This window comes from Fundulus heteroclitus, unplaced genomic scaffold, assembly GCF_011125445.2.
Source record: "Fundulus heteroclitus isolate FHET01 unplaced genomic scaffold, MU-UCD_Fhet_4.1 scaffold_584, whole genome shotgun sequence".
NCBI classification, from domain to species: Eukaryota; Metazoa; Chordata; class Actinopteri; order Cyprinodontiformes; family Fundulidae; genus Fundulus; species Fundulus heteroclitus.
In genome coordinates this window covers 2,184-74,272 of record NW_023397016.1, presented here as the reverse complement: position 1 = coordinate 74,272, position 72,089 = coordinate 2,184, and the positions used below count along the sequence as shown (strand labels likewise).

The window sequence follows — 72,089 nt, the reverse complement described above, 5'->3', positions numbered from 1 at the left end:
GCCTCTGCACTTCTGCTGGGGTGAGAAAGGGCCGCGGGAGGAGCTGGCTGGAATGAAGGGAGGAGGTCCAAAAAATGGAGAAAGAACGGTAAAGAAGACGAGAGAGGAAGACGACTGTTAGTGTGACAAAAAGAGGTTGAGAGAAGGGAAAATGAGGCAGAATGTACAAGGGGAAAGGAGGACGATGAGACACAGAGCGAGATAGGTTGAAGGGATTAGCTGGAGTTTCACTCCTGGTCTGTTGAATCGCCTGCTCATCACTTTTCCTGCCATTTTACCATCTCTGTCATCATAGAGGCCTAAAATGGCCAATAACACCCCCCAACACACATTGAATCGCTGATCCAATACCCCGAGGAGCCAAATCTGGGATTGATTACCTTCTGTGAATGAAGCAGCAGTTTGGGTATCAAGCCCACAGATTCACACTGGACCTCTGAAATGTTTGTGTGCCCATGTGTGTATGTATTTTCCCGTGACTTAAGAAAAACTCCACTGTAGGAGTAGAAAGCCTAAACTGGTATGTAAGGGATGGGTTGGTTTGACAATCATTAGTCGTCATCTGACAGTGTATCAGTGGGTGGAGCTAAAGGGCAAGCAGGGAAATGTGATTTGTTTGTTTTTTTAGTTAACGGAAGTACAAGAACTTTAGTAAGATAAGAACCGGGGACTTCAGTGAATCATAAACTATGGGTTTTTGACTTATGGGCTTGACACACAGGGAGCGACCAACGACAGCGACTAATGGTTTCACCACCACCGCAGTGAAGACCCAACACACGGGACAAGACGGCAGCTTTTCAAATCCCGCCGTTGGATCACTTGTTTCCCAGAAATTTGTATGATAATTGGTTATGAATTGGAGGGCTTTCCGACGAGGATGAAGAGTCAGAAGATATTTCTGGAATTGACTGAAACCTTGCGCTTATGTCTACTCTACAAAAGCAAAAAACAACGGGATTCATCCTATATTACAGACAAGGAAACAGCACAAGGGATTATCATTGATTGGTGACAAACCTGTACTGCCAAGACGCTGCAAAAAAAGTTGAACATTGTTCAATTGTCTTGTGTCTCAAGCCAGCGTGTGCACGTTCATGTGTACAAGCTTAAAATTTCACCACGCATGAATTTTGCCGGTCTCTTGGCTGCAGGAGGGTAAGCAACCTCATTGCACAAGTCCCATAGGAAATGGAGAGGGAGCGACGTTGCGCCACGTGTGTCCAGCCCATAGGATGCAAAGTTCGCTTCAAAGTATTAAAACTTTTTTTCCCCATTGGTGGATAAATCTAAGTTGACATTTATGTCCAATTTACCAATCCTTTGGGATCTTGAGTTACTGACAGAGAACCCACAGATAAATATTCATTAATACATCAATCCAATGAAGTTAATACACTGTTAGTTTTTGGATTGTGGATTCTCTTGAACCAGGGTTTTGAACTGGACCTGCAGTTTTTAACTGGGTCAGGCTTAGTTAGATACCTATTTTAGTTGACTTTTTACAAACAAAATTAGTGTAGATGACAAATCAGGATTTAAGGGATGTGTATTTGTTGCACATGAATTGATAGCAGACCTTTTATCAATACATATTGGAACACAACTAATTTGCTCTTTTCCTTTGTTTATGGTTTGTCGAGAGGCCAAAATAGTAGTGACATTACTACTTTAGCATCTTGCTGATTGTCTATTGAAGTAACCTACGGATAAACACCAACTGAGTAAATACTTTACCTTCAAATGCCAATTAGATTATATACATTCATGGGAAAAATGTCAGAACTCTGAATGATAGAAACTAAACTACGTTTTTAACGATGAATATCTAAAGCAAATTCTTTAACAGTATTGTGATGGCCATCAGATGATGGTGCTCAATCTTGTTCTAGATTAATTCTAAGATAACGTAGGAGCTAAGAAGCTCAAGAGTTTTAATGATTAATCTGACTGGAACATCTATATTTAAGAGATATCAGGTGGTGATATTAAGGAGGAGACATGGTGTTTCCAAGCAATATGCAATCAATTCAAACTTTGAGGATCTGTTTGTTTTAGCGGTTTTTGGCAGGCTGCTGAGATCTGACAGGGCTATGATAGGGCTCTAATCCAGGGCAAAGCTGATTTGCTTAAGGGGGATGGAGAGAGAGGGGAGGGGGGTTAAGATGGCCTCTGACAAGAAACAATTGCCCCAAGTGAGAGTCTGCCTCTCTCCCACCCTGCTCCATGACAAAGGTGTACTCTCCATGCTAAGTGACAAATCTGGGGAGACAAAGAGCATTAGCAGGGTGATGCTCTGCTCCACTGCCTCTGATTGTGACCAACTCAAAGAGAATCTAATATGGATTCTGAAAAAAAGGAGAAGGAGAGATTAGAATGAAAGAGAAACAATGAACACCTTCTACCAAGAGGGAATTAGTGGAGGGATTGGATAAGAAGCTGGTGTGCCTCGGTGTGTGTGTATGTATGTGTGGTGCATGGTTGAGCGCTTGTTCTTTGAAATTCTTTTTTTTCTCTCCATGAAAGAACAATACAGTTTGCAAATTGTATTTATGTGCATTTACATGCGACCTAAAATGGCTCTTATGATATCCTTAGCATGCGTCGGCCATCTCTGCCATGCATGGAAGCAATATTTGGTTGAATTGGAGGAAAGGGGAAGGGGGGCGGGGGTGCAGTTGAAAAACTGTATCAGCTTTAGCACAACTTGGCTGTAAGAGGTTTGACAGAAAACATTTTGGTGCAACTCCTGCATTTAACAGTGCAGGAGTTGCACCATTTCATTGTTCTTTCCTCCTTGCAAATTCAGATTAAATGTAAAACTGAAATTCCTCACCTGCAACTCTTTGGGTGTGATCCAAAGATCAAAAGCAGGATCACGGTTATGGATCAGTATAACTGTCAGTAGCTGGCTTAGCACTGGCATCAGAGGACATCACAAGACCCCTATTCTTTGTCACTTAGCAGAACAACTGCCTCTGCTCGCCAGGAAGTCTCTGTGTGTGTGTGTGTGTGTGTGTGTGTGTGTGTGTCTTGAGTTTGTGTGCAGGTTCAATGCCTCGCATCTTCATATCCAAACAGGCATTCGCACGTACTCACTGGGAGCGGATTGTCAAGAGATAATCTGGAATGACTCAACCTACACAAGTTTAAGCTAAGTTCATCACAGACACCTGCATGCATGTACAGATACCCTTTCACCATCGCCGGGGAACGCCCGTCGTATGTGCCACCCACTCATACCCAGTGGGTCAAGCTTGTGGATAAACAGGGGGATTTGCAGAGGCTGCTGTTTGGCTGGCCACACGGGCATGTTTACATCACAAGCCGCCATCTTAAGTCTTAAGAGAACAAAATAAATAACCAAGACAGAGGAGATAACTGTGCAACTGACTTCACAGTTGTGCCTCGCTTCCCACCAGGAGTGTCTGGCCACCCGCCGTAGCCGTGGACCACATGGCAACAAAAACAAGGTTGAGATGAGGATGAAGACAAGGAGGGAAAGTCTGATTAGAGTCAACTGAAGAGAAGTGCAGGTGACGGCATGTAAAGTCACGAGGTGATAGAGGACGAACTCGGATGACAGTGGAGGGTCTGGTAGGTGATAGAAACATCCAGGTCATAATGGAAAATTCTGGACAACTCCACAAATAACAAAAAAGGGAATGTGGGGAAACCAGTAATGTATATTTTGGCAGAACAAGCCTCAGAAGACGCTATACATCAGAAAGCTGGTGCACTCTGTACCGTCCTAAATCTCACCTACCATTAACGTTCTGATAGAAATAAGGTCACTTGTTTTCACGTTAAAACTGAAGTAGTTGTTGTGTTGCTCTGTTGCATTGTCTGAGGTCAAATAAAAGACTGCTCACTTGATTAGATAGCAGTCCTCGAGTTAAATTTAAAGAAACCCCTAACTTTTTAAACATTTGGATTTGGAATACTCAGCAGACTGATCAATCTAGGCTGGCTTTTTCTACACCGATTACAGCTTGTATGACTTTTGAAACCCTTTATCTAGTTGTAAAACAAAATGAAAAATAACTTTCTCTAAAGTAAAACCATGCGCTGTCTAATTCTCATGTACCCAAAACTGTATTTTGTCTGGTCTTGTAAGGTGAATGCATCATTGCACCCGTAGCGTTTTCACAGTTGAAGCTTTTAAAGATCCTGTCTATCATAGATCTTTGGTACCAGCATGGTAACATAATCTAACCACCATGTTGTCTTACATTTCCTGTTAGCTTTACATAAACCCCATCATCAATGAAAGGAGTCATGCATGCAGGTATGATGTTTCCCATGTGTAAGTAGAAGCTTTGGACAAAGAAAAAACACATTTTGCTTGACAGGACATGCATATATTAAATGCATAATTCATCTAGTCACATAGTGACAAGTATATATATGACTGGATAATTAAGAAGGTGAACATATGTACAAACGAACTGTCGGTGTTTGCTGTAGTGTCTGGTGGCATCTGCCGTGTTGTTGGCTGGAAATGAATCTCTACGGGAGGCTGAAGCCCCAGACTAAGGAGATGAAAGCCGAGGTCACAACCTGGACCAGTGGGACAAGTCACTTTCACAAATACAGTCTCACACACGCAAGCCTGAACATACACAGGCTGCATGCGCATGGCATACACAGGACTTAGTGCAAACATATGGGTCTTTCACGAACACACACAGAACACAGCATGACAGGAGCAGCGCAAGGACGAAAGATGACAGAATAAATAGGATGAAGAGACAAGAACAACTGTGTCAAAAATATGACCGACGAAACGTGTGGAAACATGAAAGAGTCAGGGAAAACAGAGTATGAAATGAATTAGGTAAGCACAGAAGCAATGCTCTACCTCAACTGGGCAACGGTTTAATCAGTTTAATTAACAAACATAGGCATGTAAGCAAAAACAGGCACGCGTGCAAAGATAAAGATGTGCGTGCCAAGAGCTATACAAAGCAGAGAGCGATAGCGTGGAGGAGCATGTGGCTCTGTGGTTTACCCGCAAGTGAATGGCTGTGTTAAAATGCATGAATTTTTTTTTTATAGAATTTAACGCAAGATGTGTGTCAATTCTATTATCATTTAAGCACAAAGTGTAATTAATATTCAAACAGAACACAGTGAGCTTTTGCACTTGGATATAAACCCGGTTAAAGATTTAGCCCTGAGGCACAACGTTCAAGCCTCATCTTTTTGAATTTTTAAATAACATTAATGATAAAAGTTTATTTACAGCTCAAGTGCATCTTTATGCAGATGACATCATACTTTATTAGGTTGGCACTACTCTGTGGCAGAGTTTCCCACTGCTGAAGACATGACTATATGATATAAAGTTGGTTCTTAATTTAAATAAAATCCTGTTTATGCTGCCTTTATGCATTTTATCAACTGTTGCTGTCTTCATAGTTTCAATAGGTTTATTAAGTTGGCATGGTTGTTAAGTAACAGCCACTTGAGAGCAATTCTGAGTTAGCTTCCTAATTCAGAGGAAAGTTTCAGATAACCGCAAACATGCCAACAATGGAGGAAATTTTGATCATGTGCATTGATAGAACCCGTATAAAAAGAGGCACCACGGTAGATGGAATTGGTCTAAGCGGTTAATAAATATATTTGCACACGCATTTCTGTTTTCTTGTTTGTTGTCTTCTTTGTTCCACTGGTTGATCGGACATCAGCTATACTGTGCCACACTGCCGTTAGCAATACCACCGGTAATGTTATCTTGTTACGATTAGACCTCCCTGATGACGAACTACAACTTGTACGAAATGAACAAAGAAGACAGATTTTTGTGCCTGCCTATTTAACTTTAAGCATAAATGGGCCTCAAAACTAAACTAAATGTTGTTTTCCCTGAAATCTCACCCAGGTCTCTGAGAATATTGACATATCTGCACCAAAGAGAGTACATAAAAAGAGTATCATCCTACCAGTAACCGAGTGGGGTATTTGGATGGATGACAGCCTCTCTTTCACGATGCATACTGAGCATTTAGGTAAAAGGTGAAGGTAAAACTTACCATTTATTAAAATGAAATATGGGAGGGACTAACTACAGTTTGCAGCCTTAACACAAAATGCACTTCACATTCAATGTTCTGTTTTTATGTGTAGAGGGAATAGTGTACATTTTAATAAGCTTTATAAGGCTCATATTATCAAGCTGTGAAGAGAACGCTCTCAGTTTACTCGCTAACTTGACACTATAAAATAGATGCTTGTGAAACTCCTTTGGGCTCATATTATTATTTTGTCTGCTGTGCCTAGTATGTGCAGACCTTTGGCTAGCTGAAGAAAGTCCAAGCAGGCAACACGTTAAACAGACACACCAGATCACCTTTAGCACTGCACACATCTGGGTAACAGTTCATTTATGTAGCATTAGCTGCCAGGTGGCTAGCTGCTGCTGGAGGCTGAGATGCTACATGTAATGAGGACAAAACTATCTTGAAGAAGCCAACTTCGTGCAGTTGTGATGACCAAAATATAGCCATACATAAGGTGTTCTTTAATGGTTAAACCCTCCCACTTTACATTAACCATCTTCAGCTTGCATCTGCTACAAGAAGATGGGCCATTTAAAACTAGGCCTGCATAAAAATCAGTAAAATATGCTATTGATATGCTATTGCTGAAAAATATGATTATGTAATTTGATTACGATCAGCACACACCTCTGACACTTTGCAGTAGTGTGCACATTGATATTGCCATTACTGCAACTCAACCTATACTGGAGCTCTAATTAAAAACAGTAACATCTTCAATTTGTCTGCATAAAAGCTATTTTATGAAGCTGAAGAAAAAGGAAGAAGATGAAACCGATCTGGCTAAACGAGCCTAGAACTGCAAAGCACAGACTCTACAGACGATCCCACCACTGCTGTTTTGATCCTATAAAGTCTAGTATGGTTAAGTTATATTGCATGCCACTGCTTTGTAACAAGCGCCTTCTAGGATGGGCCTTCCTTGAAACAGAAGTTTTTCTCAAAGGACTTCCTGAACACATTTAAAAAGTAATGAATCAACAAAAGAAACAACACGATTTTTATCTTAAAAGCAGATAAAAATGCCAAAAGAAGCAGATTTCCTCAGAGAATGGATAACCAGCACAATGTTTTCCTTTTCAGAGTCATGCGAAGCAAAGAATGCAAATGTCTCTGAAAAAGCCCAGACGGTCACACACATTCACGACACCTGCTCTGAAACGCAACCACACAGAAAGCTCATGGCAATGGCAGCAGTTAGTCAGCAGACCGACCATGTGACAGGGTGGTGTGGTGTGGATTAGGGGCCAATAAGCCTATTAGGGTGACAGCAGGGACCACCCGGCCTCCACAGTCACCTACAACCTACAACCACACATTTGCCCTAACATACCACGAACCGGACACAGAGCCAAATATAGACTCCGGCTGACAAAGATGGAATAAAAAAATATTGTATGTCGGCTTGGTAGAGAGAGAGTTATTTTCTTATTTAAATGATTAAAAACGCCTTCAATGCATTAAACACAACCCAGCAGCAGAACATGCGAGCATTTACGGCTGCAGTAGTTATGTGTGTGTGCCTCCTGTGTGGCGTGTGTGCCTGCACAGGGGGGGGTGGAATCTGAGCGTGGGGGGTAATCACAAGCATCTGTCCTCTCTCCTCACGGCAATTAATTAGATTAAATTAATTTGGAAATCGTGGGTGGATGTGTGATCAAATGCTACAAACCTCTCTGCCTTCTTCCACCCACACACACACACACAGGAAATAATGTACACTCTCCAAGCTTTGAACTATAAAGCACATTTCAGTTTAAATTAGCATTGCAGGCACATACAAACAATTTGAGTGAACCTGCTGCTTCCTGTGACAACATAAATGAAGCCTATTGAGTTCTAACAAGTATAAAAAAAATAAAAAAGGAAATGAGCAGAGGTGAAAACTTTTGGTGACGCACGTGCGTGTGCACACAGGCACAAATTAATCCCAATTTGTCGACCACGACAGGGGAAACTTTTGGGATTTCATACTTCATACCAGCTTTTGTCACCTTTGCGTGAATAGCATCGCCCGGAGCTGAAATAATTGTGTTTTTCTTCCCCGAGGCCCAGTCAGTGCTCACAAGCCACTGGCCTACGTAATATGTTCCAGACAGGGGAAGGGGGAGGTGGGGGGGCAAAGTGGCTTTGGGTACAATAGGAAAAGAAAGGGTGTGTGTTTGGGAAGGTGTGCCTAATGTTGAAGAATGTAGGCTGCCTACTCTTCTCTGATTTTGTGCTACATAAATGAGATTTGGAAAAACCCAACATTAAATTTAGGATTTTAATTTATAGCATGGCAAAACAGCATGTTGAGCACCGAATGATTGTGTGTCACAATTACAGGCATCCCTGCTGGTAATACCTTGGGTAACCCCTTTAGCCAACAGGAGAGTTTTTTTTCCTACCACACTATACCAGGTTGGGAGCATACTCAGAGAAAGGGATATTTGCTCACAGTCTCTACGGTAGAGATGCACACCTTTTCTTTATGTGTAATGCATCACAGCACCTCCTTAAAACAATGTAAGATGAAGCTGAAATATTTACATATGGCTTTAAGTGACTTAAATAAGGAAAAGGTGTAGGAATTGAGCTCTTGATATGAATTTGCAGAGTGAAGTTAATGGAATAGTACTTGTTTTCCCTACTTTCTGTGTATTTACTGAAAGTAATACATTTGAAAGGCCTTGTTTCTGTGGTTATTTGAGGATAATTTGAAGTCACTTTACAATAATGAAATTTTGTTTCTGCAAATTAAACTGGATTTTTTTTTTAATACAATACAAGACTAACCTCTAAGTACTGCACAATAAGAATTAAAAAGCTAACCCTACTGTTGGTGTTTGTTAAAAAAACAAACAAAAAAACAACACATTTGTGAATGTTGATGCATGTGTCAGACTGGCTGTCACACGGCGGAGCATCCATACACGGTCAGAAATGCGTTCTGTCCTCGGTGACATTGATGTAATGTGCACACACATAAAAAAAAAAAAAAAACAGTTGAAGTAGGACTTAAAGGGTAAAAGATGGGGGAGGAGCAAGGAGAGTGGGCTTTGGAGTCTCTATCGCTGTATATTCAATGTATTCTAACATGATAGCTTCTTGCTTTAACTGCAGCGGCCCTCTGCGTGTGTCGGTGCGCGGTATTTAAATCCTCTCACAAAGCTTTGAAGATGAGCGAAGTTGGTCTCCAATCTCCAGCTCTGGCTGATATGCAAACGCAGAGAAAATACACACAGACATACATACACGCATTAACCCCCCCTCCGCCACTATACACACACAAAAGGGCCTGTCAGCACAATGCCTTCAAATATAGCCGTCCAATCTTTTGACTCTCAATTTGCCCACCTTTTTGATAATATGTGGCTGTTTGAAAAAGGGTGAATGGCAAGGGTAGCATGCAATTTAGAGATACTACTGCACCTCTCTCTCTCTCTCTCTCTCTCTCTGTCTCTCTCTCTCTTTCTCTCAACAAATAGAGGAGGGAAAAAGGTAGTGTTTGACACTACCTTTTTCAATGACAAAATACAATCTAGACAAGGCCAGTAATTCGACAGAGAGGGATTAGCCTAACGCAAGGTTGGGCCCCGAGATTAAGACGAAGCCAGAGCGTGGGGATCTTGAATTTCATCATCTTCAGTGCTTGGGCACAATGGCGTATTCTTCCGCTTTTCTCCTCTGCCGTCTGATGAGGGGTCAGGAGAACTCACCTCTCCTCTTCTTCTGTTCCTTCTACTAAGAGCAGCACTCATCGCTGCTTTGAGGCACGTTTCCAGACTTCAGTGGTTGGGGTGCCTCAGAAGATCAGAGCCGTCTACTAATTTATCAGCAAACCAGCACAGTTGGGAAACAAATGGCAAATTTCAGGCGTCCTAATAATGTCGACCAGCGGTCAGAAATGTCCAAACACCAGAGACAGTGGAGGTGAACGAGGCTGAATTTACAAACATTCAGCTTACATCAAATCATGATCCACCTGATTTGATTACCGCTGCATGAATAAAGCTTTATGCAGACCATTGTGCTAGGCTGCCCTCTTGTGGTGAATATTTACAACCTCTGCCAATCTGCTCCAGTGACACCAGAAACACGTTGCGCTGATCAAATATAGTGGGAAGTTTGGACCCGCTAATCTCAGGCATTAATCTCACCATGATCTAAACTTCTAGTGGAACTGCTCTATTTTCAAGGTGGAATGATTTCTCACCTCAAATAATTTTAAAACACCAGACACACAAGATTGAATTTACTGAGACTTATCTCTAAAATTGTCAAAACTGTACCCAACTGCTCAACTACATTAATGTTTCCAGGCTAATATCTCTTAAAAGTCCCTCAGCTAGTTGTGGTTTGATCACGCGCTTCTTGTTGCCATGAAAAGCTTCTGGCATGACTGAATGTTGAATGTTGGTGTTTATTTAAACTGGTTGACATCTCAGTATGGGCATGGCTCTTCATCACAGTTCACAAACTTTAGTCCAAAGGCTGGAAACTGTTGGATCACCAGGATCAAAATCTACAGTGAAGCAGGTTTCATGTCGCTATGGGCTGACAGTGTTTGAAATACGACGTCCTCAAGACCAGCTGATATTTACAGCTGCTCCAGTGAACACGCAAACTTATGGCATCAGGAGGACATGAAATAAGCAATAAGTATGTTTCTACTTTGGACGTACTGCAAACAAACCGCAGAGAGAAGGCAGTCTAACCAGACACTAGAAACCAAGGGAAGTTATTATTTCCACATGCTTTTGTGTCTAGTGTTTTGACATTAAATTAACTTGACTTTAAATTATTAATTTTGCAACCAGGACTCCTTAATGCCTGCATCAATTTAGATTACTGACATAGAGCCTGAGCCATGCTATTTGTATAATTAGCTTAGATTTATAGCAGTTCTATGATGGTTGTATGCATGGTAATATTGTGATAATGATACATTTGAAATATATTGTGCAGGCCTAATAGTCAGATAAGAAACAATTTTTGGCCTAAATGACAAGAAGTGTGTTGAAAGGAGTTAAGGTGAGGCTTTCAGGCTTAAGAATCTGTAGCTACTATAAAACTTGGGCCCCTCTATTATCTTATGTCGAGAGACTGGATGCCCTCCCCCGAGACTGAAAGTCGAACGGGAGCTGGTTCTGTTGGGTGTGTGCCTGTGCCCCCGGCCTGGCGGCCTCGTGGTCCCTTGTGGTTTTGGCTGTGGACAATGATTGTCAACCTGTACAATTTTTAAGTATCCATATCCTGTCTTGGTTTGTGTGCTCATGCCTGTGCAGACGCTTGTTTATATGCTGTCCACGTTTTTGAGTTCTACTTTATGCTTGTGGTTTTTCAGCTGTATAATGAAAAAAAAAAAAGAAAAAAAAAAAAAAGAATCTGTAGCTACTGATAAGCATGGCTGTGGCAGCAGCATGCTGAGGGCCTGTTTTGCTGAAAGTGATATAAAAAAAAGTAAAAAAAAACAAAACAACTGGACTTTTGTTTTTCAACTTTTTTTTTTTTTTTTTCCTTCTTCTATGGAATGCTCTGCAATTGAATTGTCTGGTCCACTCCGATATTTATTGCCATAGTCTATCGTCCCCCCAAACCACACAGGGACTTTTAAAACGAATTCTCCATACTACTCACCCACCTGACCACTCTCTCTCCTAATGTCATTCTCCTAACTTTTTTTTAAATGATCATGACCCGGATGCTTGAGAATCTTCACCAGCATGCTGAAAGTGGTACTGGTATATTCCTTAAACCGAATGACATTATGGAGGATCCACGTCCTAATTCTAGACAAGTGATGGTTGAAAGATGAACGCAACTAAAAGTGATTCAACATCCCGACGGGCTTTAGAGAAAAATAAGATAACATTTAGCTGTGGAGATCACTGACCTCAAACATTCTGGAAATTTGTAAAGTATTCCCAAAAGCTGGATCTGAAGCAGGAACCCAGCCCTTTTAAATTAACTCTACTGGTTCTGCTAAGATGAGTGTGGCTGAGTTGCAATTTGCTAAGGAACGCTTAAGCAATATTAGTTTAATTAGAAAACTCTACAAGAAGTCGTGCATCCAAGTTATTTTTAAAATTCATCAAAGATCTGTACTATTGCATCATCATTGCAACCTATAAAAGATACTATATATGTATATATATATATATATAACCTATAGAGTATAACCTCAGACCCACACTTGAGTCATGAATCAAATGTCCCAGTCCACTGTATGTGGATTTGTGTAGGGTCAAAGGAGTGACACATGGTCATTCAAACCTGAAATTATTTTAAGTTTCTAAAATCTAAGTTACTAAATACCAAACCTTTTAGAGCAGTTCAGTAAAGGTTTTATATATGAAAAAAAAAAGCCTTGAAGAGGGGAGTCAGCCTAACTTAACATGGCGCTTTATTTCTTTCTATCTGTTCCATACCAGCTCACAAGGAAGTGACCGTGCCCAGCAGTAGGGAGCGACTCTAGCTGAACCAATCAGTGAGGAAAGACATCAAGATATTATGATTTCTACATACTATCCATCAATAGCTGAGCATGTTTTGGTGCTTGCAAATGTTGGCCATAAGCCCTCCACGCCACAGTGTGTGAAGGTGTAAGGTTACTTTCTCCCTCCCATCATCCCTCCCTCGTCTCCGTTCTTCATTCCAGCCGTCAGGAGCCTGGTATGGCTTTGATCTTTCTGTCATTAGTCAGGCATGCAGAGACAGAGGCAAAACCTCAAACTTGCCCTTTTTCTCTCCCCATTATGCCCTCTCCCACGCTCCATGCAGAAGACATCGGCTGACCAGTTTGTCTCTTCAAGTCTCTTTCAAAACAGAAAGGTGGAGCAATGCGCTGTCATTCTTAACTTTGACGTATACAGAAAGCGACAGCATCAGTGCACTCGGTTAGCACGCCTAATGTGTTCCCCCCACCCTCCCCATTGACATTCTTTGAGGAGTCTCGGGGGTCAGAGGTCATTTGCTGAGCTCAAGTGATGTAACCTCAGTCTAAAGTCACATCAGGCAGCATTCATTAGAGATTTATCAACCCCTTTAATTCCCTCCAACAGCAACGCTTTCAGAAGATTGCAGATGTCCATATTAAAACTGTTGATCCAAGTGATTCAGAGAGAGAGCAAATACCGAGCCTTAGCCCAATGCTTCTCATTCCTACATCACACAGGCCTAATATAAATCTGATGATGCTATTTAAAAAAGCCTTTGCAGAAAACTGTTCCGTTTCTGAACAAACAACAACAACAACAACAACAACAGGACTAAATAAATCTCTCTCTTCTCAGTTATCCAGTGTCTCAAAACCATCCTCCATCACTGGCCAAATGTAAGTAAATAACTGAAGTAGCGGGTAAATTCGATCACCCCAGAAGCTGATGGTGGTAGGTTTGCAATCTAAACAGGTGAGCAGTGTTTTGTTTGTGGAACTGACCTGTTGGGGGCAGCGACACTCTGAGCTGAAGCTCTGGCTGTCACATGTGACCCGCTCATGTCAGCTTCAGCCCACCAGCTGGGGGAGAGGGTAGCTGCAGGCTGCCATTACTCTAGACATGAAGAATGACTACATTTTTAGGCAAAGCCGTTCGTGAAGCAGCAGAAAGCTCTCGTCCTACCACAGACAGACTCTCCTCTCTCTTTTTCATCCTCATTCTTTTTACAACATAAAGATAAGATTAGACATCATGTCAAGTAGAGCTGCTCAATGTCAGGGAATGATTATGTGAATGTCACAGTGGTGATACGACTTTTGAGGAATATAAACAAATAAACAGCGTTAATGTGTTTATGTATTCCGTTTAGTCAAAAACTAAAACCCAGGTAGGGTGAAATCCATCTGGCTGGGTATGGAGAAAGTTTTTTCTCCAATCTAAAAAATTGTATTTTGAAAACATTGCACCAAGCTACATCTGTTTAGTCAGTGAAACTTAAAAATAGATCTTTACTGCAGTCCAAGCAGTTCTTTGCCATACTGCATGCAGTAGCAGTGGAATAAAGAAAGTAAACAGTATACCGCAAGATAAGCTTGCGATATACTGTTCAGTCCGCTGTGAAAACAAAGAACTCAATATTTAATGGTGTTTCCTAACTTTTTTTAACTGTAGGGCTGCATGAAAACATGTAGTCGCAACATTGAATATTGTAATAACTCTCAATTACAATGAACCCACAGTTCTGTCATTTTCCTTTTTATGTCCTTTATCACAATATTCCAGCAACTCGCAGTTAGCTTTAACAACTTTGCCACAAAAATATACAATGAATGATGACATTAAGGGTAGAAAAAGGCCTTTCAACTACATGCAGATCATAAAGGCATGGCACCTAAAACTATAATACCTTACCAAATATTGCATGCCGGCAATCCTTTGCAATTAAAATACAGCAAAAACAAAAACGATTGTGGTTCTAAATACTGTGAGCTCTACATGAAGGGGAACGGTACGGTGCGAGAGGACTGGTGCGACAGTAGATAAGATGCAGACAGCTATTTGTGGAAATGGGCGATCTTCAAACACTTTGTTATTGAAATACATTTCCTGTGGGCTCCCTCAGGGGTCAGTGTTGGGTCCTAAACTATTCTGTATTTAAATTACATATTGTTGTGCCATCAAGCCATGTGGAAAAATCTGAATGGATTGTAAGCAAAGGAATTTCAGACATTTTCAGGGACCAAGAACTGCCCCCCTCTGCAGGGTGCTGTTGCTATAAAGCCAAACTTCCCACAGATAAACGTCTTTATTTCCCGCTGTTTCGTTGGAACAGCATTGGGGGGAAACTCTCGTCGGAGTGGAGGACCGGACTTTTGTTGGAGAACTGCCGGCTGGATCGAAGCCAAGTCTGCAGTCTAACTTCTGCGTAAAAAGACGGCAGAGTAAAGAATCCGTCTATGCCGAAACCAGCCTTGTTTAGTTTTTCCTAAGCTGTTGCAAGAAACTGACTCCAGGCGGCCCGGAGCGGCCACCCACCTCTAGCCGGCACAGGACCCATTTTCCTAAGCTGAGAGTAAAAGCTGAGCTGAAATCACCCACTGAACCCGGGTCAAAGACTCGCATGAAGGACCCGGTGCGGCCTGCTCCAACCACCATGTTCGGCTAGTCTATAGCCGCAAAGCCGCATGTCCGCTGCTGAGATAAGCAGCTTTCGCTTGGAGTACTTCAACTGCTTCCAACTGAATGCCCAAAGTGGACCGAACTGACACAGAGGCACCGTCAGGTTTGGCAGAGAAATAAACAGGGAAAGTTAAATGGTTTATTAAGAAGGTTTACTTAATGCTTTTTGACTATGTTTTTAAACACGTGGAGCTAACCAACGTAGATCCCGTTAGCATTTTGAAACTATGCCATGCTGATGTAATTCGAGTGTGTTTTTACGGTTATAACAAAAGTTATCCCCACAAGGGTTTCATACATTAATGGAATATTGATGTTTGTGTTATCCAGTCCGCTCATTGCAACCAAAATAAAGCTGAAGCTTTTTAAAATTAGCGCCGAATGTCGTCTAGCCAAATGCTATTAGCTTCCGGTAACATTCGCTCTTCCCAGATACGCAACTACGTTTCGCTCCATCGTTCGATAGTGCTATGACCATTATTACCGCATTAATATGGAGTATTAATGCCGATTTAATGGTGTTTTGTATAACTCCAAGATTAAGCAACCTCTAGCTTCCCAGAGGTATAATCGCATTAATAAAACCATGCATCTCTAAAGTTTACTGATTTTCACTGAGTAAATCATTCTATAAAATGTTATCTGATCAAATATTTTTTTGTTTAACTCATGATTTGCATTATGAATGAGTTGAAACACACACCAAATGTTGTTCTGAATTAGTTAAGCCAATTTAACCTCATTCCATGTTCTTTAAGATGAACTTTGGTTCTTTAACTCAGATCTGCAGGATTCACTGAATTATTCTGATAATGATGATCAACCACTTTTATTTTGTCTTTTGTTTCTTTTGTGTGTACATAGTTCCTTAGCTTCTTTTTATCTTATTTTTACTTCGTAGTTTTAGTTAAGTTTCACTAGCCTAGTAGAGAGAATTTGTTGATTGAAATGTAGTGTTAATTCAGGTAAACAGCATTCTATATGATGTTCCCTGGATGTTAATTTTATCTCTGTTAATACTTGAATTTGAAGAGAAGTGACTGCTTATTCTACATGTGTGCAGGATTTGCTGTTAAAAGAACGCCAGTACTCAAATTATCCCTTTCAGCTATTGTCCTGATATCAGCTCTAGAACTGACAATACCCAACAGACAGAGAGTTATTTATTAAACATTAAATAACTTAAAACGGTGTGTAATAGCACAACAATATGCAAAGTTTCAAACTAAATTAGACTTGTCTTACTTGTAGATGACATACTTTGCTCGGGCTTTAGAAAAGCTTTTGGAGAGGATTACCCATGAAAGGCATGAATTAACGGGATGGTAACAGAAACAAATTATCACCAAACGTCAAGTTACTTATACTTGGATACAGTATTAAAGATTTGTAGCTGAGAAAATAGATAATAACATTAATTAGAAACCACATGTAACATGTACCATCTAAATTATCATGAAGCATTTTAAGTAAAGCAAGGTACTTTTTAAACCACAAATCACTCATTACCATATCTGGAGTAGTGTGTAGACATTTGGGGCAATATATATATATATATATATATATATATATATATATATATATATATATATATATATATATATATATATATATATATATATATATATATATATATATATATATATATATATATATAAAACAGCAGCTGAAATGTCATGGAAACTACATAAAAAAGAGCACTATGAATGAATAATAATTCTATTGTGAATATACAGATATGATGTTTTACAAGTCAAATGTTGATCTGGTAAAACAGAAAACTGTACAAATGATGTACAAAGTAAGATCAATGAGCTGCCTGCAAATGTACAGAACATGTTTTCAGAAAGAGGCTATAATCTAAGTAGAAAATACATTAAGATTCTCAGTGTTAACCTTTTTTGTTTCTCTGTGGAGTGAAAGATTGAAACAGTTTTAGTTTAGAAAATTGCAGAATGATCAAACATCACTTAAAAACATATTTGAAGATATCTCACTAAAACAATATATAGTTGAGGAGGGCCTGACTTATTCATAGCCCATGTGAATTGTGTGTTAGGGTCGGACGATAATCCAGTAACAAAATATATCGATTGATAGACGTGTGGTGCGACAGAAAATAAAGGGTCAGTAAAAAGTTCAACAGAAGAACGGTTTTCCTTCCTTCTGCATTCTAGCCAATCATGTAGGTTATTACTACACCCATTACATCCTCCCAACCAATCACAAACCCAGAGACAGGAACGCTCACCAAGCTCCACCCCAATCAAAGAGCTCAGAAAACTTTTGAAAACTTGCAGTTTTGATAAAAGGAGAGTTGAATAAAGGGTTTGTGTGTCTTTATCCAAAAAAAGTCAATAAGTTTTGAATTTTTTTATTATTATTTATATCGATCAATATTATTTCTATTTTATCAATATGCTTCTTTTTTATATTGTCCAGCCCTAGTATGCATGTTTGTAACCAACTTTAATTATATTGTTTCCTACAGGATGACTGAAAGTTTGGAGGACCATAACAGACGGAATTAAAAATAAACGGAGAAATAGATAAATGGACCAATAAATAAAAATTTAAATGTACCAATTAATTAAAAAATAGAAATGATTTAATGTAATTTTGTGTCTTTGCGCAATATATCCCATTTATTAACTTTACCACATGTTTCATAATTTAACTAACCTTCATATTTTTCTCTTTGTTCATTAGTAGAATATTAATATAACAGTGATTATAAACAGAGTGACTGTCAATACAATAACCATATGTATCAAAATCATAATACATGTTACATATAACATGTTTATAACAGTAATAATCAATGTTTGATTATTTCAACAGCAGTAGGTATAATATTTGCTTTTCTGTTTTAAATCGCGTTTTACATTTTTGCTTTTAAATCTTTGAGTTAATAATGTGATTTTTATTTAACTAAATGCTTCACTCAACTTTAAAATGCATGTACTGACATTCACTAACCACATGGTGGCAGACACAGCCCAAACATGTTCTTTTATAGTTATTATGACGTGGGATCAGCACCTTTCTGACAAGGAACTTCTCCCACGATCCAAAACTTCACCCCTTCACCCCAAAACTTTACCTTTTCTGGTCCAGAACATTAAGGAAAAAAAACTTCAGTACTTTTCAAATGCTGTACTGATGGCAAGACATCCATCTTTCATTTAATTTTAACCTAAAAGTTAATAAGTCATTTGGAGCAAAAAAAAACAGTTTCATAAAATCAGGTGACAAATACTTAATCCTCACATTTTCAATGACGAACGTCCACTCCTTGTCCTCAAACTCTTCTGCATGGGGATCCTGTAAAGGCAGAAAAATCTATCATTAAGAAAGTAATCTTAATTAATTTACATCTTTCTTTAACGTGAGTGCTTTTAAGAAATCCAACACATGCTCAGAAGAAAACTCTAAAAATGGAAGAACATCTGCGTTACTGCTGCTCTTTAACCTCAGCCTTCTGGGTTACCAATGATCTGAAATAAAGAAGTGCTGTCTGTCTGTCTGTGGATGTTTTTATAAACATGTGCACCACATAAAAAACCTAACTTTGAGATGTGAAACAGATTTTTTATTTTTTTTTTATGTATTGCAATAATTTGAGCCCAGTAGCCAGATTGGGTTGCTGTTGATCATCTCTATTAATATCCCCGTCTAACTTCCCGTCTTTCTCACAACAACTGATAGGAATGGAGATTAACGGGCATTGCTGCTGAACAGAACCTGCAAATGGGTAAATGCCCCTTTTCCACGTCTTGGTCTTCATTCACCCGTTTTGACGTTGAGGATATTCACAGGTAACATTTTTCCAATGTTTGTCTCGCTTGTGCATCCCAATTGGTGAGAAAATGCAGATGCTAAGACTTAACCAAACAAGCCGTGTCCCGTAAACAACGAGGGCCAAACATGACGCAAAAACATGCAAAAAGCATCAGACTATTGCAGATACCCATCTGCGCTCTGTTTGCTGACACTTATTCTGCCATTAGGGTTAATTTGTATTTCCAGTCTTTACAAAGTTCAGCCGAGGCTTAGTGCTGATGCACATCACGCTGTTGTGCATGATATGACACTGCTGACTCAGCTGTTCGCACTGCTGAGCCTTAGGCCAGGCAGGGTGAGAAATATATCTGGGAGATGCTGTTTTCACCTTCGTTATTTATCAAAAGTACTCATAAAGTAATAGCTTTAATTGGAAAAGACTCCATAGGCATTTTTTTCATCCACAATCAGTGCTTCTCTTTAAAATTCAAAAATCTGTTTAATGTAACATTATCGCTACATTCATTTGCATTTCCCTGCAGGTTTTTGGACCTGCACTGACACCGTACAATTGAATCATGTCGCTCTGTAGCCAATAAAACTCTACAGCGCCCTTCTGAGTAAACAAGCTTAATGAAGCTGACAAAGCTGCTCGCGTTTAGAACGGGGATAAGGAAGAAGGCAGCATGTAACGTCCAATTAGTTCATTTGTTTACAATGGGGCTGGAATCATTTTAATTATAAGGAATTTAGAGCAAAAAGCTGAGAAGGTCATAATAGACGAAGGGATTCTCCAGATTTTGTTTTTGTGTTTGTTAACCTAAACACTGTGTGAAGACAATGTGGTGACAAGTTAGGGAGCAGGTGTTAATTGATTTGGGCATTATCCAAACCTTGCTTTGCTGCCTTTGACTTTCTCATTACAAAAACTGATTTTTTATTTTTTATTTAAAAAGGAGAAAACCAGCTCGCAAGGCCTGGACCACTATGCAGATTCTCATGGAAGCAGATAAGAACTTTTGTTTTTTCAAATGTCTTGAGACACGGTCACAAGATTTGTCTCGATGACTTGGGGTAATAATTTGTTAAGCTTTGCAAAAATCTTGTTTCTCAACTGTTTCAAAAGCCACAAAACTTGTTGTTAATAAGTGAACATACATGTGACTGAAAATAGAAAAGATATCAGAATCCCATCTAAAGAGAGAGACAGCGACAGTCACATTTTAATGACATTTCTGGATGTAAAACACCTTCAAATAAACAATCTTACTGATGGAGCATCGTCTCAACCTTTACTCTGCTTCATGTGAAATCTACTTAGTGGGGGACTAAAATGCCAGATTAAATGAAAATACTTTCTAATGAAATCAAAGTGGAACAGTCATTTGCACCCTAGTAATAGGACAGCACCTCTCTTATGACATTTCACTAGGTTGGAGCTTACAGGCGGAGAGCTCTGCGACCATTTCTACTGACAGAATCTGTGTGGATCATCCAGAGTCCTGGTTCCTCTCTTATCCTCTCTGCACCTAAACTCACCACAGGAATTATACGGGATGATTTTGTGTCTGGTGAGCCATTTCTGTCTTTATTTGGCTATATATTTTTGGTTCAGTGTCGTGCCATTGAAGTCTCAATGATGGGTGCATACCCACATTATTTGACTTTTTTTATTTATACGTCAGTGGTTCACTCTGGTTGCATACAAAGTTTCTATGAAAGATTATCCCGTCCTGCTGGCTCAATTTGTTAATAAATAAAGCCTTTTCAGGGTTTATTTTTAATAACAGGAAGTTATCAATAATAACTGCAATACAGTGTGTAGATGGCGCTACGTCCGTTTATATCTGTTCATCACGCCCGGTGCTGGATCCTTATCTAGTCTCAAAAAGGACCAACAAAACATTATCAACATGGAGGCTTGGTGCACATAACCTTATTTTATCCTGATCAAATGGTTTTTGGCCTTTTTTGATAACCATATAACGTAGTTATATACACCTTTAATTTTCTGCTGGTATTTCACGACTCCCTGCACTAACAAACTGTTTCCAGGACCTTTGGAAGCAAAACTGGCCCAGAGCATCACAGCTTCTCCACTCAACAGCGTGCTTGAGGTGCTGTGTCACATTTTCATCCCCTGTTTGACATTAAAACTCTCTGGGCTGTTTTTGGCTGAAAAGTTCACCTTTATTCTCAGTGGTTATTTAATTTATCTGATTTTGTTTTAGCAGGGGTAAAACGAAATGGGCTACCGTTTGTCATCAAATTTATACCCCAGGGAACCAGAAAGTCAGGGATTACTAATTATTTTGTTACTGATTACCTTAAAAAAAGAAAAGGACAAATTTAAGGACTAAAAAGGAGTGTCACCAGTGAGTTGGTTAAAAACTTTCTTGACACATAACCAACCAACCCCCCCCCCCCCCAACTGAACAAAATTACACAAATTAAAGGTTGGATTCTTTTTAAATCTGAGATTAAGCTGCTACAATTAAATGACTTTCTTTTCAGGCTTCTTACAGATCTTTGCCAGGAGTGATGATAATGTATTATGCTGTCTGCCAGCACAGAGGCCCACACGTGTTTATTTCATTTACACACAATTACATGAGCTAATGTACACAGATACTTGGTTAAAATGTATGCGTATAGGTTTTTTCCTCAGAAATCTGTTTTTATGTTTTAGCTCCAGTCTAAGCAGAGCTGTGTCTTACCTTGAAGAGAGTGACCGTAATCTCAATGTTCTCTGGTACCGGCCACACTACAACTCCTCTGTACGGGTTCTTGATGCCAGGCTGCCAGCTATGGGACTACATGACGAAGAAAAGAAACAACATAATGTCTTGTGGAAATTAGATACAATTTAAAAAAAAATAATATGCAGTTTTTTGTGGAAATCTAGCATGCATAAAACAGCAACCTTAGAGGATTTCCGACGACTTCTGCGTGTCCAAACCACCACCAATTTATCTGGTTGCCTGTGGAGAAAAAAACAAAACGGAGAATTAGTGAAAAAGGCAAAGGATGTTTATCAGCGCGGCCATCTGTCACTTGACTGTCAAACTGAGCATTTACCCTGATGTCTCGACTCATAAAGCCTTAATAAGCCAGCAGGAACATATGCACATAAGTACACACAACCTCTCCGTCTCGTTGGATGAATAAATCGTCACTTTATCTTTGGACTAAAACATTCTTTACCATTAAAAATTTACAAGAACAGATCCCAAACCATGATTTCCATTAGTATACAGCACCCTGCAAGAGTATTCGTACCTGTTTCTAACCTTTTGATGTTCAGCCCCATGATAAATAACGGCCATATAAGCACCATCCCTCTTTTTATTTGTGCCCCATTATAACTTTTAGAATTTTGGGTGTTGTTCTCGTGGCCACATGAGCACCTACTGCTGTCCCACAAATGTATGTTATGAGGAAGACTAGCGTAAAGAAAAGCAGTAAATAGTTTTCAACCTTTTTTCTTCCGAATGAAATTTGAAAAAGATGGCTTGCATTTGTATTCACCCCATGTGGGCAGTAACGTGCAGCGTCGGAGTGTTTTGTGTGCAGCCTAGATCTTAAAAGTGGCCCTTTCCACCAACCAGATCCTGTGCTTTACTGGTGTGGAGCTGAGAGCCTCGTTCACTGCTGGACCAGAGGAAAGAACCTGCTGGACGGGCTGGAGGGAGCAGCCAAAAACAGCTGGAGCGCCGTGTCTTCAACTTGAGCGGTAAAAGTTAAAACGTCAAAAAGGTCAAAACACAGCACTAACAAGCACTAGAATAAAACTAATCGTCTCAGATCTTCCCAAAGTTGTTCTTTCTTTAATCACTCCTCACACAGCTTAAGTAGGTCATTGCTCTGGATAGAGGTGCCTTCACAGCTTATTATTCTCCTCCTGATTACATAAAGATGAGTCCCGGCTAAATCCTTTACCACCGTCATACCTTTAATAAAACCAGGCGGTGCACATAAATCTTGCTTTAAAAGCCGTGTTTATTTCCAGTTTTCCAGCTGCTGCTGCGCCTGAGAGATCAGCTGATTATGTGGGTGAATATATCACAAGCACCGCTGGTGGTTTAGAGTAAGCGATAAGAAATCTTGGAGTATTTGAGTGCAGGGATCCTGGGATAAATTAGATTATTTGTCTGCTTAAATGGTCATCAGGCAGTAAAATCCTTCATAAAAAAAAACACAGAGTGAAACAGGGGACCAATCGCACAGTATATTAAGGAGACTTTTATAATGCTGAGGCTCTCAGGTGGTTAAACAAAACAAACTGGTTATGGGCTCCAGCGCCTCTTCATTTTCATTGGGTCTCTAGCGGGCTTCTCCACATCCACCGTCTCAGATACGCCGCAGGAACCGAGAAATTATGGCTGGACGATAATTCAATAACAATATATATCGATCGATAGACGTGTGGTGCGATAGGAAAAAATAGGGTCGATAAAAGTTCGATATAGAAACAGTTTTCCTTCCTTCCTTCCAGCCTATCATATTAGTTGATGCTACAGTCACTGCTTCCTCTCGACCAATCGTAATGGCGGACCCGGCACGCCGTCACTAAGCGCCGCCCTCTCAAACCACAACACAGAGCACGGGAATATGTAGCAGCAAGGAGCGGCGGAGGAAACGGTCCCAAAACGGGGTTTTACTAGTTAGCCAGTCTGACAGAAATAAACCAGTGATTTGTAAAACTTGCAAGGAAGCGGTAAAAACAAAGTCTGGTAACGCAACCAACTTGTTTCATCACGTAAGCCGCTCAGCCGGCCACACCGGCGCGACTCCGCGGACACGCTTCTGTTGTCTGCAGCTGAAAAACCTGGCTTCAAACAATTACTCGCCACTCTTGATCCGCGATATAAAGTTCCTGGTTGAAAGTTTCTCTAACAGCGCTCCCTAAATTGTGCAACGAGTGCAGGGAATCAGTGCAAAATGAGCTGCAACCTGCATCCTCCTTACACGCCACAACCTCGGACTTCAGCCCTGCGTCAGCCTCTCAATTATGAAACCTGAGAAGTAACTAGTGTACTATTCCCACCTAAATAGGCTATTTTATTTATTTATTTGGTATATTTATTTTGGTCATTTTACTGGTTACTATAGTTTATTCCTTGTCATTATTTAATAACATAACTCAGTTCTCTTAAGTTGTTTATTTATTTTAAATTCTGTTATGGTTAAAAAAGTTGGTTAAATAAAGATTTAATTGAAATTCTGTGTTTTTGTTCTTTATTAAAATTAAATCATTTAGCAATATCATAAAATGTCCAGTCAGTTATTTTCAATAATTATCGATATCGATCAATATGCATTTTTTTTAATCGATAAGCTTTTTTTCTATATCGTCCAGCCCTACGAGAAATTCATCCTGTTCTCAACGTAGCAAGAACAATGACTAATTTTGTTTTGGCTCAGACTAATCCTGCTTCACGAGAAACTGAGCGGCCGAACTCCTAGAAAGTCCCGCCTGCTGCAGCGTGTCGCACTCAGGCTGAGATTGTGGAAACTTGACCAACAGCGCCACAACGGCAGAGATGGATGATGAAGGAAGAGGAGAAGAAAACGTCTGAAGCGGAAGAGGACTCCTTGTCATTGACGACCGCTGAAGAAGCGGCGAGCCGAGGCGAACGCAGGTGGCGTGTTCGACCGCCTGATGCCACCAGAGTTGAACAGGCTGAGTAGAGTCTCAGTTCAACAGAACCGACCCACACCATACATAACCCTGACCAAAAACAAGAGCTCTGCCCAGGTGGGTTGTAGAGAACAAGCAGAGCGGGGCAGCTGTGGGAGCGAGAATACATTTCTTGCCTCTCACAGAGTAACAGCCTTATGTAACGCACTACGAGCAGCCTTAAGGGTTGGAGCAGGAGCCCTGCACCATTTCCATGTCCAGATGATGGACTGAACTGGAATATGGGTTTATAACCTAAAGCTGCTTCAAACTTCTCTGAAACCTCATCCTCGACCCGTCTGCTGCGTGGGAACAGTGACATTTGAACTCAGATTAAAGTACACATGCAGTTTTGTAAACCTCCGCAGGATTTCTGAAAAACGTGGCCCATGAGAACATTTCAGTAACGCACGTCGTTTATGGTTGTTCGAGCTTGATGCAACTTTTACGCCGCAAGCATTAATATTGGCGAGTAACTATTGGCAGTTTTGCAGTGGACTCTCTGGGTGTCGACATGAAGCCTTAAGTCATCGAGTCATTATAGAAAACAATGGGACAGTGTGCCAGACACACACACACAGAACGGAGAGAAAAGAACAGCGAGAGCGGAGCATTGAGAGAATGACAAAACAATTTCAGCCTTGAGGAGAGGCGCCTCACAGAGAAACCATTGTTCAACGACACACGCCGTCTCAGCCTGCAGACACGTCCAGATATCAGCCTTTCCCTTTGTGAACTTCTCTCTATGCTACGGGGAAAATCTAGACCACTTATCTGAGGGCAGGAGCGATTTTTGCTCCGTTTGAGTTTCCCTCTGACTTCACGGCTCCATAGCCCTGCATGCAGCAGGAAAAGAACAACACTAGAGGAGAAAGTCCTGTCAGCTGCACCTTTCAGAAGACCTGCTCCCCCCTTGGGTCACCACAAACACACCACTCCCCGGCGGGCATGTCCTGCGATGGCGTGGCCTATAATAAGTGAGCCCAGCATCACAGAACCAGTGAGTGATGGCAGGGCCTTGAATGTACCCCCCACATCACAGCTTCCTGCATCCCAGCTCTCTGGCCACGTCACTCTGGGCCTGAGCTACGTAACTGTGAGGACTGCTGGAACGCAGTGGAACCTACACAGAGCACACAGTGAGGCACGCAGAACAAGAGCACAATTGGTTCTCCTCAAAGGGCTGGCGTCTCCATCATTCACAAACCTGCTCTACTTCTGCTAATCGTGTCATTTCCTGGTTGTTTTAATGCACACTAAATCCGTTTCAATATGTGAAAATGAACACATTTCTGTAAGAATCCATTTTCAGGAAGAGCTTTATTATCCCAGCTCTGTATAATCATCATTTAGCTCACATATGAAGAAGAAATATTAGCAATGTCATAACTTTGCCAACTAATTAGTCTATCACAGGGTTTTAAGTTGCAGAGGCTAGAAACACAATCAACAGTCTCTATGGAAACCTTGGTTTGCAAAAAACTATTCTAATTCTAATAATAATAATAATAATAATAATAATAACAACAATAACAACAACAACTAAACAAAACAATAAACTACAAATTCTTGGATAATTTCACCCATAACATGTCCGAGTGCTTTTGCAGCCTTTGGATACATTATAAATCCAGAGCGGGCCAACGTTGCAGGAAGAGTCCAAATCATGAGGACAGAGCTTGGTCTGGAACATCAATGCTCAGTGATATTATCGTCCATTTAGGAGACAGAGCTGGGTCTCGTCGTATTAAATATCCTGAGTTGATCAGCACTTTGCATCCCAGCGCTTTTTAATCCTGAGGCTGATTCAGCAAACATAAGCGTAAGAGGAGAAACATTTAATCACTTGGAAAAGTGCAACCACAAGCTGCAGAGTAGCTGCTACTAAATAGCGGGCCTTTAAAATTAGTTTAATAATTTTTTTTCCCTGAATGTGTTCACAAAGGTAACTATTGTATTTTAGGACTTTTTGAACAAATCGTCACTAAGAAGTAATCCATACATGTTGAACGCCATGGAATCAAAGATGGCAGCTGAAAAAGGGTGGGCACAACAAACTGCTCTCCCTAAAAAAAAAAAAAAAAAAAAGATGTTTTAAGCATAAATGAGCCTGTGGTTAAACACTTGAATCTCAGAGCAGTTGTCCACCGGGATGGCTGGAAGTGCAGGGTGTGTCAGGAAGCTGTGGCTTCCCTATCTTTCCTGTAGGCAGAAGAAGAAACCGCGGCGTATATAAACATATAAACGTGTCATGGCTGGCATTACACAGTAAAAACTAAAACGTTGGCACATTTCTAAATATAAAGCCGTAACTAAAAAGTCTCGCGTGTCTAGAAAGGTTAGAGCCGGCAGCCTTCATGTGTGCGACTGCACTGCCAACTACTACAGGACCTAAACTCTGCAGCCTTACAGGCAGGAGGATGCCGGCTACTGCTGACAAGGTATGCAGAGGTCCTCGCTATGTTTCCCAACACTGTTGCTGCGGTTTGAAGAGGCAGAATGACTTCCTCTCTTTCTGAGTAGCACAGAGATCCACACCTGTGGCTGCACACTGCCAGTCAGCTGGCTAGGAAAAAGCATCTATGCTTCTCGCTCACCTAAAAGAAAGACTGGAGTTCCTGTTTGTCTACATTTGCCATCATGGAAAACAAAGCTAATCATGGTTTGGAAACTATAGGAGCTCCAAAAAAAAAATGCAGATTTAAAACCACATTTAGCTTGTGAAGAGGCTGAACAAAGACAGTTTTCCTGTGCCAACACCCAATAATAGCACTAAACCTGGTAGAGGGAGGCAGAAGGGAAGAAGAAAAACAGAGAAAATGATCCTGAGACGATTCAGAGAGCGGTGAGGAGCTTGTGAAGGTCTCGTCTCCACATTGAACAGTGACTTCCTGCTGCATCTGAAGCTATTCGGTGTCGACCTCGTCTCTATTGGCTGCATGGAAATCTGTCGCAACGCAACGCAACGCGGTCAAAGAGCAACAAACTTGAACCCCGACCTGGTCGCGGCTGCTGAGCTCCGCGTGTTTTCTGCTCGGCGCATCTACTGTAGCGTCACAGAGAATACAAACAAAAGAGTGGATCTTAGAGCGCTGCGGAGCTCCGTTATGGAAACACGCGGAGCAACTTCACCCGCAATTATAACTAAGCTGTTGTTGGAGCCACAGGAAGGCGGATCGTCCTGAATCCTCATGACCAAGCCTGAGTCCAGGCAGGTGAAAGGAAAGCTCAAAAGAGGCGATAGCCTGGAACCATGCTCACATTTTCTCACAAAGGAATCAGGAGTTGGTGGACGTCTGCATGTGCAGCTTGAGATATCTAAGAGGAGGTCGCCTGTAATTGTTTTACTGTCCAAGAGGCAGTTTATTAAAAATGGGGCATAATTGAGCACAGAGTTGCACCAATGCAGGAAAAATAGTGAGTTTTAGGTTATTATTTATTTATTTACTACTGAAATATTTGTTCGTAACTTATTTACACAGTTAAGGCCCGCAGAGACATGAGGTCTAATTTTCAACTGCGACCTGTCAAAGCCACCACACAATCTAAAATACTATTTGTAGCAAATTAATATTTTCTAATAAATTATAGAACAATGAAGTTCAGGACAATGTGTTAGTTTATCACATGCCCTAAATAAAAAACCTGAAACAATGACCCTAACACTGTATTTTATGTTGTTAAAAACAGGTACAAAGGTTTAAAGATTTGTCCAGATTGCTGAACTGGCTATATAGATGGCTGTGGATTCACCATCCTGTTTAAATATTACTACACGCCTTGACAGAGATATGTGTTTGATTTTAAACAAATGTGTTACAGGATGAGGTTTTGATTTACAGTTAAAAAAAAAAAAAAACACACACCAAGTATAAACTGTTTTTTTTAACCTTTAATCGGTCTGTAATGCATTTTCAATGCCCACGCATATTTAGGAACGCAAGATTCATCAGTAACTGCATTAATGTAATAAATGTGTTGAGCTGCTGGTTAGTGAGGAGTTAACATGAGTCAATGGCACGTCACTGAGCTGCACACACATCTGTTTACAGATGTGTCTACATGACCCATGAAGACGGCAACTTCCTTTAAGAGATCCTTGGATGCTTTAAATTTAGATTTTGTTGGACTCAATTAGTAAATCGGGCCATTCCTGCCTTTAAGCTGTGGGCGACATTTGAGACACGTTCTTGTGCCTTACGAGTGCGACGATTTGGTTTTAGCCCAGACTAGATTTCATGTCTTCCCCCTACTAGAAATTCAGCTCAGACCACTGCAGGAGGATGCATCTGCCACTTCCTTTTGGGTCTTAAAGAGACAAGTGTGACGGAGAGTAAGAGACTGCAGCGGGTCAGAAAACAGGAGACTCTGTGGTGTTAGGAGGGCAACACAAGAAAGGAACTGTTAATGTTGTAATTCTAAGAATCCAGACCCATTTACTATAAACATGCATGGAGTGTTTGCTGATGTGAGGACAGGCAAAATAACAAGTGGACCAGCATGGTGGAGCATTAGGATTTAGATTTAGATTATTATATTCATTGATCCACTTTAAAGGGGGCATATCATGCAAAATTTACTTTTTTTAGCCCTTAAATACATTTTGTTGTAAACCTGGGGTCTCTAGGGGTGCAGAAAAGTAGAATGTAGTCCGTCCAGGAGCTGCGTAGATCTTTATATTTAATGACATATGTAACCCAAATAAATTACAATAGTAATGTCACTTGTGACATTATGACAATAAAGGTTCTTGATTCCATTTTTCAAGCCTTTCAGATCTCTCTACTCTCTATTCTGTTTTTTTGAACAATTGCATCCCAGTATTTGCTGTGGAGCTGCTGAACAAGAACAATCCGCGCAAGACTGTCTTACCTCGCTCTTCCACTCCTCAGGGGATCATGTGAAAAAAATCTCCCAAATCCACTCTGGTCTATTTGTTTCTACTGAGGCCTTCCTCTTCTTCTCATAAACTTGTACACTGTTTGCTTCATGCGACTCTCAGCCATGTTTAAAGTTTACGGTGAGAGCAGCAGAGCTACAATGAACGGCTAACACCAAAGCTAACCGGCTACATAAACACTAGAAGTGCGCAGCCAGCAAACGGAAACTAGGAAGGACCGTAAACGCACGCTGGCGTTACGTGAGCGCGTCAGATTATTTATTGGGACATCAGGTAGATGAGGCGATACTCCTGGAGCTTGAGGGACAGAGCAGAGAGAGAGGAGGATCAAAACTCTGACAGATTCCTGCCCTTCCATCCAAATGACACGATGGGTTAGTTTTTACAGGCCTGCATTTGATCACAGAGATCAACATTTTTTTTAAACTCCTTTTTCTGAGTACATAATGTATTAACTACCATCAGGATGGAAGGACCATTTTACCCAGTATAACAAAGTGTTTCTGAACAGGATTACCAACTATAGATTTAACTCTTCTGTAAAAGAATGCAATAGTAAACATGCCTGAAAAAACTTGTTTCACTATATTGATTATTTATTTATCTGATGTCACCCAATCACATCAGGACTGAGTGAGGAACATGGGTACCAACAAATTATTCAAAATAGATGTTGCCATTTTCTCTTTGCTGCTCATGAGTCTAAGTTAACCATGATTGAAAGAGCAATTTGTACCATAAATCAGGAATGATGCCTGCATTTTATTTAGGTTCTTTCATTCAAGGGTTCACCTAACATGGCCTACAGTCCTTAGCACAACTCTGGGAAATCATCAGGGATTGTAGAAAAGAAGTTTTAAAGTGTTACTTTGCTGAGTTTTCACTGAAAGGGTGTCCAATATAACCTCTATTATACACTACCTATCAAAAGTTTAGACACATCTCCCATTTTCCCAGGGTTTCCCACACCGTATCACAAGCCTGGCAGGCCGCTTGGCTTTATCACATATCTGTAATTCAGTTTTGACTAGTCAGAATGGTATTAGCTACATCTTAAATCACAATTGATACAAGTCACAGTTACATTACGACTAGTCAAAACGTTATACGTTATAGATCTCTATAATGGTCATTGCGGATAGTTACACTTACTCATTAAATGTTGAATCGTCTTGCCATGAAATCAGGTCTCCTAAACATACAGGGGTTATTAATCCTCCACCTTCATACATATAAAGTCAAGCGAAGCCTCATTCAGCTTTAACTCTACTGGAAAGGCTTACCATGAGGTTTAGGAGTGTTTATGGGAACTTTGAACCCTTCTTCTGAACACGCATTCATGAGGTCAGACATTGATGTTGGACAAGAAAGCGTGGGGTGCAGTTCTTCCATCAGGTTGTGGTCAGGACTCTGTGGAGGCCAGTGAAGCTCTTCCACACCAAACCTGCTCATCGTTGTATTTATGAACCTCGCTCTGTGCACTGATGTGCAGCAGTGTTGGAAAAGAGGCGTATGAAGGTGGAAAAGAAACGCTCCTCTAGGCTATATATACTGATACGGACAAACTTATTAGAAAACAGAAATAAGGAAAATCAGAAGAATAAAGAAGTTTAAAAAGCAGTAACAATTGGCAAGATGTGTTGCAAAGTAATATACCTCCGTTCTATTGAACTTGTAAACCCTCCTCGCCTTTAATGGCGGTTCCCCCTGTAACCAGCTCGCTAACGGCCCACTGGAAGACGTCAGGACCATCGCCGGAGCCTGGCTGAGCTGCTGCCTGCTCGCATTAATCCAGTGACTCAAAAGCACTCAAATCCAGAGTCTACAGTTTCATCCCAAATTCCTGCACAACCCCAACCTCAGCTCTGTACTATCACCTGGCGGGGTAACCGTTTCCCGGTGCCAAAAATTGTACTGAAGAATCTGTTAGATTTGAGTAAAATGAAAAGCCACGTCAAGCATTTGGCAGGAGAAGCTTCATCTGGCAGACAACGTTATGACCGCGGGCCAAGATCGACACATGCTCAGCAGAACTTGACATGTCAAAGCCTGACATCCGCCAGTCACCTCCAATGAGACAATAAGCTAGCTGGCAGTATGAGGAAAGCAGGGAATTTATATGCCGACATTCAGGTTTTACAGCAGTGGAAAAAAAGAAGCAGGTGGAAAGATTCAGTGTTTTTGCTATGAGGCCGCCCGATGCAAACCAAGATTACCCACAACTTTAGACCACCGCGGGAGAAAGGTCCTCCAATTAAAACTCACAACCTGAAATACAATACTGCACATTAAGAATGTCGCAGTTTATACTGGCTGGGAAGTTGTAATTAAGTTCATGAGCGCTTCATGATCATCAGTTCTTTCTCGTGGGAAGAATTTCTGACCTGTGAGTAGGACGTAAAACCTAGCTGAGAGTATGAATTACTTAGAAAGACGACCCATTTTCTGATCAGATCGTTTTTTGATCAGAGACAAAGCTGACTGCCCCTGAGCGAGTCCTTTGGTATTCAGTTTTGACATTAACACAGCCTCATCAGTGCACAACAGATCATATTATAAGCCCAAAACATCAGAAAAATGGAATTTGTTGTCATGGCCCCTTTAAGTAATCTCCCACTTCCCAGTTGAGAGGTAAATGGAACGCAGCATCGTGTGACATTACTTTCCTGGTGTGGAAACACTGGAAAAAGCCACTTGGCAAACCTTCTCAAAAAGTGCCAGAGGAGGAAGCTAAAGCTAAATGTCTATTTTTTACTGAGATGGGGAAACAAACTGACATTGGAGAATAATGTGACTGGCTGGTTTAAATGACAAACCAGTGAATGTTTTGGTCAAAATGTTGTCCAAATAGTCAATGTTTTATAGAACTCAGCTTATACTGTATACAGATAAATAAATATAGTGAAACAAAGTTTTTCAGGCATGTTTACAATTCCATTCTTTTACAGAAGAGTTAAAGCTATAGTTGGTAATCCTGTTCAGAAACACTTTGTTATACTGGGTAAAATGGTCCTTCCATCCTGGTAGTCTTGCACATTCGCAGTTATTCAAAAAGGAAGTTGAGGAAACTTCCAGAAAAATCGCCGACCCTAGCTTTAAACATTTCACAGAGGGAAATAGAGATAACCAAAAGATTTTAATGAACAGATGTACTTATTTATACCGATACAGTAGCAGTGTAAGGTACAAGCATTCATAACAAAAGCTTCTTGGTCCATCTTGTTTTAAACCTGAACACTTTTACGGTGTTTATCTGAATAACGCTTCACAACTTTAAACAACAGCAGCAGAAAAACAGAACAAAGCTATCAGTAAAGTCTGCTTCTTGGGAACATTAATGTTTCTCTGTCAGAGCCAAAGGTTTACGTCACCAATTCTCAGCAGCACTAAGGCGTGCAGCTCGCACTATAACAAACTAAATTACTCCCCTGAATCGACAAACTGAATGTAACCATCCACAGTACAGAGGAAAAGAGGGCCGCAGTGAAAATGCTAGCTTCCTGTAACATACAGCAGTGTTCTTCTACGGTGCAGAACTTGTTTATTAAATCTAATTATAGTCAGAATATAAACGTTTATAGGGTTTCTTTTTTCTTTACTGGACGACTTTAATACTGCAGTTAAATTCCTAAAAATAGACATATTACACAAAGTGTGTAATACAGATGTGCACAGATGAATTTCAAAGGAACATAAATGATCAGCCCTCATTGTAAAAATCAGCTGCTTTATTTCTTCTTATACTATGAACTAAGTTCTTACAGGCAGTGGTTAAACACCAAAGGGCACTTTAATTGGTTAGAACTGACTTTGGAGAAAGACAGCGTGTTATTGAAAAGGCAATTTCCTTAATCTCCTGATCAGTAGATTAGATCAGGATACAGAGGAGAGAGATAAAGACCTCGGGCTCCTTTAAAAATATATGAAATAGGAATCCTTCCCCGCAGGAACAGTGTCATTTCATTAGCAAGATGAAGCTAAAGTGGAAAACTGAAAAGAAATCTTTTGGCGCTAGATGCCACCTAAATTGACGGCAGCTTATGGGAAATAATTTATCAGCTAAGCTGAATAAGGTCCAGAGTATTTCTCACGAAGAGGAATCAACAAATGACAAAGCTAATGTAGGGAAACAATACAGGCTTCTGCTGTGACCCGGCCCCTTCAACCCAATTATCCCTGCAATTAACATTCAAACTCAGCCCACTTCCTGGTTCTCCTTTGTAACCACATTTCATATGGTCGACTTTGCTCAAACTGGTATTAACTTTAAATAATATAGAAAGTCAAGGACTTAATGGTTTAATCCCGCTGCTAAAATTCCTCGTGGCCGACTTTCTGCCTCGAGGCTCCGTTAATTTCTGTTAAACTATTCGGCGCACTTCGTCCTGGCCGAGCGGTTCTATTAAACGTCACTCTCACATCTGCCGCCTATGCAGCTGATACGTAGCAGCCGTCGGCCAATCATACGCGAGGATCTACAGCGGCGAGGATTTCAGACCTTTCCATCCTACAGTGCAGTTAGAGGAGAGTTTGCTTCTGGCTCTGTGGATGTGTTTGCTGATTGTTTGTGATTGATGTTGTGAAATTAAAATATTAAAGAAAAGAGTAGTTGTGTAACAGAGAGAAGGAACACAGTTAAGCAATCATTAGACTTCTCACAAATGCACTGATAGCAAAAGGGTTTCTTGACACACAAACACAGTATGTTTAGTATGTTAAGGTGAAATATAAAGCTACAAAAGGCCATAAATTATGAGCCATTTGGCAGCTGAAAGAGTCGGCTCTTCATTTGGAGCTGAGGCAAAGTAGCCGGCTCCCTGAAGAGAATCAAACTTCCTACTGTTGACTAGAGAACGGGACGGGGAACGTGCGCGAGGGAACTGAAGGTGAGGTTTGACATAGAAAAGGCCGTGTTTACTGTCCCTGAATCTAAATGAGCTGCTCTGTACCTTTTTGATAGTTAATGTGTAATTATCCGTTTGATTTACTTCTCTGTTTTTACATTTTCGTGCACTGGAAGCACAAAAGGAAAAAAAAACATTTTTTTCCAGTTTCTCATTCCAGAAATGAAAGGACTGTGTTGTTTTTCAGGACTGAAGAGCCACTTAAGCTCCGTGGACGGTTCCCAGTCTGCGCAGACGGAAAACGTCCACAGCAACAACAACAACACACGGTTCTGGTGGAATATCGGGACGAAACTTTCCGCCGACTCCAGCTTCACAGCTTTTTCTTCAGATGGCTTTTAAAAACAGACCCAAGAACGCCTGGACTCTAGCGTAGATGAATTATTGAATGACAACAAAAGTCTGTGTGCAGAGACTCGGAGCGCTCACAATGAGCAGAAAAGGCCCACTCAGATCTCACAACGACGTGCAGCCCTGATCACACACGGGGGGCCACCCACCCTTCACTCTGCGAAGAGACGTACATTTTTCTCATTCCATTCTCCAACACGTTAACATCTGTCCCAGGTCGGAGCGCTGCTGAGCTCGGTTAGTCACGCCTACAGTGAGCCACTTGAGAATCCGTGTCTGCAGGCCACATCTTTCTGTGCAAGCCCTGGCTTCTCCCTCACTGCGGGACGCGGCGCCGCAGGCAGAAGAGCGCCTTCCAATCTCGCCTCTTTATCTCGGCCTCGGAAAAAACAAAGCCCGGCAGCTTGCCGGCCCCTTCGGACGCACTTTCCCTTATTACAGCTACAGTCTCAATAATGATGAGTGACAAGCTACGCAGCAGACATCTAAAACAGCAACGAAGGGGACGCACCGCCATCCTTTCTCACTGCATCAACATCCAATCAGAATAGCTGGATAATAATCGGCCCCTTTTTGAAAACGTCGGACGTTATTTTTCAACAAATCCGACGTTTCCTTTAAATAATCCATTTAGCGCCTGCGTCATCCACTCAGGATGTGGCTCAGGAGGAAGGATAGTCGCCGGCCAACCTGGGTAGTTTACCTCCAGCTACCGCTTCATAAAAAGTCTCCTCCAACCGCCTCACCTTCAGCCGCAACCTCCAAATCAGCAAATGATCACGTAAAAGTACTGTGGGGGTGAATAAGACAAGAAATCTGCTACATAAATAAAAAAGTTAGAAACCAAGGCCTGGCTCCCAACAACATGCCTAAGAACACGAGACACGGCGGTTCGCTTAAGTGCATATCACGGCAGCGGGGTTACTCTGAGCCACGAGCTGAAGGGCAATCATTCATCTCCCGCTCCCTGACGGACCTAGGCAAGGGCCGGTTGAAGGCACCGAGGCGTAGCAAGGTTGGAAAATGCTCAGGTTTTAAAACATCGAAAATTTTCCGTCACACCACATAAAGCGGGTTCGCTGGGATGGCGGGGAGCGCTGAAGTGACTGCAGTTTTGGCCCGCTGTGGGGAACACAGAGCAATGCAGCCCCGCTGGTCCACCAGCTGAAGGTGGGCCGTTAAAATGTTCCCTTGCTTACATGGGGAGAAGACAAGAGCAGGCTGGGAACGTCTCTGTCCTGATAGATAATGCAAAAAAAGGCAGATATATAAAACATCACTCATATTTTGGTAATATTTAACTTAAATCTATACTGGCAAGTCAGCATGTCTGTTCAACGGCTGGGGAATAACAAGCTTATATCAATTTGTTTTTCTACAATAAGCACTCGAAAACTGCTAAATTTACAGCCTATTTATTACATATTTTTGCAAAATAGTGTATTAAAACATATAGCATTATTATAACTGTAATTAAAAACAGACAGTTTTAGCAGCAGGTTGAATAACTGTTACTTTACCGTTTCAAATAAAAGCTGTTTGGAAGTTTTTGTTTTGAAGTCTAAGAAATTTCCTGAAGCAATGGTACTTTTATTTATTATGCCGTGGGATCCCCATCCCGCAACACGCCTAGACACAAAACACACCATCCAAAGTCATCAAGAGGGGGGGAAAAAATGCCATTTTACCAGGAAGGTCAGGCCCCTCCCAACAAAAGACATGTCTGCACTCCAAGAAAACTGTGCCTCTGTGTGTGTGTGCGTGTGTGTGTGTGTGTGTGTGTGTGTGTGTGTGTGTGTGTGTGTGTGTGTGTGTGTGTTCAGCAGAACTGAACTCAGGTTTCCTGTTCATGGTGCTTCACTGACAGCACTGCTAACACTCACCATTTCTTTGTGCATTCAACCATCAGCTCCTGATATGAAGCCACAAACTGGAATTTGGAGGCGTGCTTGCCCACGCGCTGCAGTCTCTTCCACACGGAGGCCATGCTTCTCTAGGAACCGGTGGCTTTGGGGAGGTTTCCCAGCCCTGGACTGACTTCCTGATTTGGGGGCTTCCTTGACAAGAAATCGCACTAATGTTCATACGCATCCGAGCACGTCCAACCAGGTTAGACACATGCTTAATGTTTCACCAGAAACACGTTTGAGGGAGAGAGAAAAAATGTAAAAAAAAAAAAAAAAAAAGAGGTTCAGATCCAGTGGATATCACCGGTGGGTGATATTTACAAACTGCTGAATGAATCCAAATGTAAAGACATGATGTCTCCGCTGAAGCCCGGGTCAGATTTAAAGGCGGGCATGGCGCCGAGAGGAAGAGCGCTCCGTGGATCCAGACGACACGACGAGCGATCCATCGGGCAGGAATATCATATTTCCATCAGATGATCTTCCTGCAAAAGAGAAAAAAGAAAAGACAGTCAGCGGATCAATAAAAGTAAAGCTGGCGTTCTGGTGTCATCCGGAGGATTTCTACGATTGCCTCGAAGTACATTTCGCAAACGATGATTTCTCCCAGACACGGAGATGCTTGGGCCGTGAACGACACGGCACACGTTACAACACACCGCTTTACTGACGTCCAGCAGCGTAAAGGCGCTTCATGTGCACAGTGTGTGCAGAGAGAGGGGGGGGACAAGTATTTACTGGCGCACCAGGACAACTTGGGAGTGTTAAAATATGAATATATGCACCGAGGCGGTAAACAGAGACGCAATGACATCACTCTGAAACGAGTCGAGTTACCGGTCCGGTCCACTAAACGCCAACACCGCGCGACCTGCGTCCCGCACTGGGGAGTCCTGTACACATCCTGGAAACGCATCATATTTAATGGAGTGGTTGTGAATCCAGGGAGTAGTCTTAGCCGCTGCATTCCGCTGAACGGCACCGCTCACGGCGAACAACACTCACCTCCCTCACCGTGATATCCGACGCCTTTTCGGGTCAAGCTAGGCTGAGCGGCGGAGATGGCGAGCTTGTCTGCTACACGCTAGCAGCAGCCCAAGCAGAGAAGCCTTCCCTAATTATCCCAAGCGGCACCACAAGCCATAGTTTTAGCTAGCAGCGACGGCTAGCCATCACAACACGGCGGCACGAGCGGAAACCGTTGCCTAACGGTGGAGACGTTCCACTCCGCCGGTCAGCGCCGAGTCTCAGGACGGAGGGAGAGGCGACATTTTATCCGCGTTTTTTTCTCTCGCTCTTCCCCCGCAGCTATACCGAGCCGGAGTATTCCGACTTGGAGGGATTCCCCAGCGCTAACTAGTGCCAATAGTTACCGATAGTTTGACTGACCTGCTTCTCTGGCAGCCGGTGAAGACCGGAGGATTTCACACGGTCGGCTTCTGGTTGAACGAGAGTCAAAATAAAACCGCTCTCGACCACGTCGCGAACAAACACATTTCCAAAAACTACAAATTAAACATTAAACAAATACATACGATAGCGGATGATTTATTTTTAAGCGGTGACGGAATATACATATTTTTATTTTGATGCTGTAAAAATGAAACACATTTCTTTTTTATTTTTGAAGCGACACCCCCCTACTTCCGGTGTGATTTCTTGTCATTGACTAGACAGCTTCTCCCCATCATTTCGCCTACCTGGATAACAGTGGCGCCTTCAAGGGTGGGTCGGGGGAGTTAGGGGAATTGGAAGTCCCTAAGAATTTACTGTCTCGTCCCCCCTAATTGTTTTTAAAGGATGATTTTGTTTATTAAATGAAAAGCATTATTTGAGTCAAAGCGATGTGAAAAAGCAACATTTGATAGAGTGTTGTGCCACCGTAACCAGGCAAGCCAGACTGATTATAGACATAATAAAAGAGTAGACCCCGCATCGATCGCTTTCGCATCTTGGGGCGGTCGACAGCTCAGCTCAGTGTAATGTGTTGACCAGGCATAGAATCAATTTTGATCAACTATAACTCGCTAAATATTGAACTAATGAACACATTTTTTTTGCTGAAATCTTTAAAACTATTAACCTGACTCAAGCCAGACGTATGTCGCTCCACCTAGCTCCACTCACATACATCTGGGACACCGCCATTGGAATTGCCTTTATTGAAGGCTGGGCCTTATCAAAAATCCTTGCATATGATTGGATAAGCCACTTGTCTGTCATCTTTATTGATGTGCTATTTCAACCACTCACAGCGAAGCTAACCCGTGACGCTGATGAGAGCGACGCAGGAAAAAAAACATCTTTTTTTTTTTAAATGTGTTTGTGGCTCTAGTGGCACGCGTTTTATTGACAGTGAGCTGACAGGAAGAGGGGGAAAGACAGGCGCCAAAGCGCCAAAGGTCGGAGTCGATCCCGGGCCGACCGCGTCGAGAAAGGCCTCCTAATATGGTTCGCGCTAACCGCTCCGGGGCGTTAGCTGCAGACGCGGACTGGAGCGCGCCCCGGAAAACAAAACTTGCCAAATCCGGTCGGGAAAAGGGCGAAAACATGGTTTCCACCAACAAAAGCCTTCAGAGGCGTTCCCTGATGTTTTTTTTAATGAAACAATATTAGGTAGATTGGACAACATGGAAGAAATAGCAGCATCAATGTTAACGCTTGCTTCCTCGACGAGCCGCCATTGCTATCAAAACAGTCTCACGTCATTGTCGCTTCTCCACTACGTCACATCTATGAAACTCCAGCCCTGCGTCTTGATTGGCTAGACAATAAAATTGGTTGGAGAAATCACTCTCTATGGGCGATGTCCCAGATGTATGTGAGTGGAGCTAGGCGGAGCAACATATGTCTGGCATGAGTCATGTTATAAAACTATAGCTATTAAAACAAATTGTCCGGTGCATTTAAATAATCTTTGTGGGGTTAAAAGTAATAGAATATTCTGACAGGTTGTATGTATGTTGCAAAAAACAGCCACAAATACATTTTTATATTTTTTATATTACTATATACACAAACACATTTGTACATGTATACACATATTATATATATATATATATATATATATATATATATATATATATATATATATATACTGTATGTGTGTGTATATATATATATATACTGTGTGTGTATATATATATATATATATACTGTGTGTGTATATATATATATATATATATGTCACAAAAACTTGGACTATGTATAGCCTCAGCGTGTAGATCTGTGTCTCTCTAACTAACATTAGAAAAATCATATTCTAATACAAAATATAAACAATATCTTTTAATCTTACTTGTGAAAAGTTATCCCTCGAGCCCTGACGTCAATAGTCCGTCGATTCAAACAAAAATACGCCACACAGTACTGAGGCATTATTTGTCTGTTCAGCTTGAATCAGCAGGATTTGGTAGCAGGTCGACCACCCCAAGATGGCGGCCATAATTCCTGCGCCACGATAGTCAATGCGGGGTCTACTCTTATATTATGTCTATGAGACTGATAATGTGTAGCACTCTCCGTTCTGAATACTATCAATGTGGGCCTGCTCCCGTCAAATCCGTTCAGGGAAAAAAGAGACATTCAGCAGAGCTCTCTGAGCTGATTGGGTGGAGCGACACCTAGTGCCCGCCTATCAATGGTTTGCTTTAGCCAATCACTGTATCAAATGAATATGTAGCAAGCAGCAAGTGCCGTGAAAAACCACAACAAGGTGTGCTTTTTTTGGATAGTGACACTTGTGACAATCGTGTATTCTGACAAAACAGATGTGATAGCAAGAGCTACGCGTGGATCCTTCTGCTGCCATGTTTATTTTGCTCCAGCTGTAGACTTGATAGCTCTTGCTTTCGTCACAGCTGGTGTCTACTGCCTCAAACCATAATACTGGGAAGTGATTGGCCCGACGGGCCCAAACAATTGAGTCCTTTTTTATTCAGCCAAACTGAATGTGCTTTCGCACAATCAGGTTTTTAAAGGTCATGCCACAGCAAATCAAATTTTTACCCAGACTTTGACTAGGTCAGTCCAAAACCTTTTTAATTACATTATTTGTGTATGAGTATGGCTAATCATTATAAACGTATATTCCACCAGAACCATGTTGAAAAAGTAATGGATAGATGGAGGTTTGAAATTCAGAGAACATTTAAAAGTAGACCCATTCTTGACTGATTTATCTGCAAATAAAGCTTTAAAAATATTTGACGGGCAAAGCAAATCTCTCTCTGGCATACCCTACAGCCCTGGAGGCCATATGCAGCCAATTAGTTTACTCCTGTCTCGGGCCTGCTTTGTACCAGCCAAAAAGACATGTCATTTATTTTGAACAAAATATTGATAGAAATCTCTGTGGGTGGATAAAGGTTTTTAAAGAAGGCATGCGTTTGTGTAATGTTTACTTTGTGTCTGCAAAGCTACATTAAGGAAACACAACATATTTAGTTCTGATAGAATATGTGATCTGAACATTTTAAATGAAGATTAGACTTCCAGTTCCTGGTTCTGTCTCCTTAATAACTGGGCATTAACCTTATAATCCTACATGCTGGGAGGTTTTGTTTACCAGATTGGGAGGAAAGGAAACACTCGCCATCCATCACAAATCAATACTCCATCCTGTCTTCAAACACACACACACGCAGCACAGTACTTCCTTCTCCAACTCTCAGTAGCCGCAGCCTTGTAAATGCAGGACAAAAGAAAATGCATGTTCGAGGTCAGAATTGCCGAGAGAAATATAATATGATTCATATTCATTTCATTTTAAAAGAACAGACAGGCATGAGGACAGGAAATTGACTTCTTATCCTTTTATATTTTGCTTGAGGTCACAAGCATCATGTGAGATGCTGGATTTCAGTTTCTCTTGTCGTCTGTTTTATTTTTTCCATCCACCCTGATAAGTAGATGCACAGTCATGTGAAATGCTTAGCTCACCCTGGGAAAGCTTGGGTTTTTCTAGCATTTTAACAATACTGAACAATCGAAATACACTATACAAGCTGAGGAAAAAAAAAACACCTTTTTCAATTTTCTGTGAAATGCAATAAAAAATATGGTTTCTGGTAAGGAATAAATGAGGATAACCCTGCATTTATCCCAACGGTCTACATTTCATATCCGGTGTTGAAGTGAAAGTGAACACCAATGTAAGGAACAAGGATTAACAGAAAGCAAACACATTATTGTGTTTTATGATGGCAATAATTCAACTGTAAGGAATGTTAAGCATTATTATCAATATTATATTTGTAAGGAATTACATGCTATTGTCTGTCGGCTTTTGAGTGCTTGTGGTAAAACTCTCTAGACAGAAAGCTGTATTTCACATCAGCCTGCATTCACACATGACTTTGCAAACAATTAAGCAGTTTAGGGTCAGAGCGGATTGGACAGCAGGGGGCCTGCTGGTCCTGCTGCTTCGCATTGCCAGTTTACATTTGAGCCCGGCAGATTACAGGGAGACTCCCTCCATGCATCTAGGAATGCTTTGATGTGACAAATGACCCGGTGCTAAATGACGCTTTGTGTGTCTGCCCACATCTCAGCCAAGGCCTCATTTCAGAAGCAACACCGGGGGCTGAAAGGCCTGCTGACGGGGGTCCTTGGTGGAGAAGAAAGAGCATTTTATAGGGAAATCAGAGAGAGTCGTTAGATCAACTCAGTAAACATGTTTTCTCTTTGATTTAGATTTTCAGATTGTTTTATTGGTCAGAGAATAACTGGCACAAATACTATTTCCTTTTTTTTATCACTTAAACAGTTGGCTTCTAAAGCACTCTGGAAATCCTCCCAATAATGCCCTAAACCCAACCTGAAGTGAAGACACATGCATCTATGAGAGAACGTTGGGCTCCAGTTAATGATTACCAGATTCCCTGTTTTAAAATCAGGCCATATCTGCTGTTCATGAACTAGTTTGGAAAAACGTTGACGGTATTAGTCTTGGCCTCACAATTTTTACCAGGTTCCAGTCCATGTTAAGAGACACTGGTTCATACTTTTCACAATGCCAGTTACAAACGCTAGCTTCTACTTATGTGTTTTTGTTGAATTTTGTGTGATCGATCTACACAAGGTAATGCATAACTGGGAAGTTAAATACAAAAGGATCAATGCTTTTCAACGTTTTTTAACAAAGAAAAGTGTGGCATGCATTTGTATTCTGCAGCGTCTGATTATAAACCTTTGTTGTAAGTCTGTTGAGGTTAATCTCTACAGACTTGTTTATTTTTTGTCAAATACCTCAAGCTCAGCCAGATCGGATAGAGAGCGTATGTGGACGTTGGTGACCACAGATGTAGGTCTGAACTTTGGGCCGTTGTAACACATGATCATGATCTAAACCAGGAGGGTCAAGCTTCGGTCCTCAAGGTCCAGTGTCCTGCAACTTGTACTGTAGATGTGTCCCTGGTCCAATACACCTGAATCTATTGGCTGAGTTAGTTCCTCCGTATCCAGTCATGGGCTGCATCCGAAATGGTCTAATTGGTAAGGTCTCTTTAGCCAAAGTGTGTCAGTTGGTTTGATCGGCGTTGTACCTCGCGTTCTGCCCCAGGGCAGCTATTAACATAGCTCACCACCGTCAGGGTGTGGATGGGTGAATGACCGATTGTAGAGTGAAGCTCTTTGAAGCTCTTTGACTAGTTAAAGCGTTATACAAGTACAAGTTATTTATCGTTTACCATAGCTCCTTTAGCATAAGGAGCTCGCAATATCCCTTACTGGCTCTACCTATGTAAGCACCGCCCACCTCATAGGAATTAACGAAAACGTCTGGAGAGAAGCAAGCACGCACTTTGTAGTTCATTTTCAGAAGGCTGTAGGCCTGGATTTGACTAGAATTCTCCATGTGCGTTTCCTTCGTGTAAAGATGTCGGAGTTAAAGGTTGTCCAAAATTGGCACAGCAGTCCGAAGCCCTTTTCCTCCCCACGATAGAGTTCTTAATGTTGACCTCATGAAAGGTCAAGAGACAGGATCAAGGATCCTATGATTAGAACATTTCAGATGCAGTCAAGTTCTCCAGAGTCCTGCTAATGACCAGATTATTTGACTCAGGTGTGTTGGACCAGGGACACGTATAAAGGTTGCAGGACACCTGAGTTTGACACCCCTGACCTAAAGCATCATGTTGTAGCGCTTCCAGCTAAACAAGCGGTGTCATTCTGATGCAATGGCAATATCCACCCTAGTCTCAAGTTTCCATAGCACGGTGCTGCAGTCGTCATGCTTCGCCTTGTGGACGGCGTGTTCAGGATCATGTGCAGTGTTGTTTTTTTGTTTTTTTTTACCATACAAAGCCTTTTGTAAACAATTAAGAAGCTCATTTGTGGTCTCATCTGACCAGAACACCTTTATACTGATGTTCCACTTTTTTCTGCCTTGGTAGGTTTGCAGTTATTCCATACTCTTCCTTTACAGACACAAACAGCGCTCCATGACATGAACAAAGCTTGGGATTGTGTTTTATAACCTAACTCGGCTTCAAACTTGACTCCACTTGTTCATCCCGGACCTGTCTGGTGTGTTCCTTGGTCTGATGATGCTGCTTGTTTTACTGGGGGACAGTCAGAGTACAGGAGTGTTAATACATATGCCGTCCACACTGTTCAGATTTTTATTTCTGAAAATTATTTTGAAAACCACGGGTCATTTTCCTTCCATTTCATAGTCATGCACTACTTGTTTTGTGTTTGTCTATCGCATGAATGTGGCCGTTACATGCGAAAATGTGACAGAATGAATATGAATTCCTTCGCACTAGACAAGATGTCACAAACTAAACCAAGCTGTCTGGAAAGAAGGTTTGAGTTTATGGATCTTTCTGAGGGCGTTACGCTGCCAAGTTCGGTCTGCTATTCCGCCAATTTCGAATGCAAGGAGATATTCACACCTAACTTCTGTTTCTCGATCGCACGCCTCTCTGTTTTTGTGGCATGCCAACAAAAACACGTCCTCCAGGATGGAGGCCAGCTCTCTGAGTGCGGAGTCTCTGATGTGAAGCGTTGGACCACTTGAAACAACCTGTTGACAAAGCACAGCCCTTTAGATAGAAGCCAAGTGAGCCTGAACCACTTCAGAAGAGCACAGCTAGCCAAAGGTGTCACTCTTAATACTATCAGGGGTAAAAAAAAAAAAAAGAAAAAGAAGGCTAGCTACTATTCATTCAGTCAAATGTAAATATGCTGTAAGCTTTGTAAGAAGGATTAACATTCTGCACATACAGTAGTAAGAAATGTATTCTTACATCACTTTAAATTCAGTTTCAGTGATCACTACATTAGTGCTTTCAAAGGCTTCTTTTGGCAGATGGCGGGCGGGCGACATGGTTTTGCAGAGCTCTCTAGCAAGAATGTTTCTCCGTGCCCATGTGTGTCAGTCACTTCACAAAGTAAAAGTTCTCATTCTTCGATTCGTTTTTTTCTTTCGTAAAGAAATGTGCAGCTTAAGCTTTTCGGACCTGGTTCCAAAACACCTTCACTGCAAACGTTGTATTTACAACTATGTTTCAAAGATATCTTTTAAAGGGATCTTGATCAATAGTTTTCTAAAATGTCTGATGTGTCTGGACTTTGGCTCCGTTTTATTTTATTTTCAGTCCAGTACCTGACCACTTTGACAAGATATTTTACATACCCTGATGTGTGAATTATTCAGAGACAGAATGTATTGTTCGAATACACCGCAGGCAGCGTAGCAAATAAGAATTTTCTATAGGATCTTTAGAAAAATGTTTTCATTGTAGTGCAACACAAAGATGCAATTTGTTCCCATATTTTTAGGTGAATCTGTAAAAATAACAATAAGCATTGTGATGATGACATCTTGTTATCATTACTATAGATCAGCATACAAATGGCTTTTCTTTCACAATTTGTTTGATGTTAAATGGTATGTTATTTATTTATTTCCTGCTGACATGGGGTCATTATCATGTTTTCTGTTGAAGTTGTCCTTTATTCACTCAGTGCACACTTAAAACATGTTTTTCCTTCCATCATGCCATGACTACGTACCACTCTGTACATAAAATCCAAACGGAGTATATGAAAGTTCTGGGGTTTAACATGACAATGGTTGAAATTGTGCATGAAGCCTGGATACATTTGTAAGACACATTGTACTTTGGATACAATTTCTACCTCAAACTACCAATGACTGTGATTTTCCAAAGGCAGCTGGTTGTTTTGCTCCTTCCATCATCTCAGCTCTCCCTGGGGGGAAACTGACTGATATGAGTGCAGTACCAGATAAAAGTCTCTTGTTTTGAAGTGCACCTTCCTGACTCATGGTGGAGGGGTTGATTTCCATCTGTTACAGGAAACCTCCATGTTTTCAGACGCATGACTGGATTCAAAGATCGATGAGGGCAGAGGTAAGTTCCTCTCAGATCAGTGCGTAAATGCCACTTCTGAGTCAAACATAGCTGTGACTCATGGCTACTTAATGACCAATAGCTAGCAAGCAATTTCTTATCTAACATTCATATTAGCGTGTGTTTAATGTTTGTCCAAGAGAGATAATGGCAAAAAAACAACTGATTCCAGACAGACCTGCAAGGATGCCTTGTTTTAGTTAACTTTTCTAGTCAGCTCATGTTGGACAATGGACTTCATTGTTTAAATGACCCCCTACAGAAAAAAAAGATGCAGGTTTTTGCAAATGACTAAATATTCATGCACATGAAAATGTATAAATTGCCCCAGTAAAATCTGTTACAAAAAGACTTCAATAACTGCTTAGGCGGTTTGACAACACGTTAATAATCCAATCTGTGCCAAAATACTATATTATTACGCCATAACATGCACAGATAAGAATATGTAGATGTATACCTCGACATTTCCAAACATCCTATAAAGATTCAGATCCTCTGGTAATATATATACGGGAACAAATTTGTTGTTGAACGGCCACATTAATCAGGCCCTCCGGGGCTGCTGCATTTGATGGTACATCAAATAGTACCATGCAAACAAATAACCACTGATAAAAAGATGCAGAAATACAGACAGGTTTGAAGACTGGGGTAAAAAGAAAAATATTGTAGCTCCGGTGCTAAACTATCTGGCCAATACTCTACTTTGCAGAAAGAAAACTCCATTCATAAGTGCCAAAAATCTGCAGAGAGAAAGCTGAAGGATCATCTAATTTTTTTCAACAACAACAAAATAATGCAACACAGCCATAGTGCAGGCCCTAGCTGGGGAAAGTTGCTCAGGTGTGATCATGAAAATATGTCAATACACCCACGGTTTCTGCTATGCTGCAAGCTCCCACCTGCTCTGCAGGACCTGCCAAGATGTGTGCTGAGAAACACAGTCAGTTCCTCAAATGTGGTGATATTAACAATTGGAAAGAAATGGGCTGCAACAAAGTGTGAAGCATGACAAACGACTCAATAAGCGGCTTGTGTAGTTAACTGAAAATGGGAGACAAATAAGAACTGTCATGTTTAGACCATTTATGGTGTTTGGTTTATGAACGCATTCAACTGTCCTTCCAGGATTGCTCCGCTTTGCTTCTTTAAAATCAGAATTTCATTCATCTGTTTATTTTTATTCGTGCCAGCTAAGACGTGCAGCAACAGGAAAGGAAAATTACCCATTTCCACTCAGCTTAGTGGTTATCAGATTAGTCTGGAATTAAAGTTGCATTAAACCAGGGAGAGCCTTGACTCTGCACAATGATCCTAAATTTTAAGAATCCCTTTTTTCTGTTACAGCAACTGGGTGCTGATTACATAGCGGCTGCTAGCTGCGGGTAGTGAAAACCAATACCTCACATATGCATTTTTTGCTGACTGTAAGAACGACGCGGGGCTGGGTGACACAGTGGATGGTGATGCTTTACAACGGTGACAAAATTAATGTTTACTCAAGCTTTCACAGCTTCAAATTCCACCATCTGTCGAGAGCAGCAGGCCTTGATATCTTTGAATGAACCTGCACAGAAAGGTTTAGTGTCTAGGTTTTATATTCCAAATCCACACTGACTACTGAAAACATGAGAGGAGTCATGCACTTTTTTTCATGTTTAGTTATAAGGATAAGGCCCAGTGCTCTATGTCTTAACTCATTATTTCTCACTAACTAAAATGAATCCACAGATCCATATTGTAACTGATTTATTTAATTAAAGAAGCCGGAATCAGGTCCTTGAGGAACTCCAGGCCTACAATGGCATTAAAAGAGGCTTTTCTTCTACAGTGTGTGTGTGTGTGTGTGTGTGTGTGTGTGTGTGTGTGTGTGTGTGTGTGTGTGTGTGTGTGTGTGTTGCTTAGGTCTGGTTATGAGGATATAAGCCCCATTTACACTACCCTTTTTTAACCGATCCATGCCGAGTTCGGACCGAGCTTGGATCAGTTAATCGTGCAGAGCTTGGTTCTTATGACCGTTTACACATCACGTTAGCACGGTTCCTCGCCTCCTAGTGACGATCTGCGGTACTACTGCTCCCTAGGATTGAAGGAGGGACTCAAGCAAATAAAAATGGCAGCGCCCGAAACATTCAGGAAGTTATGTTTGGTTATATTTGTGATATTTCGTTGTTTGCGGCGAGTCAGGCGAAGACGGCAACCTTTGGTAAATTTACTTGGCAGAGTCGGCTTTTGGGAAGTGGATAAGACAAACGAACGTCTAATCAGGATTTACAGACGCAGGAAACAAGGACAGACGCTGAGGTTCATCACGCTGCTAAGCAGAATCATCTCTGGAAACCGTGTGGCACGGTAAGGAAGCTAGTATTTTTATGAATGTCTGTCAGCTGGCTGTAAGGAGATGACGCCGTCTGCTCATGCGCTCTTTGTTATCTGAGAACCGAGCCACTGAAAAACCGGGCCGAGCCCACCCATCGAACTGGTCTAGATTTAGCACGGTCCGGTTGTGTCTGGCACGGTCCAGTTCAGTTTGCGTTTCCTTTACACTCGATAGTTATCTCAGTTACCGAGCTCGGACCGTTCTCAGCACGTTAAAAAAGGGTAGTGTAAACGGGGCTATTGTTAGAAGTTCAATGACAACAATCATGTTTAAAAATGAGAGCAAATTTTTAACCAGCTTTAAATTGTTAAAAGGGATGTTTGTCCATATTTTGGTGTAAAACTGGAGCGATGTTTTTAATCTTATTTTCTGTAGATGCTAGTTTCACCAAAAAGGTTGCTAAAATAATAAAGACTACTGTCAGAAGAGCATGAGAGGGGGGGACATCTCAGGTTTTGTGGTGTGCTTATGATCGATCCTTTATTAGTAGACTCAGAGGGTCTTATTTTGGTAAATGGGAAGAAATTCCTTCAGTGAAGTTGAGCTAAAATCTACTCAGAGCAGGTTTGTGCAATCTGAACACTCTAAACATTTCTAGCAATGTGAATTAATACTGTAGTGGATTTTTTTTTATTTAAATGGTGACAGGAGAGCAGACCAGTCCCTTTCCTGTACGTCTGCCCAAGAGGCAGCGCCACACAGCCTTTCACAGAACCTAAATACAGGCTGTATGGATCCCTGGGTGGCTGTTTTAGGCTTTTTTCAGAGCCCTTCATTCTGCTCATTGAAGAGCAGAATGATTTCCTTGTGAGCTCCTGCAGGCAAGATTAAACACTTCCTCCTTCCCTTTAAATAGCTCGTTAATTAACAGTGGAGTGGCTGGATGAAGTCAGTAAGGTGTTCTCAGCCAGAAGTAATAATCAACTCCTCAGAGCTTGCTTCAGACGTAGAAATCAATGGCCATTTCTCTTTAGTGTTTGTCTCTGGGTTTCTAAATCACTGACAGGTTTCATAATGGGATGCATGATTCCAGAACAAACAAGCTGCTGTCACTTTGAAATTAGGTTTGGAGGTTTAGAGGTTCTGTACAGCTCATCTTTAGTCTGAGGCCTCTTGATGCCCTTGTGCTCCTTTTTTTTTTGCATGATTAAGGCGGTTCATTTGGACACTATTTGCGAGAAGGTCAAACATAGGCTGTGCTTTCTGTAGGAACTCAAGAAGTAGGCCTAAAACCTTCCACAGGAGCTGCTACTCATCTTCTCCACCGCCATTAGTCGGTCTGTTCTGTTTCTCCATCACTGTGTGGTTTGGCTCGTCCACTGAACAGGACAGGTCCAGACTGCAACGGACAAGTGGGTCTACAGAGAGGATCTTTGGGGCTGACCTTCCCTCCATCCAGGACATCTGCAGGTCTAAGGTCAGGAAAAGGGATGCTAACATCTCAAAACAAACTGCTTAGACCTTTACCTTCAAGTCTGAGCTGTAGAGCACTATTTGCTAAAAGCAGCTGCCACACGGACACTTTCTTCCTATAAAGGGACAGTCTCTCCAATGCACATTGAACATCCCCAGAGTCCCCAGGTTAAATACCTTCAGCTAACTGACACACCCACACTCAATGGTTTGTCTGGAGTTTCTTTTAAGCCTCTTCTTATCTGAAGCTACTAAAATACGCCAACTTTCTCATGTTTAAAAATGCCAATGGCTGCATGTAGTGATGCTCCATTGTCCTGCCTTATTGTCCACTTTGGTCGTGATTGTTTTGGGAGCAGGAGGGTGGACTATTCACGCGAGCTTCTGAAGGAAGAGGGAGTGTTGCTTGCTTTGCTTCCACCACCCAGATTTCTGCAGATATTTTGCAGATTTGAATTGTTCTGCTCATTGAAGGAACTTGTGTCCAGATGGTCAACGGTTTAGCAATCACGTAATCATAGCACAAATTCAGAGTAAAAACCTGCTCACAGAGTTAACACACGAGTAAGACGTTGTTTTTTCCCCCCTAGAGAGACAGAACCAGTGGGATCTGAGAGATGAGAGCATGTTTTTAGTTGTGTTTCTGGTACTTGGATATTGGGCTCAGAGAAGACGGTTCCAAGTTTGCTCTAGATTTGCTCTCCTTTTGAACGGCTTGAAAAGAAAAGCAGAAAGAAAAAGTAGAAAGATACATTTTCCCCTAAATACAGACATAGTAATTGTTTCAAGTCTGCATGCACGGTCTCCAGGTGGCAGAGAGCAGGCAATGATGGATCAGCTTCAGCCGAAGAGGGAAAACCAACATTTCACTCAAGAATCCTCTGTTACCTCATTTCACCAGAGTTGTGCAATATGACTGCTTGTGCTGTGAGGAAGAGTCCCAGCTGAGCCTTTTTATGGTCATGGTTTTAATTTGTAAGACACTTCAGTTCATTTGTTTTCACATGCAGTTTAAAAACCTAATCCAACCGGTCCTCATTTCACGTGTTTTGTCGAAATGTGTTGTTATAGTTGTTAGATGGGTGAAGTGCAACCAGTACCAGAATTTTTTTTATTTTTTTAAAGGCATCAGATTAGTTTTTCTTCGGAAAAGGCTTATAATAGATCTGTAAGGCTTATAAACTTTACAGTAAACAGTTCAAAATGTCTTGTACTGTCTGAACATCACGGACAGGGATAGTTCAGATTTTTTTTAATGGTGAGGTGCTCTGTGTTGCAGGACGCCGGGATTTCAGCATTTTGAAGTTCATAAATCTGTTTTCCAAAGGGGCCCTTTGAAAAAGGGCTTTATATACCCACAGCAAAAGCCTCCGCTTAATGGGCATTTTTCTGTGTTAGCGATATCAAATTTGAACCTATCATAAATAAGCCTTGCATCTATAGCCTCGTTTGATTTCTGAGTCTATATCTTTAGCCCTCCTAATAAAGTTACACAAAAACAAACAACAAACATAAATACGAGGGAAAAACTTATCCAACTTCAATGATTACAAAGTAATTACAGTTAAAATAGATTTGACTGCTCAGCTTTAACAATCAGTATGGTACCCAAATAGAGAGCCCGACACTCGGGATTTGTGTCTTTCACACCGCCTCCATTTTTTGTGTAAATAATAATAGGCTCCATCTGAAACATTCTCATAATAGCTCCTAGCTCCTGTTCCTTGACTTTTCATGGGGTCAACAGTAAGAACTCTTTCATGGGTAGGAGAGGAGCTTCAAACTGCTGGGCCGACATCGGACATGCTTTAGCTAATTCATCTTTATGCGACGGAAACGCACATGGACGGTTCTAGTCAAATCCAGGCCAACAGCCTTTTGAAAAGCAACTGCAAAACACACAAGTTAGACAAATGTAGCAAATGTCTGAAGCTCTTCATTACACAAACCAGAACATGTGACGTACATTTGCATGTCTCACACACAGCAGACAGACGTCTAGCAATAATTTCACTAGTGTTACTGGTTGACCTAGCATCACCCATATGATGTTAACCATTTAAAGATAACTGTGTGCTTATACGTCAAGTCATGCAAAGGATGGTAGGATTCCTTATGGCTCCTTAGTGCCGGTAAGGGACCTAAAGGAACTATGATAGGAAGCATACAGGCTCCTTTTCCTGCCTCTTTCCTTACTGACTGTACTATTCAGAAAGAGTCATTACCATTTAGATCTTTTTGGACACTACGTGCGTCTTCTGTGTAAATATTTGTCTAATGTAAACATGATGGCAGCTCAAAAGTTCATAAAATAGCATTTTCTATTGCAACTGCTATGATATATTTTTAAACTGGAGTAGTTTTAAGGTGGTAAAAGTCTGCTTTGATCTTGATGCCTCTTGAACCTGCTGTTAGCTTCAGCTTCTCTGATCAACTTTGCTATATTTATACCAAATGAAAACACAGAGAGAGTGATCAACTGATATTAATTGCTTGTAACCTTTAAATTGGCCCCCTTTTTCAGAAATTCTGAAGTATTCATTTCAAACTTCAAATGAATGAACATTATCTGGAATATCAACTCATCCTCTGCTCTATGTACTTAGCCTTTGTGGTTGTGTGATATTCAGAGTTATTCAAGGAAGCATTTTTAAATCCGCTCCAACTTATACTTTTTGCTGTTTGAAAGACAAACTACAGATTTAAAAAGTTTCTGTCCTCCTCTGGGCCCCAAACCAGAGGTAATCATTCTGCTCAGAAGTTTATTATTAGGAGTTTTTTTTTACCATTCCAGCTACACAAACATGAGAGAAACAAGTGGAGACCTTAATATTTGTGGCAGTGTTGCAGAGAGTCTGACAGATAGACACAGAAAGTTTTTTTTCTATGTGAAACATGAGATAAAATAAATTATGATCACAGATTAAGCAGAAACAAATAGGTTAAACAGTTGTTCGTTTCAATCAAACTGCGGTGTAGCGAGACGCCACAGAAGTCATACTCTTTCAACAGATGCTGCTAAACTCCCCTTTAATGTAATAAAAAGTCAAATGAAGTGGGCAGGAAGAGAATAAGATGCAAATAAAGGAACGATAAGATGGATAAACGGGGACAGACGAGCAGCGGGATGCCTCATTTTCTCACTGGTCGGTCTCCAGCGTGCAGAGAGTCCTGCTAGTCCGCTTATTGGTTGCAGGTGTAATAACATGAAGTGATCCAGGGCCTCAGTTTGGCCTTCAGTTCATGGAGAGAGGGTTTCCATGCCACCCCCCCCCCCCCCCCCGCTCCTTTGGAAAGCAGCAGCAGCTCAGAAGTGGTTTACAGAGTACGTTTTTGCAGACAGCTGAGCTTGTAAAATTTCCCATATTAAATGACTTACTTACAGCCCTTTCTTTCTGCCTCTGGGAGGACAGCAGTTGGAGATATAGCCTCCTTTTTTTGGGTTGCATTTGTGGCTTGGAATAATCTTTCATTTGATAAAGAGGCATCTCAGTAAAAAAAATCTGGGTATTATACAAATCACATCTGATTTTGAATTCCATTTAAGGAGAGGATCTTAAGTCGGCCCGTCAAAATAAATAATAAATAAGGTTTCATAAAGCAGAAAACAACACCTCAACTATACATAAAGATTTTCTCTTCAACATTTTTCTAATACCAACAGTCAGGAATGCATTCGGAAAATGTGTTGTGTAAAACGCCTTGAAACAAGTTCCTATTTTATTGCTAAAAAAATAATCTAACTCTGAAAATCTTACAAGTCATCCTTTGAGAATATAATCAATGCAGAATTAAAATCCTGAAATTGAAGCTGATAAATTTGTTTACAGTTGCTTTCCTTGGAGCACCATACATGTGGCTGTCAATTTATAGCAATTTGATTAATATGGCAAAACTAGCCCAGTAAATAATGTCACTTACAATGTGCAGAAATGGGATTAAAAAGTTATTGAAGGGATGTGTCATTTAGACAAATGCAACTTGTTGTCGTCATGAAAGTATCATCTGATCTCACTAGACTGTCATCATCGGCAGTATCATGTTAGGTGCTGATTCATACAGGCCAACACCATTTTATAAACCTTGCAAGCAGTGTTATTCAAGGAATTGTAAAATGAATTAAATCAAGGAAGCAGAAACCACACAGCGAGCACTAAATGAATCAGAAGAAACACAAACCAGATGGCCACTGACTCTGGGTCCCTGCATGTACTTTGTTTGGATTCCAGAGCCGCAGAGTAACATAAGTCATAAATCATTTAACTACAGTGATGCTTTGGTCAATGTATTGTCACAGTCATTGCGTTTAAGGCTGGTAAGCTTAAAAATATCATTGTTCTGCATAATATGTGAATTTTTTTGGATAACTGGTCAGTTATTACTCATGTATTAACATGTTGATTCTGGGGATCCAGATCTGGAGCCAGAAAAAAACAGTTTAAAAGCAAAATAACTCAGCTCATGAGGCAGGGGAAGAAGTGTGTCTGTAGGCTTTGTCCACACACAGATCATTGGAACCATAAAGAAAAGGTTTTGAGCTGAATTATCACAGAAACATATCAAAACAGAGAAGGTGTATGCTAACCCTGTGCAAAGATCCTCAGCAGAGCAAGATTGCCTTCACTGAAGACATATTTCTTTATAATAAAGTTATGTATGTTAGAGGCAAAGCATTGCTTGTACCTTATAGAAGTTTTTTTTTTTTTTTTAGAACTCAGTTAAACTTGTGTTGGAGCAGAAAAAACTACCCAGGAACTCCAGGGGGATGAAAACTGTGGTGCACTACTGGACTAAAGGCTGAAACACACCAAACCATCTGATCTGTCCGACCTGACATTCGGATACTTACAGGTTTTCCCCCCACCTGCTGACTGTGTAGAGGCTCCCTCTACGGACAACCAGACTGGCGAGATCAAGTATTCACTCGAGAATATGAACCGTGGATCGGGGAGTGAAGGGTCGGATGCAAGTAGTTTGCCTTGGCCTGAGGAACTGTGGGTAAACGTGCAATTTCTGTTGGTTATAAGCTGTCACAAAAGGTAACTGAAGTTATTTGTTCTGAAGCTCTGACCTTATCTAATAATCAGATTAGGACCTTTGAACATGTAATTTGAGACTCACTGCTGTAGAGTAGCTGAAGGATGATACGTCTTCCAGGTTTCCTAAAAACACAAGCTGCACTTTCTGGTTGTGTTTAATTTGTTGGACTAAAACTTTTAAACTGATCAAGCATAGAATCCAATAAACATAGTGGGGGGGTGAAAGGAACTGGCTGTCCTTCAAAGCAGCTTCCTAAAAAGTGAGTGAACCACCCCAAAAATCCCAGCTGTTTAACCGTGTAACCACAAGTTTTGAGCCAAATGCCACAACAACCATATATGGTCATATGAGAACGACGAGAACGCAGTTTGGGACATGGATCATTAGATCGCTCCGTTTCTTAATTTGATCTTAAAATGAGGTTAAAAAGCTGCAGAAGGATATTTCCCCCTCTACTTCACATCACTGCATTTGTGTTTACTGCTACAATAACACAAGCATTTTAGACTCAAAACCTGTAACTCTGCTCTGAGTGAGCTGTAGACTTCTCAGTATTTTGCATCCCTATAATCAATCACTTGAGGTGCAGCAAATGACAGAACAACACAATTATGTTCAGCAAACTGTGGCCTCCTGGGTAACTTAGCCTGAGTAATTTGATTCATTACTTTCCTAAACAGACTGATGAGCTGTAAGTGAATCAAAAGCACAAACAAAGCTGCCTCAGAGCGTCTCAGCTGTACTTAAAGGCTTTCACAAAATAGGCAAACTCAGCAGAGACAAAAAAAAAAAAAAAAAAAACTAACAACAACAAATGACTGCTTTGAAATGGTTTCTGTTGTCATTAGGCTCTCCAAGACCAAATACCTTCTCTTCAAACCTACTTCCGACTAGGGTAAATTCAGAATGATTTGCTACTTGTTACATTTTTCTTACAGTGTTATTTGTATGTTATTGTTAACTGTTGCAGCTGTTATTTTAAATGTGCAACATGTTGAATGTTATTTTGTCTTTAAAAGACTAGTTGTTACAGTGTAACAGATGTGATATGTTGTTTATGTTCTGATGTTATTACATTTTAATAACTGGGTTATTTGTATTTACAGTTATGCCTGTTGCTACAAATTTGCAACACACCTACATTTTTATTTATTTTTGTGTAAGAGTCAAAGTAACAATCTCAACTTAATTTAGCAACTAAATTAAAATTTAAATGCAAAAACACAGACAAAGTTTTTTATATACATGTATATAAAGTCAGGCGATAAGGGGGTAAATTAGGTTTAATTAACTATAATAATAATATTCATTATGAAACTCAAGTTATGTTAATCAAATAACTTGCACAAAGTTAAGGCAGAGTGGTAATTAAGGTATAGTAATCTTTCCTAAAAAACAACTTCCAATGCGGTACCGCGCACGTGACGTCACCGTCTCAAGAGCAACGCCCCTTTTGCCGCTTAGGTAGGGCATACAGGAGAGAACGCACGGATAACCCAGCTATTACAAGCGCAACAGAACCAGCGATCTGACCGACTTTACAGCCGTTAAACTTTCCCAAGACAATGTCCCAGGCACACGGATTACTGGCCGAACTGTCGAAGAACACACCAACCTTCAGCTCAAACGATGGCTTGAGGTTCGAGGGCTTAAAAAGACTGGAAAACTGGCCGAGATGATGAACGGTAAGCTTTGGGTTTTTTTTCTGCGCGGCGGTCATGGCAGCGTCGGCCGTTTTTTTTTTGTTGTTGTTTGCAATCACCGTCCAGGAATGGGTATATGTTTAATGTTTGTCTTATTTGAAATGTTTTTGAGTAAGCTATCCTGGTAGCAGGCTATCATGTTAGCGCCTGCTACCATGATAGCCTATATGCTGTCATGGTAGCAGGCGCTTCATTATTAACATGTCGGCCACCAAAATACTCTTACCTTGACTTGATGTCGCTGGAATTGGGTCAGGATGTTCTTCGGTTGTGCCCTTTCCTCCGACAAAATGCTTGCTACATATGTACTTGAATTTGGTAACTTTTTCCGGGTTGAACTGTTGTGTAGGCCGACCGCCCCGGTGTTCCAAGCACACATTTCTCCTTGGCAGTCTTGAAGAAAACATCCTTCATATGCGGCCGATCAGCGTAACTTGAGTCGCTGTTGCCCGTTCCATAGCAACAATGTTTAAAAACCATGGTCTTAGATTTGGAAAAAGCAGTCGTTTACCGAGTAAAACCTAGGCTAACGCACGTCTCTTTTAAAGCAAAGCAGCGGCAGGTTTCAGGAGTTTGCCCCACTGCGTACCACGTGAGGTGACGTCATTGTGACGTTGTGTTTCTAAAAATAGCTCGCGCGCTGTACCGCATTGTTATCTCAGTTTGTCTAAACAACGTGTTTGATTTTTCAGTGCAAATCTTGCGCAGTGCGTGGCGCTGTTGGCATCGAGCAAGAAGGTCCTGGGTTCAAGCCCTCGGTCTTTCTGCATGGAGTTTGCATGTTCTCCCTGTGCATGCGTGGGTTCTCCCCTGGTACTCCGGCTTCCTCCCACAGTCCAAAAACATGACTTTTAGGTTAATTGGTCTCTCTAAATTGTCCATAGGTGTGTGCGTGAATGGTTCTTTGTCCTTTGACAGACTGGCGACCTGTCCAGGGTGTACCCCGCCTCTCTCGCATTGACAGCTGGAGATAGGCGCCTCGCGACCCCACAAGGGATAGGCGTATTAGAAAATGGATGGATGGATGGATCTTTGTAATTCATGAAGCACTTTTTGGAAAAAACTTGTCCTCACTCCTGGCTTTGCTTCATTTCACACCCTAGGTTCAGTGTTAGGAGTAAAACAAATATTTTGTTGATGCCACTCCCCTGATCTTTTATCCTTACAACTCAGGTTAACGAAAATATTCTGACTCGGTTTCCGTGATGTTCTGCAACGTCTGTACGGAACATCCTTGTAGAGTAAAACTGAATGTTTCACTTCAGATGATTATCATTATTTACCTTGAAACGAGAGTGCAGCTGAGGATGCAGCACAAACACGAGTAAAGTTATGCTTCAACTTAATTCGTTGCACCCTGCAAACTATCCAAGTTGCAAGTAGTTGGCACAAGACAGAGAGAAAACAATAAAGGCTCGCAGTGTGTTTTTAATCTTCAGTTCAGATTGCTCAAACAGCTCCAGCCATTTTCCTAGCTGATACAGATCTGAGCAAAGGAGCCAAAACCTCACCCTGCCATGAGATCCAGCAAATATTCTATCTGTTTGAAGATAACAAACAAGTCAGTCTGAACCTTGGGTATCAGACAAATGTAACAAGCTGGAATGGAGCCGTGCTGTGGTGAAGTCTCAGGTTGGTTTCCCAGGTATTAAACTTCTGGGAATGGAAGGAAACCATGTGCTGCTCTAGGTTTACTTGGATTTGACACGATCACGGGATAGTTTCTCACAGTTGAGATTTGGAGAGGGCCGATCCAGCACCCTGCAGATTAGCTGAGTGGGAAACAGGGGAAATGAAAGGAGGAAGAAGAAGGGAGTGACATAAACAGAAAATAAATATTTTCCAATTTTTATAACAACAATAGGAGTGGGACACAGAGAATGTGATGAGAGCTGGAAAGAGTTCAGATTTGGGTGTGTGTTCACTGAGGAGTGTCTGTTTTGAACTTTTTATTTGAGGTTTTTGCATAATTTGACATTGAATATTCTCTGCATTTATTACACAAATAATGTAACTAAAATTGTGAAAACAAAGGGAAAAAACACTGAGCAAACAAAAAAGAAAAGAAAAAGACACAGCTCATACATGTACAGCTTTTAAACAAAAAATATTGTCTTAATAAATATACAAAGCAGCAATGCTTCAGAACAGGAACCCACTTTATCAAATTACCAAATACATTTCAATATTACGCTACCTTTGGTCAAAGAGATCAGTATTCATTTGTAGAACAGAGGTACATTATATCTCTGTTCTCTGTTTCCATTCTGTTATTGCTGGGGGTTTCAAATGTTTCCAATTCACTGATACATTTTGTCGCAACCAATAATAAAATCTTTGATTTACATTGAAATCCTGATTTGACATAACCCACAGTAAATAAAACAGATGATTTAATGGAGCCTCCATTCTCAATTTTTTCCCTCATACTCCATATTTTACATTTCTCCAATATTTTTGGATAACCGGACAATCACAGAATATGTGTGTATAGTGTCCTATTCTCCCACATTTTCTCAAACAACAAATTTTGTAAAAGGACCCTGCCTTTGAAGGGTCCTTTACAAAATGTTAAATTATAGGAGGGGTGTAAAAATACCTAACTTTCAATTTTCAATCAAAGTCTTGCCATAATTGACTATTAATCCCTCTTCGGGAATCTTTCCACACGTAATCCCATACTCCATTTTCTGTCTGGATGTTTAACTACCATTCCCACTTCTCTTTCCTATCACAGATATACATTCTCTAGAGTCAAGTGGATGAATTCAAAGTAATCATAGTTAATAAACCATGCTGTCAAGCTCAACTTATTATTCAAGGTGATTAAAACTTTAAGGTAACCCAGCAGATTGCATTTTGCCGTTGACATTGCAGCAATCCCTCTTACCTGTAGTGACAGCGGAAAGTAAAACTCCCCTTTAACAGGAAGAAACCTGCAGCCTGACCGGGCTCAGCGTCAGCGGCCATCATCCACCGTCGGGTGTAAGACAGAGCAAGTAGTGTGACCTCTATGCACATGTAATTATGTGGGATGAAAGGTAAGAGGTTTTCCATCTGTTAATGAACTTTTTCCCCTCCTACTTAGTTTCTCTTGCACAATTTTCTTCCCTTCTTGCACTGTTTTCACTTCTCCCTCGGTATTCCTGTATTGGCTATTTTTCACCTCTTCTGCTTTTCTTCCTGCTCAGTTTTCTCTCTGTGCCTTTTCCTTCACCCTTTGTTCCCCTCTCTCCTCCTCCTTGCAACACCACACTCCACCGTTTCCCCTCTGTGCTGGTACCCCTCTGATCAGGCTGTGTTTTTATACCCTCGCCTCCACATTTCTGCTCTCCCCAAAGAATGTAAAGAATCAGAGTGCAGCATTCTCCTTCTGAAACCTCGAGTGGAAAAACTGTGAGCTTCGTTTTTGTTAAAACCAAAGGGTGGATGAGCTATAATACCATCCAGCCTCAAGAACTCAAAACTGTATTGCAGCTGCATCACTGAGATAAAACAAATACCAGGATAATCATTTGGTATTATTATTCCAGTCATCAAGTGTCTGCTTATTAGTAACATTCTTTACTGAACAGCCATGAAACATCTGGTTGGTTTTGTGTGTGTTTACAGACAGAAGTTATGATGAAGAACATAGTTCTCATCCATCTTTCTTGCAGACTTCTTACTCCAATTATATCTGAGATGTTTGCAGAAACCATAAAGACGAAAACCCATCAAGTGTGTCCTGGGTTCTGCGGCTGTATGGTCGTATTTAAACATCAACACAACATTTCTAATGACTTTTGGTGGTAAAGCTGTAAAAGTTTGGGTCAGAACTGTGACTCACCATCTCCAAGTCACAGCTTCTTTCATGAGGCAACATTCGTCACTCACTGTGAGCTAATGCTGAAATATAAAGTTGAAATGAAGCTGGTGTGCACTGCAGAAATATTCACACCACTCCAACCTTTTCTTTTTTGTTGTTTTTTTCGGTATAACCACAACCTGAACAGTGTGATGTCCCCTTTGTACAGTTCTTCGTCACAACCAAGCTCAAGCTCAGTCAGACTGGATGGGGAACATCTGGGAACAGCTATCTTTACATCCTGCTGCATTTTCAAATGGATTTAGGGTTTGTAGCCTTTAACAGAGATCCTTCCTTTTTACGTCATTCGAGTAGTCACATGACTTGAGTAGTCACACTTCCATTGTGTACACCAGAGATCAGCTGTTAGCTCCTGGTACCTTGGACTCCCACCTGGCCACCTGCTGAGAAGGAAGAGACGGGGGACATGCAGTTGTAATGGTTACGGAAATTCAGCCGGACACAGAGTTACGTAAAAGGTGTTTATTGAGAAAAGCAAAAACAAACCAGCAGATGCAGGTGTTACCAGTCTTGAGCCGAAGCAGGTGGAGCATGGAGACAAATTAAAAAAAAAAAAAAACACGCCAGCAGGGCACGAGTCAGGAGATGTGAAGTTCTCGGAAATTAAATGTGTAATCAGAAATGACGATCTGGCAGCAAGTGTGTCAGTCAGACAGGTATATGAAGGCAGGTGAGCAGAATTGGAACTTAATTAGTGACAACAGGTGGAAATGGTCTGGGCAGATGACTGGGCTGACTGGAGAGTGGACAGGGAGGTGACAGGGGTGGTTTGCTGAGGAAAGTATAAACTAATTAGTCCAGAACAAAGCAAAAAACCTAAACCGTAACAGCGTTGGCATCGGACGTTGCTACAAGAGGAGAAGGTACAGACTCTGCATACCCGCCATCGTCATGGGAAATTTGAGATCCCTTCCCAACAAAGTGGGTGAATCGGCGGCAGTAACCTGGCTAAAGAGAGGCTACCGGCAGCAGCATGCAGGTTGGTAATACGGATAAGTCTAACTGCGCTAACTCCTGACACACTAATAAACATTTTTTATTTACTCCTGACCAAAAGAATGTAACTATTGAACAGAAGCTCTGTAGTAAAGATATTTAGCTACTTGCTGTGAGCAGGAGCTTGTGTTATCTACCTCAAGACTTTACACATCATCTGGTTAACGTGCCATTGCTGCAACACAGTCACCAGCAGACTCATAACAATATCTCCAGGCCCTTTTTCTGATCTCTGGCGATTTCGATCATGTTTCCTATCCTCCTCTCTTCCCACCTTCACCCAGCGTGTTACCTTCCACACCACAGACAATAAAATGCCTCCTTTAGAACACCAAGGAGGCATACAACCTCTCCCTCATCTGGGGGTGGGGGGGCTCGGATCACAACCTGGTTCATCTCCAGCCTGTGAATAAACCCCTTGTACACAGAGAACCAGCTGTGAGATGCACGGTGAAGAGCTGGTCTGAGAGGAAAGAAGGAGCTCTGAGGGACTGTTTCAGCTCCACTGCACTAAACTCTGTGCTCCTCACGGGGAGATCGTTGATAACATCGTTGACCACGTTGCGGACTACATTAACTTCTGTGTGGACAATGCTGTGCCCTTCATGAAGATACAATGTTTCTCCATTAGCAAGCCCTGGATCAACCCTGAAATAAGTCTCCTCAAGGAGAAGAGGAGAGTAAAGTGGATTTTGTAAAGTTCCTTGAGGTGGCTTGTTGTTGAATTGGCGCTACATAAATAAAATAAACAGAACTGAGAGCCTTTAGATCAGGAAAAAAGGAGGAGAAGAAACTGAGAAGGAAGATTAGAGATGGTAAGACCATCTACAGGAAGAGGATTCAGGATCAGCGGTGGCAGAACAACATCAGTGGGGTTTTGAAGAGCCTGAAGACAATTTCAGGTCACAAACCGAGCTCCAAGACCGCAGATTTCAGGTGGTGAAGGACCTGAACCAGTTCTTCAGCAAGTTTCATTATACAGTTACTCTTCCTCCAGTTCAGTCTCCCCCGCTGCAATACCTTCATTTTTGTAGTTTCGTTTACTTGACCAGAAAAACCTCATTGAGATTAAAACCTCTTTTCCAAAAATGACTTGGCCAAGACAGCAGCGTAAACATACTACAAGACTAAATACACAGACATATAAACAACAGCTTTACATTTTAAGAAAAAAAAAATACCCTGGCATTATCACATAGTCCTAATTAAACATTGGGGCAGTTACAAGAGCCAAGTGAGCTAATGTGTCTGAACTTTAAAATTACCTTTTGCGTTTTACCCCAGGTTGCAGGAGCAGTAAATTGAAAGGTCTTCTGACTTTGGTGCCCTGCATCAGAATGAATCCTGGAAGCACACACTGAATGGCTTAGATTCTTACACAGAAATTAGTATAAATATGTAGGAATATGACCAAGAAATGCATTTATAGAAAAATAAAAAACCACCCAGTGAAAGTGTCTGAGAACAGATAGAGATGGACAATTTGGTTTGGCATAAAATGCACAGTGACGTACTTGATAGCTGCAATCACTCCTGGCTTTGCCATAAGGCAAGGCAAGTTTATTTGTAAAGCACATTTCAGTAACAAGACAATTTAAAGTGCCGTACATGAACAGAATATTAGAAAAGAAAACATTACAGAGGAATATTGCAGTGGAATAGTAGCAGCAGGTCAAGATATAAGATAAGGTGGACTACAAACTTTACATTAACATTTAAAGGCAACTCTAAACAAATAGGTTTTTGTCCTTAAACTCAGGGTTTCAGCACTTTTACGGTCTTCTGGGAGTTTGTTCCACAGAGGTGGAGCATAAGACCTAAATTCTGCTTCTCCATGTCTGGTTCTGGTTCTGGGTATGCAGAGTAGAATATGTGAACAGATCTCCACAATCTATCAGGGGGGAGAAACATGGAAGGGATCAAGTGCTTCCTGACATGAAGTGAGAAACACCTTTTGTTTCTAAAAAAGGAAAAGAAACCCACCTTATGTTTAAGCTTAGAAACCAGCTAATCTTTTGTACTGTTTTGCATGCTATAATGTAGAAGTGTAAGTGACTGAGAGACTGAAGAAGATGAACAATCAATAACAGTATCATTGGCATAAAGATGAAACGCAGCATCAGACAAGTTATCACCCTGGTTCTTCACATAAATGGTGATCAATAATGGTCCTAGTATGGGACCTTGAGGCACTCCCTTTAAAACAGTTTTAAATAGTTTGAGAACCAGCTATCTAGAGCATCTAGGAAGTCATCTACCACTTTAAGAGCAGCAGTTATTGCACTGTGCCTTTTTACAAAAACCTGACAGATCCGTCGATAGCAGATTGGTTGACTAAGAACTGACTGCCTGCCTTTCCTCCTTGAACTTGACACCTCTCAGCCATCTCCCAGATCCGTCTCAGAGAATCCCACAGCCTCCCTCCTCCATCCTGTCCCTTTCAGCAGTTCAGGTTAGGAACAAGCTTCTTTCTTCTCTGTGGCGGCATCAGTCATCTTCTATGGTGGAGGTTGTCAGAGCAGCAGCTCATCTGCAGCTGAGAGGAAGCGGTTAGATGCGATCATCAGGAGGGCCAGCTCTGTCCTGGGATGCCTCCTCCACCCAGTGCAGGTGGTGAGAGACAGAAGGACTCTGGCATCCATCACATCACTGTTGGAGAATGTCTAACACCCGTGCATGGAGCTGTTGCAGAGCTGCAGAGCTCCTTCAGCGACAGACTGCTGCATCCTCGGTGCAGAAAGGAGCGGGATCACTGATCTTTCCTCCATGCAGCTTTTAGACTTTAGAACCACCACTGCTCCCAACAAAAGCAGAAGGTGTTGACACATGGGAGGATTTACCTGCCAAATATCAAGGGTTCATATTATAATTTAAGAGCACGATTTCATGCGTTTGCACTCAAAACATTTGCTTTGTTAAAAATATTCCCAGTTTTCCCTCAAATCTTTGTTTTTATCCTTTTTATGCATAAACATACATCCATGTTTTTGTACTTTTTATGTAAATGTAAAACCCTACACAGTTGCACATTTCTACTTATCTGAGTACATATTTACAACTGTACAGCATTTTTTTTTATTATATTGTACCTTTGCCCTTATTGTATAGTGTTTTTATTTATTTATTTTGACTTTTGTGCATCTGTATGCTTTGATTTGCCTTTACTTTAGGCCTACCTCACTGAGGGACAATAAAAGCTACTTCTATGCTGTTATATTCATACTCTGTAAACAGTCAGATCCAGATGACATCTGATGACATTATTCTCTTTATAAAACAGAGGCTGTGGAGAAATAGCTTTTTATTTACTTTTTCTATCACCTTCTGCGAACTGCAGAGGGAATGACCCTTGTATGGTTAAATCTGGCACTTTTACAAGATTCTTTTCTCTTCTTGACATATAATCACATCCAGCAGATGGCCCCCATTTACAGAAAAAAAAACAACAAGCCATGAGCTCTGAAGTGCTGGGAGAGAAATGTTCTTGTCTAAATTTATTCTGGAGGTTGAACAGGATATCACGGCAGGACGCGAGACACATAGTGCTGAAATCATCCTGAGGATAAATCTCCACCAACAGGATGCAACTGTAGAGTCTCAACGGAAGAGGAAAAAGGAAAAATAAAAACGTATATAGAGGCAGCTCCCTTAAGATAACAGATAATTCGTAGCATTTTTATTCATCTGGATTCTTTTCTGCAACCAGAGAGATTATATTTTATCATTTAAGAACCAAAGTGGTATACAACAAAAGTAAAATATGCTTTGATGTACAAAGATCTTTGTTTTGTTGGCAACTGATACAAGTTATTTCACAAATTCTGATGGCTTTAGTTGCAGCTTCTCTGATAGTGGACTTCCAGAATCTCATTTTTAACAGCACTCCCTAAAAGGTCAGTGAATCTCTGTTGGAGGAGCTCCCACACTGAAGATCCCTGTTTTACATTCCTATGCCTTAGGGAGACGGTGGTCCAGCCAACAGTTTCCTCTTTCATTCATCCCACATGTGAGGATGAGGATACACGCAAAAGTGAAGCATCAGCTGATATTAGATATTCATTAATTGAAAAAGGCTTTATGTAACAGACAATTATACATTTAAAAGTGTAAGAACATACAAAATTGTGCCCTGTCCTGTACTTTATCTTTGGCATACTGTTCCCTCTATGTTGATGGATATATAAAAAATATAAAGCTGGCAGCGTGACTGATGGCCATCACTCAAGTGTAAATGTTAGTTCAGAAGCTCCAGACCGGAGGACAGACATGTTTATCAGCTAAACTAAACACAGAGAGCAAACCAGACCCAACATCCTGTTTTAATTCTTGCCGACAAGCTGGACTCAAAGGCACAGAAGCAGCGAAGAGGAGCAGGCGCCTAAAACATAGAAATAATCCTAATTCATTTTTAGCCATTGAAACACTGCTGCCCTCTGCTGGTGGAGAGCTGCTAGCACAACATTAATTCTCCCAACTTTGTTTTTTTGTATGGTTTTATTGCTACAATTGAACAGAATTGCTTTGTGTTCTCATAGTATAAATAACGCAAGAAAGAAATTCACAAACCATACAAAAAACAAATTTTTTAGTTTATGATTTTTTTGCGATTTTACTGAAGGACTAGATGGTTTGGTGTTGGTGCATAATTTCTTTTCTTGCTTTCTTAATTTTATTCTCAACAATAATCGCCACATAAATTGTACAGGCCCCCATTGTTGCTACAGTATTTACTTAATCGCTAACAGGGTCTAGGCTTCAGGTTTTATTTTTTATAAAACACACTTCCAGAGTCTCTCAGCCTATTAAGAGTTAAACGATAACACTTGAAAGAAATTCTGGATTTGCTCTTGAGTAAATTAGAGAATCTCTGGCCATTTTAGTATTGGTTCTCAGACTGTGGTCCAAATACGAGTCTTGTGCTGCAAGTAGCGTTACTCAGGAAGCTGTCATCAGGCATTCTAATCACTACCATGGACAAAAATGTATACAATTGAACAGCAAGCTATGCAGACAGTTTCTACAATCATTTGGGAAATAATGGGGCGCTCTATGGCGCTCAGTGGACTCCTAAATATTCCAGAGTGAGCTGTCAGAAGCGATTAGGAACAACAGCAGCTCAACTTGGAAGTGTTAGCATCCCCTGCTCTCTCAGTTTATGTGAACTGAGGTGCGTAGAGGTCACCAACTTTCTGCAGAGTCAAACGCTACAGACCTCCAAACTCCATGTCGTCTTCAGGTTAGCTCAAGAGCAGAGAGTAGAGAGCTTCATGGTCTCTGTGGCCAAGCAGCTTCATCCAAGCCATACATCACTAAGTGCAAAGCAAAGCGTGGGATGAAGTGGTGTAAAGCACGCCGCCACTGGACTCTAGAGCAGTGGACACACGTTCTCTGGACTGAAGAATCGCGGTTCTCCATCTGGTAATCTGATGAACAAGTCTGGGTTTGGCGGTTGCCAGGAGAACGCTACTCATCTGACTGTGCCACGTGTAAAATTTGGTGATGGCCGTTCCTCTTCCAGCATGACTGAACCAGAGCACAAAGGAAGGTCCATAAAGACATGGATGAGAGAGTTTGGTGTGGACGACCTTGACTGACCTGCACATAATCCTGACTTCAGCCCACAGAACACCTTTGGGATGAATTAGAGCAGAGGACTTAAGTTCATGTGTAAATCAAGGCAGGTGAGCAACCCACTACACTACATTTTCTACCCATCTTAACAAACGAGATATCAAAACGTATACATACATTTCCAACCAGATTGCAAACCTCACTTTTCCAACGCGCTCTACGGAGTCGTGTACAAGACAGAGACGTGTCTATATCCCACAACAGCAGAGCAGATGTCAGATTTCCTGGGTGATGTCAATCTTTTGTACCAGTAGCGAAACCAAAGCTGGATTTCAACAAATATAACACCAGGCAAAAATGATGGAATCGGCAGTCTCGGAGGATGTTCAGTTATTTAATTCTGTCGAAAACAAAACAGATCAGACACGACATGAAGCTACAGTCAGTCTAAATGGCAGCTTTCTGCCTTTAAGAAAATTTTACTTCCCAAATTGAACACATGCATCAGATCAGATCTGCTCATCTGTCTGCAGTTAAACAGAAGTGATCACACCTTAGACTGACATGAAGCGTGGCACCAACATGAGAGAGGTCGTCTGGAACAAAGGGGAGGATTAACAAACATCTTAAAGAAGGTAAATCATGGCAGCGTTGCAAAAGATGTTAGTTGTTCACAACAGCTGCATCCACAATCTGGACCAAGTCCAGACAAGATGGGACAGTTGTTAAAGGCGAGCATGCATATATATTTTATCTGTGTGCGATGTGTATTTCCTCCAAATGTCATTATGGTAATTCATGACAAAATAAAGCTTCTTGAAGTTTACGTTGACATTTTGGACACTTTTCTTCTTATCCCGTCCATTGAAAGGATGTTTGGGGATGATGATGGGATCAACAACTGTGAAAACATTCTTTGAAGGACACAGAAGGTCAATGTGATGGCCTGCAAATAGTCCAGATCTCAATCCAGTTATTGAAAGTTGAGGAGACTGGTTCATGACACGGCAACAGCAACCAGAGAACGTTGGAGCCAGACTGAGGAAGAAAGCGCTACTGTTGTGCAGGGACGTGCAGAGGGGGGGTCGGAGGGGGCTTGAGCACCTGCCCCTTTGCCCCTTGGTGCCCAAAGTGCCCTTTTGTCACTTTTTTTTTTTTTTTTTTTTTTAATGTGTGCGTGTTTGTTGGTGTGTGTGTGCATGGTGCATGTCCAAAATAATAATAATTTAGATATAACGTGGCTGGTTACATGATCCACATAACGTACCCTCACTCTGCCCTACTTTTCCTCTCGCAGCTCCCAGCTCCGCTGCCTCACGCTGGCCAATCTGTCCTGCCCACTGAGCTATATAATACACTGGAGTGCTAATCACCGTCTGTTTTGAACGAGTCGCTTTGAAGCCCACCAGCCGCCATATTGGTACTACTCCCTATTTCCCCCCAGTAACTAGGGAATATGTGCGCTACAGCATCGAATAACGAGGATTTTCTCATGTTCAGGGGGGGCTTAAGAACTTTTAAAATGTCAAATGCCATATACTTTTATGTTATGTTCTAAAAATATCAAGTACTGAGAAAGTCATGTGCTGAAATATTTTGCATTTTATATTTGCATATTATTTAAATAATATGTTTAACATTTATAAATATCTAAATAACAATGTACAAAAACATATATTTACATATGTGTATATATATATATACATATATACATATACACATACTTATATATACATATATATATATATTTAATATGGAATAACATGTAAAATATTTCAGCACCTAATTCCTAGTAGTTAATAGTGTTAGTACATCCACTGACTGTAGAATTACCTGTGAAATATTTTCACTCAGCCAGAAACTGCTTGTTGTTGCAACCAAATCCTATGGGATTCTGTGAGAGTAGGGAGTAGCAAGATGGCGGCCAGTGACTTCAGTTTTTCGGCAAAATCAGCACTCTAGTGTATTAAATAGCTCAGTGGTCCTGCCCCTTTAAATCTGCAAGCACACTGACTGTGCTCTGTGCTGTTTAACTCCACTGTCATTGGTTATACTGCTTTAAATCCCGCCTTCCCTCTTTCTGATTGGCTGTTTTCTAATCTGTCCGTGTGCGTGCTTGCTTGGAGCGGAGATTTCAGTTTTGAGTCATACAGGAATACTGTGGTTACCACAATTAATACTAGGCTACGGAACTAGTCCCAGTTAAGAAACTAATTATCTGCAGTAAAATAGGTGAAGCTGCTGAGTGCAGTTCTGTAAAGAAGCAGGCGAGACTGTTTTGATTTATGGAACTTGAGAAATGTAAGTAACCAACGTTAGCATCTCAAAATAGCATCTAATTCTGAAGTATAATGCATTTATCAACAGAAACCTAATCTGTTTTATAAAACTAAATATTTTGTGCCAGGCTGGAGTTCTGAAGCCGGCTGGAAAGATGGAAAAGCAAAGACTGTAGATTATTAAAAATTCTGATTCTTTGCCACAGCTGCCTGAAAAAGAAAAGGTTAGGGGTTTCCCTTTTACCAATATTTCGTTGCTATTATTGTTTAATTTTTTGTTGACCCTCTGATGCAGTTCAGGTATAAATAGCAGGTGATATTTCTTTTATATGATATACAACACAACAACACTATATGCTGCCTAAACAACTGCTATATTTTGTTTAGACTTTTACTTATTTATAATAGCGTAATTAGGATTTCACAAAATGATAGTGCTATTTATTTCACTATTTCTACTTCTAGAATTAGAATTACGACAAATACAACCGAGGAACACTATTTACATTGCTTTTACTGTACAAAGATTTCCACACTGTCTATTAGTAAATTAGTGCAAACCAGGGGCGGAGCTAGACATTCTTATCATCAGGGACTTAATCCATAAAATATTACTTCATTACGAGGGTAATTTGGTACACCAAAAAAGTAAAAAGTATTTAATCTGTTGATATGGTCGTAAAATTAATTTAATATAGGCCTTAAACATATCTTAAAGTTTTATCTGCTGTTCTTTATAGTCCTTACTAGTATATACCAATAGTATTGGTTCTCATTTGAGTGATGAAATGGACAACCACTCATGAAAACAATTCAGTTTTGGTGTCACCAATCTTACTTAAAGTACAGTATTGGGTCCTCCATGCTCCTTATGTATTAAGATTTACTGCACATTTAAACATCGACAACTCACTATTGTTAGGGAAATAATTTAATTGTCTGAGAAGATGTAGGTAAGGAGAAGCTGTCTATCTACTCTTCAGATATATGATGTAAGAAATCTGTTTGGAATGTTGCAGATGGTAAAAAATTGATTAGGTCTCTGTTGTGGTACGTTCAAATGCAAAACTTTTTCAAAGTGGGAAAAAAAGTCTCAATTCAACGTTCATCAGATCGGGCGCTGCTTTATAATTCTATAATAATAATAGAACTTATTGATCTCACACTGGAGAAATTCACTTCTGCATCTTTACCCCATCCCCTTGGTGAGCAGTGGGCTGCCACTGTGCGGCGCGCCTGGGGAGCAATCGGGGTTAAGTGTCTTGCTCAGCGGACCAGAATGTTAGTCTGTGGGAGTTGAACTCAGAAACCTCTGGGACCCAAGATCAATGCTCTAACCCACTAGGCAACAGATAACAAAAAGCATCTAGTGTGTGTCGTTGCTATAAAATTTGTATAAATGTAGTAAGAAATACTGCTTTTTCTCTTTAGACAGAAGAACGCGCCCCTGACGCTCAAGTCCAAGCATAAAGAAATGGAGCATGCATACTGCGTAGGACCAATGATGTCAGAGCATGAAGTGTCCCTAGGGTTAAAGTTCAAATCAAAGTTCAATTCAAACCTACGCCCCTTGATTCCATGTTACATTCTTTATAGTAAGGGTTGGGTCCATTTCAGCAGGATGTATAGCAAGATATGTTTCTGTATCGTGTTTTAAATCCGTGCCCCCATGTGCCCCTCTTTTAACTTTGAGCACCTGCCCCTCCAACGGTCTTCTGCACGTCCCCTGCTGTGTGTTCAAGTCTTCTTTTTTGTTATTTTTCACATGATTCCATATTTTTTCCCCCACTGCTTGAGCTAAAAATGGTGATTGAGTCACTGACTACCCACTACGTTTTTTTCTTGATTTGTTTTTAGGTTTCTTAAAGCCTGAAAGTTACACTTATGACAGCAGGTTTTGTGCCCATGTCTGATCTGCTCTGCTTCCCTCGGACAAAATTTTAAAGCACTGAACATCCTCAGAGACCAGTGATCTTCATTTTTGCCAGGGGTCGTATGTAGTACAAGGCCAATGTCCGGCTTTTAAATGTTATAAGGAAGGTCACAAAGTATACGAAGGAGGAAAGGACAACATTTACATAAACGGGATAAGAAATAAAGGCTTGGAATCCCACAGATTTCATTTAATTTTACTTACTGGAAAAACACCTAAATTAAATCTGTGGTTTTTCCAAACAGGATGCTGAACACTCGAACAGATATGACCGGGTTGATGGTTCAAATCTCCTGCAGCGATGGCAGTACTAGTTATGAACTTTTTGAGAAGCAGCGCTATGAAGCACCAGGAAAGGAGGAGGAAAGGACATTCAGACATTTTCTACCTCAGAGAATCTGAAGAAAAACAAGTTCTCGTTGATTTTATGTTCACAATTTATTTTTAAATAACAGATCAGCATACAAAAAAATACCTTTATTCAAAATTAAATAATCTGATTAAAAGAAGATGAAACACACTCTTACACATACAATACAAGCAAAGCTCACAGAGATCTGGTGATCATGTTGGACCCTGTGAAGCATTCTGTCTGTGAAAGTAAAAACAAGATGTTTAGGAGACGCAGAGTCGCCCACAATGAAAACATTTTTCTTTCCATCATTAACTGGATAATCTGAGGCTTTCTTTGACCTCGTCACACCCAGTGGTACGATACAGCCCCTGGACAGACAGCACTGACATGTGCTGAGGGCGAAAAACGTGAGAAAGGAAACCAATGGTGAGCTTTACATGACAAAGTTCCTTCAAGACAAACAACGACGGTGATGAA

At 41.0% G+C, this 72,089-nt stretch overlaps 1 protein-coding gene across 1 annotated transcript; it reads right to left on the bottom strand.

Moving 5' to 3' along the window:
* Positions 1-18,419: 18,419 nt before the first annotated feature.
* LOC118561241 (EH domain-binding protein 1-like) lies at positions 18,420-38,151 on the bottom strand (the record flags this gene model as incomplete). The annotated part of the gene is made up of 5 exons (XM_036133149.1): positions 38,081-38,151; positions 36,668-37,176; positions 21,873-21,930; positions 21,667-21,762; positions 18,420-18,490 (listed from the first exon to the last, which is right to left on the bottom strand). Coding segments are annotated over exons 2-5 (329 nt in total), but the record flags the coding sequence as incomplete, so codon positions are not given.
* Positions 38,152-72,089: the final 33,938 nt, after the last annotated feature.